The 63,278-nt window shown below is 41.1% G+C and overlaps 1 protein-coding gene across 1 annotated transcript; it reads left to right on the top strand.

Moving 5' to 3' along the window:
• Nucleotides 1-1,075: 1,075 nt before the first annotated feature.
• Nucleotides 1,076-51,742, top strand: LAPTM4B (lysosomal protein transmembrane 4 beta; the record flags this gene model as incomplete). Its single annotated transcript, XM_079722442.1, has 6 exons — nt 1,076-1,174; nt 27,655-27,766; nt 41,993-42,066; nt 42,430-42,552; nt 46,349-46,447; nt 51,587-51,742. 6 exons carry the CDS (start codon nt 1,076-1,078, stop codon nt 51,740-51,742), a joined length of 663 nt encoding a protein of 220 aa, XP_079578568.1.
• Nucleotides 51,743-63,278: the final 11,536 nt, after the last annotated feature.

A 63,278-nucleotide genomic window follows, 5' to 3' on the forward strand; every position in this document is an offset into this window, starting at 1 on the left:
AGTTGCTCCACGGCGTGTGGGATCTTCCCAAACCCGTGTCCCCTGCATTGGCAGGCAGATTCTTAACCACCGTGCCACCAGGGAAGTCTTACAACTGATTTATCTTTGCTATTGTTACTTCTCTTGCCTGATAACAGTTAGTTTGTTCTTGTGTTCCCTTAAGATCATTATTGCTGAGGCCTGTTCAAGGGCAGGCACTGTGGTCAGTCTTAGACCACAAAATGTCTTAGGCCAAAAATGGCTTCTCTTATGTCAAGAAAGCCACGCCTGGTGCTCTTTTTCCCAGGACTCCTTACCTTATTCACTTACACAGAGACCGTGTGGCAGTAATTGGCTTGATGATTGTTTAGAGCTGCAGTAATGATTAAAAATGCTACCTGAAGCACAGCAAGAATGTCCTTGACACGCAGCCTATTTTCTGGGAAAAGATTACTACCACAGTAATTGAGCTGGGAAGCAGAGCCAAATTGCTCTTGGCAGCTTCAGCAGTGTTTCAAAGCACTGCAGTTGGCTGGAATCACCCCTACCGTTTTCCTCCCTCCATGCAGTCTACAAGGTAACAGTGATGGCACCTGCAGATTATCCGCAAGATACAAGTGGAAAGAGAAAATAACCCCACAACCAACTAGACTGTAAAAGAATCTCGAATCCATGACAGCGTTACACAAATGACCAAATGAAAGAGGAACTCCACTGGGGGCCGACTCCGGGACCGGCCGAGAGTGCAAGATGATTTATCTATTTACAATGGGCCGTCGGCGCCAGCAGCTGGCCGGAGCCCGCAGTGACATCACGGGGCCCGGGCGTCCGTCACGTGGTCCGCGAGCCGCTCCGCCCCCTCCTGCTCCTCCTCCTTCTCCCGCAGCCTTCCGAGCACTGGGTCCGGCCGAGGCAGCCGCTCCGAGCTCTCGGGGGAGGCGCAGAGCAAGGGCCGGCGGGCAGCGAGCGGGGCTGGGAGTGCGAGCGGGAGTGGTCGAGGAGCCGGCAGTAACCGCGCAGCGGTCCCGGACCAACGCGGCCGAAGCTCCTGCAAAGTTGGGCGCGCGCTCGCGCCACTGCGCCGGCGGCTCGAGCGATGAAGATGGTGGCCCCCTGGACGCGGTTCTACTCGAACAGCTGTTGCCTGTGCTGCCATGTCCGCACCGGCACCATCCTGCTCGGCGTCTGGTACCTGGTGAGCGCGGCGGGCCTTGGCGAGCCCCGGGGCGCACCTGCCAGGGAGGAGGGCGGGTGCCCCGCACCTCGCCGGGACCCCGGCCCGCGCCCCCGCCTCGCTTTTCACGCCCTCTAGTTGGTTCCCGGTGCGGCTTCGGGGTTGGATGATACCAACGCTAATCCGCCTAAAGTTATATTATTAGAAACTTAATTCTCCGGGCGAGCGGGTCAGCGATGCCCCGGGCTCAGCCAATCTGTGGCGAGGGGTGCAATCAGGGCCGGGAGTTCGGGGCGTTTCGGAGGTGCGGGAAGGCAGGGGGCGGCCAGAGCAGGGGGCGCCGGAAAGCCCTCAGCTGGGAGCCGGCTCGGCCGCGGGGAGCTCCGCGGTTTCCGGTGAAAGTGCACTCGGTGGTCAGAGAACTCCGATCCGGTCTGCGGAGCACGTGCTTTCCTTTCCTTTCTTCTTAGCAACACCCGCTGGGCTTTGTGTTTCGACGGGTCCCGACAAACGTCGAGGCGGTGACCGGCACCTCGTGCTACCCCCAGTTGTCGGTCCGGGTTGCGGGCCCGCGTGCCTATTCTCCCTGCCCGCATCTGGCCTCGGGTTTGCTGTCCAGTCTCCTGCGCACCTTCACATCCCCAGTGGAAATGGTAGGGGCTCTTTACCCACACGTTTGTTGTAAAGCCCTTACTCTAGGAAGGGATTTGCTTGTGATTTATTGTGTTTCAATCTGCCCGGGGCAGCCATTTTACACCCACTTGCTTTCCTGCCCCTTTACGGATGATCCCTGTACCTTCTTAGCCGACACCGGAGGAGGCAAATCTGATGTCTTTAGGTTGGAGCTTTTAAGATCTTATTTGTATGGGGAGCAGTGATTATCAGAGGCAGTGAGGAAACCTGATGGAGTCTTGCCCTGTGCCAGCTCCAGGTTGGTTGTTGGCCCCCCGAAGACTGCACTGAGTCGGATTCCACTGCATTTCGGTTTTGGTCACATCATTCATGATGGAGAGTTAGACCCGAGCCTTTTTGCAGTGAATATCTCTGCATCATGAGGAAACACCTTAAAAGTGGTAGTAAGTTGGCATATAGAACTTTTTGGTGGGAATAAATTCTTTTCTTCTTAGTCATCATAGTTTTTTGGTCGGTTCATAATTCAGTTTTTTGATATATATGGACATTATGTCGAATTGTGAACTCGTTTGTTGTGTCATTTTAAGCAGAACATCCCCCCGCCCCACATGGTGTTCTCTGTGCTATTTATAGTTTCAAGTTTCCTTTAGTCTGTGCCTATCACAGGCCACACAATGGAAATATATGGCCTTAAAAGCTTTCAAACAGATCTTTGGTATGTGTGGGTTCTTACTGTGCACTGTGAATGCAGATAGAACGTCTGCGTATTGGCTCAACCCTGATTTTGCTAAAAGCAAAGAAATCTTTACAGAAATTTAAAATTACAGCGGAAGGATAGTGGGTGGCCTCAAAATAGTGCTTTTATTGATGGTCAAGACAGATAATTTTATACACGTCTTGTGTTCTCCTTGAAAATGTTTAAATCTGCAGACTTGCAAGTACATCAGTGAATGTAATTTGTAAAATCTAGGGCACTGCATTAGGCAAATGGACTACATGATCTACAGGAAAGATAAATCTACTTTGAGCCCTGCTGTTGGCTGTAATCCAACTAAACAGTATTGTTGTGATAAAAGGAGCGCACTCACATGCTCTGTCTATGGCCTGAGCATGCTCTTTGGGGAAAGTAGTTATTGGTATGCATGTTTCAGCATTTGGAAATATATGGCTTTTTGAAAGATAATTAGAAAGCTTTCCAGCAAATGTGAATAAGAATGCCACTTTAGGGAAACCTAATATATGGGAAACCTGCTGGTCATCTTTATAAGGCTTTTGCATTTCACAAAACAATTTAAACTTTTTAAAAAAAAATAGTGGGGCTTCTCTGGTGGCGCAGTGGTTGAGAGTCCGCCTGCCGATGCAGGGGACACGGGTTCGTGCCCCGGTCCGGGAAGATCCCACATGCCGCGGAGCGGCTGGGCCCGTGAGCCGCCCGCTGAGCCTGCGCATCCGGAGCCTGTGCTCCACAACGGGAGAGGCCACAACAGTGAGAGGCCCGCGTACCGCCAAAAAAAAAAAAAAAAAAAAAGTGAGTTTCCCTCATACCTTTAAATATAATTTGGTTATCCAAAACATTGATTAACATGAACGTTTTTAAGATGAAGGAGCCAAAGAATAAGGCATCTCTTCCTGCTTACCTTATCCCCTCACCCCACCAGCCATCTGGCTGGGATGGGGTTACTTATCAGAAAGGGGGAGAGTTTTCAGGAAAACAAAAGGGTAGGAGTATAGATAGGCGTTCAAAAAAGAATCCACTAGAAAGGATAGGTAAAGTGGATCTTTTTTTTACACATTTTCTAATTGTTTCCTACCACGACCATTTGCTAAGGTCCTGTGTTCCAGGGACTATACTAGATATCTTTTTTTTTTTTTTTTTTTTTTTTGGCCGCATCCCACGGCTTGTGGGATCTTAGTTCCCCGGCCAGGGGTCAAACCTGCACCCTCGGCAGTGAAAGCGCAGAGTCCTAATAACCCCTGGACCACCAGGGAATTCCCTAGATATCTTGACTTGAAAAAAACCAAAACGAACAACGTAAGAACTGTGAGTTGAGTTTATTCAGTGTCTTACTGTGTAAGATAACCCAGAAGACAGCCTCTCAGCTCTGAGAAACCATTCTGAAGAGGTAAGGGAAGAGCCAGGATATATGAATTTTTTGCTGTGAAAAAACCTGTAGTCGAAGTCAAAAGGTGACTATTCATCACAAAGAACAGGCATCTCAGGTTGATGATTTTAGTGCTTTTCTATGTATGGGAAGATGCAAGAACCTGGGGTCATTGAAATTTTTCCTTAGATATGTTTCTTCACTATCTTGGGGCAGGCATCCAAAGCACAGACTGCTTCCTGTTTGTCTCCATCCTGAATTCCCCTCAGGCCCACAGTCAGTGGGTGACTACAGTGGCTAATGGCTTGATCCTTGTAGAACTGGAATAGCAGGCAGCATTTTTCTCTACAATGCTTTTTTTTTAATTTTATTTTTTAAAACTCTTTAAAATTTTTGGCCGTGTGGCACCGCATGTGGGATCTTGGTTCCCCGACCAGGGATCAAACCCATGCCCCCTGCAGTGGAAGTGCAGACGGAGTCTTAACCATTGGACTGCCAGGAAGTCCCCTCTCTGCAGTGCTTTGCATGAGCTTAATTTTTATGTCTTGGTGAGGTAGATTTTTTTATTCCCGTTTCATAGATGAAAACTGAGGCTAAGAGACCTTAGGTGATTTATTTAAGATTGGCTTGTGGTTTGAGTGATGTTTTGGTCTGTGCTGTTTTCACAGTTTAACCTTTTAAAAGTTGAGTGTGTGTTTTGTTTTTGCCTTGGAATTATAAAGGTTTCCTTCAGTCCAGTAAAAAAAAAAAAAAAGCATTGATTTCAAGTATTTGTATTAGAGAACTGTTTTGCTTTGTTTTAAGTTTTCCTTTTTTAAATTGAGGCATAATTTACATACGGTGAAAATCACAGATATTAGGTGTATAGTTCATTGACATGACCAATGCATGCACCTTTGTAACCCACACCCTTAGAGAACATTTCCAAAACCCCATTAAGTTCCCTTGTGCCTCTTCCAGTATACCCTTTCACAGACACCACAACCCCATTCGTGAGTTTTGCCTATTCATGTAAATGGAATTATACTGTATGTATTCTTTTGTATTGGGTTTCTTTAACTTAGCATAATGTCTTAAATTCATTCATGGTTTTGGAGTGTATCAATAGACTGTACCTTTTTATTGCTGAGTATTATTTTGTTGTATGAATATACAACAGTCTATTTATTCATTTGCCAGATGATGGACATTTGGGTTATTTCCATTTTGGGGCTATTATGGATAAATCTGCTCTGAACATTCTTGCAAAAAAGACTTTGTGGGCATCTGTTTTTATTTCTCTTGAATAAATACCTAGCAGTGGAATTCCTGGTCGTTGTGTGTTTTAACTCTGTAAGAAACTGCCAGGGGGTTTTCCAAGTTGCCATTTTACACTCCAGTCATCAGTGTATGAAGTTCAGTGGGCGTGTAGTGGTAGCTCCTGGTGGCTTTAGTTTGAGTTTCCCTTATGACTAATGAGGTGGAACAGTTTATCTTTGCTTCTTGGCTAATTATATATCTTCCTTTGTGAAGTGCCATTGATTGCCCATTTTTTTTTTTGGGTTTTGTCTTTTTTTTTTCCTGCTGATTTGTAAGAACTCTATATTTTGGATACCAGTCCTTTGTTGAACATATACCTTGTGAATATTTTCTCTCAGTGTGTGGCTTGCCCACTCATTTTCTTAATGGTATATTTTGATGAACTGGAGTTTTTAATTTCAGTTAAGTTCAACTTGTCATTGTTTTCTTTTATGGTCAGTACTTTCTGTGTTCTAAGAATCTTTGCGTACCCTGAAGTTGTAAAGATATTCTCTTATATTTTCTTCAGAAGCCTTATGGCTTTAGCTTTTATATTTACATCTGTGGTCTAAGTTTTGTGTTACGATGTGAGGTAGAGGTTTGTGTTTAATTTTAAAAGGCAGTTTAATCATTAAACCTAAAAAAGGTTGATTTATCACATAACCTTTAATAGCTACAAATGTTTTTAGAAAGACAAGTAAGATGCTTATCCATCTTCACAGAGAATGAGAACTGACTTGTCCCGGTTTCCAGAGGGATCATGATATGAAAGAAATACTTAAAGCAGAATGATTGCTATGCAGGCTTCTGAGGTTTCCTCTCTTTCTTCAACAAAACTTAGTATTCTAAGCCTGAATCCATTAACTTTCTCCCCAAATTTGCACATACTCGAGTCTCTCTTGTCGTGGTCCAAACGCGGGTTGGAAAAGAATTTCCAGACACAAGGCAGAATGTAAAGAAGATAGAATTTGTTAGAGGGAAGGGTCGCTGCCAGAAGAGCAGGCCGACTTCCTAATAGTCTGGGAGAGTCAAGCCCGAACATGAGCTGTTGATCAGTTTTTATAGCCAGAAAGCAAAGAAATGGTCCGAGGTGAAAATTTTGTTTACTGATTGGTCAAGGCACATATACCTTCCTTCTACAGGGTGGGAGTGGGACAGGGCATATACCTTTCCTTACATGGGACAGGTCCCGTTGCCCACGTGGGTCCTTTATTTGAGACAGATCCCAAGTTGCCGAGGTGGGCTCAGGAATTTCATAACCATTGCAACATGGTGGTGAGGGAGATTAAGAGTCCGGTAGGGGGGGTCTTCCCTGGTGGCGCAGTGGTTGAGAGTCGGCCTGCCGATGCAGGGGACGCGGGTTCGTGCCCCGGTCCGAGAGGATCCCACATGCCGCGGAGCGGCTGGGCCCGTGAGCCACGGCCGCTGAGCCTGCGCGTCCGGAGCCCGTGCTCCGCAATGGGAGAGGCCACAACAGTGAGAGGCCCGCGTACCGCAAAAAAAAAAAAAAAGAGTCCGGTAGGGGGTGTAACGCTGAAACTTTTTCAGGCAGGGTCGTCCTTTGTCCTTAGAGCACCACATCTCTTTCACCCTCTGTCTAGATTTCCCAGTTTAGCTGCCTCTGTTCCCCTTGCCATCTGAATCTCTTCCTTTATTCCGTCTCCATGTCCTGTTGATTTTTGCTCAACCTCCTGGTTACCTTATTCTGTCCTGTTCTGATTCTTGCTACCATTTCCCTCGTTCAGGCTCTCATTAGCACTCACTTGGCTATTATAACAGAATCATAACTGGTCTCCCTGCTTCTAGCCTTGCCATCAATAATCCATTTTTTCCAGTCCATTACAAATGCAGTTTCCAGAGGTATTTTTCTCAAGCACAAATATGAGCTTGTTATCTTACTCCTAAAGACTGTTGGCTTACTATCAGGGAGATGTGTGTATTTCATGACCTGCGTGTTTCACGACTTACGCAATTAACAAGCGCAGTGGTTTCCACCGCTTTCCCCCGTTCTCCCATCCCTTCCCCTGTCAGGTTATCTTCCTTTAGGATACAAATGGCCAGCCAGTACTTAAGCCCTGGGTCCTGAGATTCATTCACATTTGATAACTGTAAGTTATCTGTCCACCCCTGAGCCACAATAGGCCAGGGTTATGTGACTAGAGTTATACTGATGAATTTAGGTCTGGGATATGCTTCCCTTGAACCGTTTATTGACTAGGAGAGATGTGAGCCTGAGGTGGGATTAATTTAAAACACCAGCTTGAGAGTGGAGGCATGAGGCATCAGAGACTGTTACTGGGAGGAGGAGGAAAGAATGTTTGGAGAATAAATAATACAATAAAAAATCCCTGCTCTACTGTTTACGCTAAAGCCCGCATTTCTTGTGGAATGTGTTTTGCCATCAGGACCTGAGTTTCTCCCTACACACTCAAGCATACTTTTTGCTTTGTAGTTTCTTTCATCGTCTTATCAGGTGATTTTCTTATTGTGTTTTTAAAAGTGGTCCTGGTAGTTGGAAGAATCTGTCATTGACACCTGGGATAGGTCCCCCTTTGTGCATATATATCATCCTTTTTATTATAATCCAGGTGTGTTTTAGGAGGTTAGTTATTCAGCAAATACATACTGAATGCTTCTTTGTGCCAGGCATTATTTGTAGGGGAGTTGGCCATATATCAGATTATAAAGGATGAAAGAGCTCAGGGTAGCTGGTCTCATTGGCTTTATGACCTGGCCTGTCAAATAATCAACTCGTTCACTTTGAAAGTCACAGCTTGCTTGTGTACCCAAGCCTGGTGGGTTCTTTTTGTATCCTTAGAAGTCCTGGTGCGATAACTATTGATTTTTGTCTGTATAGTAATGCTGGATAGTAAAAGAGACATCTTGCATTTGTAGAGTGATTGATAGTTTTCAGTGGACTTCACATTTGTCCTTATTGAGACCTCACAGCAACCCTGGGGTCAGGCACGATAGGTGGTGATATGCTCCTTTAAGATTAATAGTTTCTTTCCAGCTGTCAGATTCTTGAGCTTGGTCTGTAAGTCCAGGGCAAAATAGGGGCCAATTCATAATACTTCCGTAATCCTTACTACCTAATGTTTTCCCTACTATATTAGATTGTAAAAGACTGAAATTATAAGCTAAAGAGTATGGATTTTATTCTGTAGGCAGTGGGGAGGCACCGAAGGATTATGAACGGGTGTGATAGGGTGAAAGCAGTTTTTAAGGAAGATTGAAAGGGCAGGCTCTTTTATAGATGGCTGAGAAACCAGGCAGGGTGTGGTACAGCCTTCCAGATAGGAGATGTAGCAATGTCATTTCTTCCCAGCACAGGTCTCTCATTTGCTAATGATGCAAATAATATGGATGGGAACTTTGATCAGTTAGTCAATGATACCATTGCCATCCAGATTTTCTACGTCTGAGTTCAGGAATCGAACAGATTTGGACAGAGAGCGATACTGGATTTTTGAGAGATGTCTAATGAGCCCCTTTTTAAAAGTATAGGCCTCCCTAGCCCCAAATGTAAAGGATCAAGGGAAGTTCTATGAAATATTGTCTGGTGAAGATTTCAGTGGTATTTAATACCTCTTTAAACTTTTATCTCGTGTTATCAGATGTTCATCTGAACCGTTTACTTTTTTTTTTGGCCATGCCACGCGGCTTGGGAGATCTTAGTTACTCGACCAGAGATCAAACCCAGGCCCTCGGCAGTGAGAGTGCCGAGTCCTAACCACTGGACTGCCAGGGAATTCCCTCATCAGAACATTTTAAAGACCAAGAAATAAAGATTGCCATCATAGTGTTTATTAATATCAATCTCTCTGGGTCCCACTTTAGATACATCTGACGAACTAACAAAGCATCAAGTGTTAAAGTGGTTAACATGAGTTTTGCACCGTGATATGTATATTAACTAAATGTGTGATTTATTTGTTTTGTCTACTTACGTTGAATCTTTTGTCATGAAGGAAGAGGACTCATTTTTCCCTTCCCACTGTACCCGCTTTGTGGCAGATATATTGTTGTTCATAAAGGGATGCTAGTGGAAATAATGGGTGAGCCCTAGCAGCATAACTCACTGCTTTCTCCACTTCCTCCCGGCTCCCTGGCTCTTTTAATAGAGCTTCTGGAGCCTTGATGTGAGTTCTTAAACAGCTGTAAACTGGTTTTTTACTTGAAGCAAAGATCACACTTCTTCATTTGGTCCTAACAAACTCCCCCCCACCACCGGGGATTTGAACCTGTGCCCCCTGCAGTGGAAGTGCAGAGTCCTACCCGTTGGACCACTAGGGAATTCCCAGTTCTAACAAACTTTTAAAGGTTTAGAGTTGCCTCTTTGCAGCTGCAGCTTCCAAGGGAAAATTATTTCTCAGGGACATATGTAGGGACCAAAAATTGCTTGAGGAAATATAATTTCAAATTATTATTAAAAATATGCTTCAGTGTTTTTATTAACCCTTGAGCTGCTAAAATTACATAGCTAGCTGGTTCCATGGTGAGGGATGGTGAAGCAATAACGCTTGGTACAAGTGGGTGCTGACATCTTTGTTGACTAACAGTAGAGGGCTTGGGGCTGCCGAAGTGGAGGTGTTATTGGTTGGAAGAAAAGAATCACTTAGGGGGTTACCTGGGTAAGGCCAGATGGGACGCATCAGAGTTTGGCCTTTCCTCAACCTTGTTGGACTAGAGATTGGATCTTGTCAATGCCCTAAAGTTGAATGGCTGACTCACACTGACTAAACTTATAGTAGACTGACACATAAAACCAGAATGCCAATTTATTAATATTCGATGGGGAAATATAATCCTCATGGAAATGAATACTCCTGTCCTGAGGCCTATGTATTCTTTTCCTTTAGAGGACACTAAATTATGATTGTCAGTGATTTGAGTACTTAATAGTTTTTCTTAAAGACAGCCTGGTGAGGCCAGCTTCAGGAAAGAGATAGCATTCAGTCCGAAAAGGAACAAGTCTCCAGGCTGCAACAGGGTGTCTTCTTCCAGCTGCGCTGCAAGAGGGGTTTGCTTCTTGGATAGTACTTTTTGTTGTCTCAGTTTTGATCTAGCCATGAGTGTCCTCCTTGCCCCCCTTTTAAGGTGGCATTGGATTCTCTTTTGTGTTAATATTTAACCTCTGTATTTGCTATGGTATAGATGAAGTGTTGTGAACAGAGGTGCAAAAATGCAGTTTACTTCTCGCTTGTGTTAACAGTTAGGGAGGATTGGCTAGCTTTGTTCCATGAGGCCATCCAGAGATGACCCAGGCTGGTGGGGCAGTTGTGCCATCCTCAATGTGCTGACTCCTCTGGATCTAGGGGGCTGCTTCCGTTATCCTTGTCTGCATGGTTGGAGACATCTCATCAGCACCATGTTTGTGTTCTGGCCTGCTAGAAAGGAGAAGAGTCACCTGGAGGACAAGCAGCTTCATTTTTTTAAGGATGTGAAGTGGAAATTGTACGCATTGCTGTCACTCATATCCCAGTAGCCAGAAACAAGACATACGACCTAGCTGCAAGGGAAGCTAGGAGATATTATCTTTAGCTGGGCATTGATATATCCAGATAAGCCTATTACTGTGAAAGAAGGGGAGAACAGATTCCAGAGATTCCAGGGGCATCTACTAATCTGACGTGACACCTAACAGCAGCCTTACTGCTGAGATCCTGTTGCCCAGTGGGCACCCAGTACTAATTATAGGAGGCTTTAATTCCAGTCTACAAAACAGTACTTGTTGGTCTTAGTACTTCAGTTTTCCTCTCTAAATTGGAGTTAATAATTCTAACAATAAACAATTGCAAATAATTATTAAAAAGTATCACAAAACAATTTAAGCAAGTCATAAAATAGTTGCAAATATGGATAAAACTAAGTAGTATTCAAACACACAAATGCATTTCTCCCAAGGTGTGCTGCTTAATGGAGTTTTTAATTGATTGTTAAAAATTATTTTAAAGATAAAATGAGGGTACATGGATGGCATTTTCAGTATGAAAACACATAGTCATCTATGTAAGAAATCAAATGCAGCTAGCTTATGGATCAGAAAACTGTAACTGTGCTTATGGATAAGGACTTCCCGTCTTAAAGGAAAATCATTGTAGAAAATTTATGCCTAGAAGGAATGGCAATGTGTATCCAGTTTCTTTCTTCCCTCCTTCCTTCTTTCCTCCTCTTTTAACAGATTTGAGAACTTCCTGGGTGTTAGGAACTGTGTGAGGTGCTGGCAATGCAATGGTGATTCAAAATAGACTCAGTCCTTGCCAGCATGGAATCTATGGTCTAGTAAGAAGAAGTTACCAGTAATTAATATATATTAATTAGTAATCACACAAATAAATATTGGAACGTAATTGTGATAAGTGCTGTGAAGGAGAATGTAAGGCATGTGAGAGAGTTTGGGGATGAGTGGCTGTGTTGGGGAGCCTGGCTTGTCTTTAACTGGAGAAATTAGCCCATTTACGTTAATAGTGGTTAATATATTCGGACTTATATTACTCGTTTCTGTTTTTCTGTCTGTTGTTGCCATCTTTCATATTACCTGAATTTTTTCTTATCCATTTTTTTTGCCTGCTATTTTTTATTTCTATTATTTTAGTGGTTCACTCAAGAAATTTTAACATATGTATTTATCAGAGTCTAGACTTAATAATATCTTTGCCTTTCTTTTGAACAAGTCCTTTAACTCTGGTCATTTCTTGTATGTTAGTGTCTTTTTTTTTTTTAACTCCCCCAAGACACTAATCTATACAATCAATGTTTGCTTAGAGTTACCCACATATTTACACTTCTGTCCATCATCTTCTCTCTTTTTTTTTGCAATCACTAATTTTTATTTTAAAAATGGATATTTTAATACCCCAAATGTGGAAAGTACGTGATCCATCATTTTCTTCTGTATCTCAGACCTGCTGTCTAGGATCACTATCCTTCTGTCTGACGTACATGTTAAAAATTTTCCTTTAGTGAAATCTGTTGGTGGCAAACTCTTGACAGTTGTTCTTTGAAAATATCTTTATTTTTATTTATTTATTTATTTTTTGAAACGTAGATTTTATTTATTTATTTTTGGCTACGTTGGGTCTTCATTGCTGCACGCGGGCTTTTCTCTAGTTGCGGCGAGCGGGGGCTACTCTTCATTGCGGTGTGCGGGCTTCTCATTGCGGTGGCTTCTCTTGTCACAGAGCACAGGCTCTAGGCGTGTGGGCTTCCGTAGTTGTGGCTCGAGGGCTTCCGTAGTTGTGGCTCCCGGGCTCTAGAGCGCAGGCTCAGTAGTTGTGGCGCACAGGCTTAGTTGCTCCGCAGCATGTGGGATCTTCCTGGACCAGGGCTCAAACCCGCACCCCCTGAATTGGCAGCCAGATTCTTAACCACTGTGCCACCAGGGAAGTCCTGAAAATACCTTTATTTGACTCGAGTTTTTGAAAGATATTTCAATCCTTGGTTGAGAGTTATTGTCTCAACACATTGAAGCTCCTTCCACGTCTCTTGACTTCTGCTTTGCTGCTGAGAGGTCAGTTGTCAGTCTTGCTGACATTTACTTCTGATTTATTAGGTCTGGAGTTGGTCTTGTGGGTCTGCATTAGTAACACACTGGGGATGATGCTGAAGCTGCAGGTCTACCACACTTCTGGTAGCAATGGTTTGTGACTCACACATTTCGGATGCTAATTTCCTTTTCCTAGAATCTTGCCTATGTAGTTAAAACATTGGCTATTTTTATTCCTTCAAAAGGTATTGAACAAAACAAGTAACTGAAGGCTTGGTGATAAGAGTCAAAGTATAGTTACGAGGAACAAACTTAATTTAAAAAGTTTTTTTTTTTTTTTTTTTTTTTTTTTTTTTTTTTTTTTTTTTTTTTTTGTGGTACGCGGGCCTCTCACTGTTGTGGCCTCTCCCATTGCGGAGCACAGGCTCCGGACGCGCAGGCTCAGCGGCCATGGCTCACGGGCCCAGCCGCTCCGCGGCATGTGGGATCCTCCCAGACCGGGGCACGAACCCGCTTCCCCTGCATCGGCAGGCGGACTCTCAACCACTGCGCCACCAGGGAAGCCCTAAAAAGTTTTTTTAAATTTTACATTGGAGTACAGTTGATTAACAATGTTGTGATAGTCTCAGGTGTACAGCAATGTGATTCAGTTATACATATACATGTATCTATTCTTTTTCAAGTTCTTTTCCCATTTAGGTTGTTACATATAATACTGAGCAGAGTTCCCTGTGCTATAGAGTAGGTCCTTGTTGGTTATCCATTTTAAATACAGCAGTGTGTACATGACAATCCCAAACTCCCTAACTATCCCTTCTCCTCACCCTTCCCCCCGGTAACCATAAGTTCGTTCTCTGAGTCTGTGAGTCTGTTTCTGTTTTGTAAATAAGTTCATATGTATCATTTCTTTTTAGGTCCCACATACAAGTGATATACTTCTCTTTCTCTGTCTGACTTACTTCACTCAGTATGACAATCTCTAGGTTCATGAATGATGCTGCAAATGGCATTATTTCATTCTTTTTAATGGCTGAGTAATATTCCATTGTATATATGTACCACATCTTCTTTATCCATTCCTCTGTTGATGGACATTTAGGTTGCTTCCATGTCTTGGCTATTGTAAACAGTGCTGCAGTGAACATTGGGGTGCATGTATCCTTTTGGACCATGTTTTTATCTGTATATATGCCCAGGAGTGGGCTTGCAGGATCATATGGTAGCTCTATTTTTAGTTTTTTAAGGAACCTCCATACTGTTCTCCATAGTGGCTGTACCAATTTACATTCCCACCAACAGTGTAGGAGGGGTAGGAGCTGTGCCTTTTCTCCACAGCCTCTCCAGCATTTATTTTTTGTGGATTTTTTTTTAATTTTAAATTTTATTTTATTTATTTTTATTTATTTATTTTTGGCTGCTTTGGGTCTTTGTTGCTGCATGCGGGCTTTTTCTAGTTGCTGCAAGCAGGGGCTACTCTTCCTTCTGGTGCACGGGCTTCTCATTGTGGTGGCTTCTCTTGTTGCGGAGCACGGGCTCTAGGCTCACAGACTTCAGTAGTTGTGGCATGCAGGCTCAGTAGTTGTGGTGCACAGGCTTAGTTGCTCCATGGCATGTGGAATCTTCCTGGACCAGGGATCGAACCCATGTCACCTGCATTGGCAGGTGGATTCTTAACCACTGTGCCACCAGGGAAGTCCCTGTTTATGGATATTTTTATGGTAGCCATTTTGACTGGTGTGAGGTGATATCTTGTAGTTTTGATTTGCATTTCTCTAATAATTAGTGATGTTGAACATCTTTTCATGTGCCTCTTGGCCATCTGTATGTCTTCTTTGGAGAAATGTCTGTTTAGGTCTTCTGCCCATGTTTTGATTGGGTTGTTTGTTTTGATGATATTAAGCCACATGAGCTGTTTGTAAATTTTGGAGACTAATCCCTTGTTGGTCACATCATTTGCAAATATTTTCTCTCAATCTGTGGGTTGTCTTTTTGTTTTGTTTATGGTTTCCTTTGCTGTGCAAAAGCTTTTGAGTTTAATTAGGTCCCATTTGTTTGTTTTTATTTCCATTACTCTGGGAGACGGATTGAAAAAGATAATTGCTGTGATTTTTGTCAGAGAGTGTTCTGCCTATATTTTCCTCTAAGAATTTTATAGTGTCCAGTCTCACATTTAGGTCTTTAATACAGTTTTATCTTATTTTTGTGTATGGTGTTAAAGAATATTCTAATTTTATTTTTTTTACATGTAGTTGTCCAGTTTTCCCAGGACCATTTATTGAAGAGACTGTCTTTCTCCCATTGTACAGTCTTGCCTCCTTTGTTGTAGATTAATTGACCGTAGGTGTGTGTTTATATCTGGGCTTTCTATCCTGTTCCATTGATCTATTTCTGTCTGTGCCAGTACCATACTGTTTTGATGACTATAGCTTTGTAGTATAGTCTGAAGTCAGGCAGCCTGATTCCTCCAGCTCCATTTTTCTTTCTCTAGATTACTTTGGCTATTTGGGGTCTTTTGTGTTGCCATACAAATTTTAAGATTTTTTTATTCTAGTTCTGTGAAAAATGCCATTGGTAATTTGATAGGGATTGCATTGAATCTACAGATCTGTAGATTGCCTTGGGTAGTATAGTCATTTTGACAGTATAGATTCTTCCAGTTCAGGAACATGGTATATCTTCCCGTCTGATTGTGTCGTCTTCTGTTTCTTTCATCGGCATCTTATAGTTTTCAGAGTACAGGTCTTTTGTCTTCTTAGGTAGGTTTATTCCTAGGTATTTTCTTTTTGATGCAATGGTAAATGGGATTGTTTCTTGAATTTCTCTGTATGATCTTTCGTTGTTAGTGTGTAGAAATGCAACAGATTTCTGTGTATTAATTTTGTAACCTGCAACTTTACCAAATTCATTGATGAGCTCTAGTAGTTTTCCGGTAGCATCTTTAGGGTTTTCTATGTATAGTATTATGTCATCTGCCAACAGTGACAGTTAAACTTCTTTTCCAATTTGGAATCCTTTTATTTCGTTTTCTTCTCTGATTGCTGTAGCTAGGACTTACAAAACTATGTTGGATAAAAGTGGCAAGAGTGAACATCCTTGTCTTGAGGAACAAACTTTAAATTAATAACAAACACCAGAGAGCTTTTGTGAAAATGTTTTAAAAATTCAGTAAAATTTCAAAAGGTGCTTTCTTTGATTCTTTCGTTATTTACCTGAGAATATTTATTTGCCTAGTTTTTTCCCCCTACCAGCTGTTTAGAAACTAAATGAAAGTTTCTCAGATAATCCTTTTTTAAAAAAAATATTTATTTATTTACTTTTGGCTGTGTTGGGTCTTCGTTGCTGCATGTGGGCTTTCTCTAGTTGTGGCGAGTGGGGGCTACTCTTCGTTATGGTGCGCAGGCTTCTCATTGTGGTGGCTTCTCTTGTTGCGGAGCACTGGCTCTAGGTATGTGGGCTTCAGCAGTTGTAGCACACAGGCTCCGTAGTTGCAGCTCGCAGGCTCTAGAGCACAGGCTCAGTAGTTGTGGCACACGGGCTTAGTTGCTCCACAGCATGTGGGATCTTCCTGGACCAGGGCTCAAACCCGTGTCCCCTGCATTGGCAGGCAGATTCTTAACCACTGTGCCATCAGGGAAGTCCCTCTCAGGTAATTTTAATATTTTTTTTTTTTTTTTTTTTTTTTTTTTTTGCGGTATGTGGGCCTCTCACTGTTGTGGCCTCTCCCGTTGCGGAGCACAGGCTCCGGATGCACAGGCCCAGCGGCCATGGCTCACGGGCCCAGCCGCTCCGTGGCATGTGGGATCTTCCCAGACCGGGGCACGAACCCGTGTCCCCTGCATCGGCAGGCGGACTCTCAACCACTGCGCCACCAGGGAAGCCCCAATTTTAATATTTGTTCTAAAGAAAGTATGCAAACAGGAATAGAAAGATATTTTTATATTTACGTTAGCGACAGTTAATAATTCACTAGATAATCTTTTCATTAGTTTACTTTGAGAATAGCTTAAGAACAATGATCTTCAGAGGCTGTTTACTTTTGAAGTAATCTAATACTGTTTTCTTTTAGCTAAAAGTACCAATATCAGACATTAATGTCACCTTCAAGAATGTTCCATTACCTAGATTCATAGTAATGAATATTTATGGCATACACTTTATGTGTGGAAAGGAGAAATCATTAACAATTCAGCATTATGATTACAAAACATTCGTCTAAGAGTACTAAGATTATATCATTGCATTTTATTTTACTTTGACAAGAGTTTTTAAAAACTTAGCTATCAAGTTATACTTTAGCTGCTTTTTGTGCTAAACTGCAAGCCATGTGTGCAAACTAAAAGTGTATGTTTTTTGTCTTAATTTCAAAAGTTGTTGTTTTGGGGTGTATTAAATGTATTGCTATTTCGTAAGAAAACATTTAACTCTAAAGTACAATATAGCACCACTGTTCCTGAATAGAATGCAAACTTTATATTCTAATGGTTAAGTCTGTTACTGCCTCTACACTTTCATTAGTGAAGACATTCTGTTTTATGAGCTTCAGTTTTGTCTTTGGTGAATAGCTGTAGGAATAAAGTATTCTTTTATGTATTGAAGCTAAACAGGGAATGTTTTAAACAGTCTTCCAAAGCATATTTTTAATGATTATCCAAGTTGTTGGAATAGGATGCTTACAAATAGGGACTAATAGACCTAATGAATAGAGCATGTCAGAACACAAAGAGCACCATGTTTGTTGCACTAAAAAATTAATTTAGCCATTTTGCAGTCTATATTTTCTCCTCTTTTTTGGATGCTGGCCTTCTAACCCTCTATTGCTTGATCCTTCCTTATGCACAGAGTTTAGGTCCCCATAGCCCATTCTAAATTAGGCTCTGGGCTAGGCCTGTCTCTTTATATTCAGAGATCCAGAATGTTCTTTAGGGCATAAAAGGGAACACAGTTGTTCTCCCTGTCCACACCCCGCCCCCCCAAGTCTCCTAGTGGCTCTTTGAGCAGCCTTCTTTCTCACCTCTGCTAGAGGACCATCCTTTGCCTTCTGTTCACTGTCCAGACATCTTTCTCATCATTCTGAGAGAATACATACAGTGGTGTCTCAGTCTAAGAGTGAAGATCAGAACCTGACCAAGTCCATTCAGGGAAATTGAGGATGCTTCTGCTGGGGTCGCAAGTTGGTTTCACTCTGCTTGCCAGCTTCCTGTCGCCTTGAGAGTGGCTGTCTGGAACACTCCCTTGAAAAGAATTCTGAGCCTGCTGCCAGGGGACTGGTGAGCAGAGTCGCCAGGGCTTGTGAGCCAGGGCTTGTGAACCGGGTGTGGTGGCTTTTGAACCGGGTGTGGTGGCTTTGGGGACGGAAGCTGGGTTACTGGAAGGAGCATGTGTGGCATTTGTAATCAAAGGACCGATGATTGTCAACTGAAAATGTCATGACCTTGTGCAGGTTTCCCCAAAGTCTGAGAGGCCTCATCTGTAGAGTGGCGTAACAATAATCACACCACATAGGGCAGGCAAAACAGCTTCAGTGATATAAGACAGAAGGTGTAGTGGTGGTGGTTTCTTGATGTAATCTATCACCCATGAGGAAGACATGCCAAAAGGATGGCACTGTGGCCTGCAAGGTGAATCAGAAGGACCTCATTGAATTTGGGGGGAGTATCTTTATAATACATTTAAATAATCTGCCTACTGAAATGGGGCTCTAAGGAAGGATACAACTTCATTTTACTGCTTAAACTTTCTCCTGCACACTGTATAACTTAGAGGATTTATAGCTTCTATTATTGAAAACAGTGGCTGTAATTATAACCCAAGCCAAAGGACTGTCAAAGGGTCGCTCATTCTTATATTTTTGTTTCCTTGAACTTTCTCTTAATAGTTAATTCTTAGTCACTTAGTCTGATTCCCTAAAATTATTTGTGCTGTAATCTTTGTCTCTCAGGATTTCCAGAAGTCTCTTACTTTCTGGTGTTAAGAAAGTCCTCTTCCTGTGGAGGCTTTCAACTGCCACGCCCTTCTCCCCAGCCACTAGTACAGCAGAATTCCTTTTCATCTAAATGGAACAGCTAATTTGACTGTCTTCCCCATTAGACAGTAGCCTACCTTGAGGGGGGGAATAATGTATATTGATGTTAGCATAGTGCCTGGCATATACTTGTTGCCTAATAGATAATTTTTGAACAATTCAGTGGATGAATTAATGAATGTTATAATGTTTATTCTGCATTTTACTTGGTTGCTGATGTTTGTTTACCCCCGGACTACTAATCCTTGAGGGCAGGGACCATGCCTTATTCATCTTTGTATAATCCAGTTTTAAGCAGAGTGTTGGGCACATAGTAGATGAACTAATTTAGTCAATTTCTCAGTCAGGTAGAATTTTATGGTAAATCTAATTTTCCCCAGAATATATTTACCACAATTGTTTGAAATGAAATAGCAAGTGTCGGAAATTTATTTTAATATCAGGACCAGGACCAGGTAGACGGGGCTTATTTGAATAAAAAGCACATTTGGATCAGAATTCTAAAATTTGCTTTAAATAAATTTTAATTAAAAAGTCCAAACTTAATTTCATTTTGATTTGCCTGTTGAAATTGTACCCAAGTGAAAGGCTCATCTGCCATTAATAGTTTTATAAAATATTTCCAAATATTGGAGTATAAAAATTAACCAGCTGTCTGAAAAGATTATATTAGATTATAATTTATATTTATTTTAAAATCTTTAGCCATTTTACTGTGAATATTGCACACATACAGAAAGTACGCAAGGTATAAACACCTCAGTTATCACTAAGCAAACACTTGGTGTATCTGCCACCCAACTGTGACTTCTCTAAAAGGTTACCCTAGAGATTACAACGTATATTGTTCACTTTAAAAAATCTCATATTAAGTGGTACTTTAATTCTCTTCCTGGACAATGCAAGGACCTACGATCAGTTCAGTTCCAATTATCCTCTCGAGCTATATGCCATTATTGTGTATTTATATTCTATTTGTATTTTGTGCTCAAATCATTATTTTTGCTATTATTTGTTATCAATATTCACAGTTAACATAATTATCATTTTTGTTGTTCTTAACTTCTTTGTCCATCTTCAGCCTTCCATCTGGTATCATTTTTCTTTTGTCCAAAGAACACCCTTTAATGCTTTCTTTACTGCTCAGCTGCTGGTGACCAATTCCCTTGTTTTTTTCTGAAAGTATCTTTGTTTCATTTTCATCCTTGAAGGATTTTTTTTTTTTTTTTTTTTTTTTTGCGGTATGTGGGCCTCTCACTGCTGTGGCCTCTCCCGTTGCGGAGCACAGGCTCCGGATGCGCAGGCCCAACGGCCATGGCTCACGGGCCCAGCCGCTCCGTGGCATGTGGGATCTTCCCGGACCGGGGCACGAACCCGTGTCCCCTGCATTGGCAGGCGGACTCTCAACCACTGCGCTACCAGGGAAGCCCTGTTTTTGTTTTTTTTGTTTTTTTTCTTGTAAACTTGTAGGTGGTCCTTTCATCCCTAGCATTTTGGAGATGTAACTCCATTGTCTTCTGGCTGCTTTTGTTTTTATTAAAGCCAGCTGTCTGAATATTTTCTTCTGTCTTATCCAACTCATTAGTTTTCTTATAACTCTGTCTTAATGGGTTGAACCCATCCACTAAGTTCTTGATTTGGCTACTGTATATTCTATTCTGTAAAAAATCTCTCATATCCTTTTTTTTGTGATTTAAGTTCCCTGGCAAAATTCTCATTTTTAAAAAATCTCTTTGAATTTTGCAAGTGTAGTCACTTTGAAGTGACTACATTAACTTCAGTATCTAGAGCAGTGCCTGTGGTCTATTTCTGTTGTTTGTTGTTTCTGCTAGTCCTTGTTCTTAGCATTCTGTCTTCTCCTGTTTCTTGTATTCTGGACATTGTATTTGAAAAACTGAAGAAATAATTCGAAGCATGGGATGGTATCTTTTCTCCACTAAGGATTTTGATAGCTTCTTACAGGGACCTAGCAACTGGCAATTCCCTCAATTCAGTTTCAGGATTCAGATGATGCAAAGCTGGGCCCTGTCACTCTAAAGACTTGTCTTTGCTGGTTCACCTTACTCCAGTGGTGAAGCCCCTTCAGGGTCTTATGGCAAAGCCCTGGGGATTTCTACCCTCCATCCCCATCCAGCACGCCCTGTACTCCCGCTCTTAACTCTGGCTCAGCAAGGCTGTCAAGGTGCTCTCAAGATTTTAGCTCTCATCATGTTTTCTGGAATCAGCAAATGCCCTCACCGGTATTTCTGCCTTCTCCTGGATCTTGGCCCCATAATTCCTCACTGCCTTGCTAGCTAATACCTTCTCACAATGTTGTTTTTATTTTGTCCAAATATTCTAGTTGTCCTCAGTGAGAAGATTGGCTTGTATAACCTAGTTCACCATTACTGGAAGTGGCAGATCTCTTAATTGTTATCATTTTACAGTAAGTCCCCTACATACGAACGAGTTCCCTTCCGAGAGCGCATTTGCAAGTCCAATTTGTTCGGAAGTCCACCAGAGTTAGCCTAGGTACCCAACTAACACAATCGGCTATATAGTATTGTACTGTAATAGGTTTATAATACTTTTCACACAAATAATACATAAGAACAAAAACAACCCACAAAAAGTAAAACATTTTAAATCTTCAGTACAGTACCTTGAAAAGTACAGTAGTATAAATACAACAGCTGGCATACGGGGCTGGCATCAAGTGACCAGGCAAGAAGAGTTACTGACTGGAGGAGGGAGAGGAGGTGGGAGATGGTAGAGCTGAAGGATCCTCAGCAATGGGAGACGGAGGGCAAGCTGTAATGCCACTCACACCTGATGTAGATGGAACACATATTTGTATCGTTGAAAGTTCACAGTTTGAAGGTTTGTATGTAGGGGACTTACTGTATTTTACTCTGACTTTCTTCTCCTCTGATATACCTGTTTCCAGGGGTTTTGTTTTGGTTTGGTTTGGTTTGGTTTGGTTTTTTTATGTGCTGCGTGGCTTGCGAGATCTTGTTTCGCTGACCAAGGATTGAACCCAGGCCCCCAGCAGTGAAAGCCCAGAATCCTAACCACAGGACCGCCAGGGAATTCCGTATTTCCAAGTTTTAACTTGAATGCCTGGCCATCTTCTTATTAGTAATTTTTTCTCTTTAGAGAATGAGGTGTGGTAATAATATTCTATAACATATTTCATATTAAGAATATTTTTGAAGCTTGAAATAATTTTTCCTGACTATAAAAGCAACTATGCTCATGTTAGACACTCTGGAAAATACAAAAAATGGTACAATGATAATGAAAGGTACAAGGCGCCTCCAGACCCACCACATGGTTTATAACATTGTATGTTTTGGTGTTTTTAGTCTGTGATTTATGCATGTGAACATAATAATAAATTGGAATCAAAAATTTTTATACTACAGTTATCAATTAACATTATAATGTGAACATTTTCTTGTCATTAATATTTTTTAATATGATTTTTAATGCTTATGTAGCATTCTCTTATTTGGTTGTAATCTTATTTAGTCATTCTACTTCTGTTTCAGATTTTCATTACTACAAATAAGTCTGCAGTGATCATTTTTGGACACAACTTTCTGTGTAAAATTCTGATTGTTGTGTAATTATTATCTCACTGGGTTTGAGTGTTCTTAAGGTTCTTTTATTGAGGCTTTTAAAAAGTGAGCTGATAATTACATATTACATTTTCAGTTGTTTAGATTCAAGCTGCAAATCTCACTGTTCATTTAGGGTCTGAAATATGATTTAAGGGTGAAGAGCACGTTAGATCCCCGGAGAATTTACAGGGACCTGGCACCCCTTAAGTAACGGGACAGACATTGAATTTATTTACATGTGGAAGTAATCATTGTCAGGAACAAGGAAAAAATATGCAACACCACAGGAGCACTTCATAAATAGAACAGGAACAGTTGTACATGACCTACCAAAACAGACGAAGAAAGCCCAAATGTTAGTGAGCATTAACTGAACAAGAACATAAATATGCCCTGACTTTCTTTTACATTTAGATTAGCTGTGGTCATTACATAATCTCCTCCTGGCAAGCCTTAACCATCTTCTTGGTTCTCATTTGTGGTGACATTTCATTCTTGGTCAGAATTGATGACTGGGTGATTTCCATTTTCTCTTTTTCGGAAGTACTTCTTACCCACTGTTCTTGGGGGCTTTGACTTGTAGTTGACCTTTTCCATCCACCCATGTTTAGTATCTACCATGGCTAGTTCACTGCCCACCCTCCACCCCTTTGCACAGACCTAGGTCTTCAGGGTCACCCTGTCACCCTACCGTATCCACATCCTCCATGGAGGGCCACATTCCCATCCAACAACTGAGGTTTCATAGGATAACACAGTAAATATGTGTCAACACACAGACCTTCTATTATGAAGATTTCACTCTGTGATTAAAAGAGCACAGTGGTGAGTCATTTGCGATGTGTCATGGCCTTGCCATCACACCTCTGTGTTATCTGTCTCCTTCCTCTGGACTCTAGGAAGAACAAGGGCAAGTGGAAGGGAACTTGGCCCCAGGACTGTGGTCTCTGCTGGTGGGCACAGAGGGAAGGGCCACAGGCCCAGAGGGACAGGGGAGAGGGTGACAGTGACCGGAGCAACTAGAGCACAGCCCAGTGTAGGACCCAGGACACGCTGTGGAGCGAGAACACACGGAACCAGGCGCCAGAACCCTGACTTTGGCAACGATGTGACACGTTCAGAGACTGAGCAGGAGAGAGCGCGGAAGCACACAGGACTAGGCATGAGGCCGTCAGACGTGGGATAGGCAAACACACATGGAGGGCAGGCCTGAGCACCAAAGGCTGAATAAAAAAAGGAGGCTGAGAGGCCAGACAGACAAGCCAACACATGATTATTCGGACAGCCTGCAAGTACTTTTCCTACCTAAAATCAACCTTGGCATAGTCCTTATTATTTCTGATAATGACAAGCTTTTGTCACCCAGGCTTGACATTTCAGAGTCTCCTTTGCTTCTTTTTTTATCCTTGAAGCTTGTCACTTCCTGTGTGTCTCATAATTCCACCTCCACGTGGAAAGGCCTTGAGGTTCAAACCTTGACTCTTCCACACGTAGGACCTAAGTAACCTCTCAAACTAATGCCTAAGATGACAATCTGACAGGGTTGCCATGAGAATTAGAGAGGAAGTGGATCAGACCCTCATTACTGCTCAGCCAGACTATTGCAGTACTTTCCAGAAGGCTTTCCTGCCTCCGTTTCAGCCTCCCAGCCTTTTCTAGCTTGATCTTCCTAACGACAGCTCTGATCACGTCATATCCTGCCTCAAAAACCTTCATTAACTTTTTGGATAAAACCCCAAATTCCTCGCCTGGTTTTGAGGACTCGCTGCCATCTGGCCCCAGCCTGCATTTCTGGTCTCATCCCCTAGCACTTTCCTTTGTCTACTGTGTTTTAACCAAACCGAACTGCTTGCTGTTTTCAGCGCAGGCCCCTGTCCCAGTGGCTTTACTCATACTTGAAATTGTTCTTCTTTCTTATTTGTTTGTTTGTTTGTTTCTGGGGCGGGGGGCACGCCGCATGGCTTGCAGGATCTTAGTTTCCCAACCAGGGATTGAACCCAGGCCCCAGCAGTGAAAGCGCCAAGTCCTAACCACTGGGCCGCCAGGGAATCCCGAAATTGTTCTTTCCTACACCTCTTGGGTTCCAAAACCTTCTCATCTTTCCAGTCCCTGTCCAAATGCTCCCATGTCCACCGCACCTCCCTGCGAACCCTGGTCTCAGCCTCAGGCTTCAGTAGTATCTTTCTCTGACTCTCCATTATTCTTTCTGTGAAGTCTTGTTGTGCTTACAGCTTCATGCTTTGTGTTACTTGGGTGCATGATTTATTTAACCTATTGTGAATCCTGGGAGGCTCTTTCCTAAGCACTTAACAAAGCACCTACTCTAGGAGGCAGCTAGTGGAAGTGTTATGATAAGTAAAGCAGGCAAGGGGGTAATAACAAGTTGCCCAAGACTTGACAGGCCCACTGGAACTGAAAGGACAGGAAAGCAGCTGCATAGCACAGTCTCGGGAGATCTGGGACCAGTAACTTTCTGATGCCAGCCAAGAGCTTTTCTATGGTTCTTGTTAAGGTTTGAAGAGGTAAGGCAACTAATGTGAGTCATTGTTATATGCCAGCTACCCTTCTAGGTGTTTTACATAATTTACTCATTTGAACCCCAAACAGATCACATTCTTTCCTTCCTTAATATTCTCCATTGGCTTCTTGTTGCACTTAGAATAAAACCCAAACTCTGTAGCTAGCCCTAAAGGATCCCTAAATCTGGCTTGTATTTCCTAACTGGGTTCACCGCCCTGCCTCAGCTAGCCATTTTTCTCTTACCATCTGTACCCCACCCCTTCCTTCATTAAAGCTTCACCCATGAATCCCAAATTTATGTGTTGGTATTTTTTTCTTTTCTCCAAACCTTAAAAAACCAACCCCGTTATGATAACAGCAGTAAACACATTGCCTTTGTCTGGTGCTTAACTTTTCAAAACACATTCTTAGGTTATTTTATCTCATCTTATTTCAGTCCATAATCTTTGGTCTGCCTTTTCCAAAGATAAGAATATAGAGGGAATAGAATGCCAAGAAAACTTGATGATTTGTCAGAGGACATCTTTGCTAAATCGTCTGCCCGTTGTGGAACTAACTCATACTCTCCTTTAAGCTTCAAATATGTTCTGAAAGATTTTCTCCAACTACAGTTTTGCTAATCATACTCTCTTTAAAATGTGCTGTGAAGTTTCTTGGCTCTTTGGAGAGAAACAAGAAACTGGCAGTTCTAGTAGCCACTGTGGGGAAGGTGACAGTCAGATAGGAATAGGAGGGAGACTCAGTTTTCACTACATACCTTTCTGAACGTAAAAAAAGTTTTAACCACAAGCTTGTGGTATCTATTTAAATTAGTAATATATGTGTATGCTCTGGAAAATTGCCATTCTCATTATTATAACTTCAAAAAGCAATCAGACCATATTAGACAGTTTGGAAAATAGAGGAAGAAAAAAAGGTCATTCCAAATTCTACCACAATCAAAATAACAACCACTTGGGATTGCCATTTCAAAATGGATTCTAGAGTGGGTATTTTTTTTTTCTTTTTTTTTTTTTTTGCGGTACGCGGGCCTCTCACTGTTGTGGCCTCTCCCGTTGCGGAGCGCAGGCTCAGCGGCCATGGCTCACGGGCCCAGCCGCTCCACGGCATGTGGGATCTTCCCGGACCGGGGCACGAACCCATGTCCCTTGCATCGGCAGGCGGACTCTCAACCACTGCGCCACCAGGGAAGCCCCTAGAGTGGGTATTTTGTAAAAGGACTAACCTGACTCCCCATTTGAACCTCTTCTGTAAGTAGGTATTTCCGAATATGATTTTTATACTAGGAAATGCCTTTAGTTACTGTTGTTAGTAAAAGAATTTTCTCTATATAAAAGATGAAGGTTATTCATCTTTCTCTCAGTTTTGACAAGAGTGAAACATAGAGCTCTATCACAAGTTTCTCACCTTAGAACAAAGGAGAAATAACACCCCAGTCTCAGCTGAGCCTCACCAAACTCTAGAAAACCTGCCGCCCACACCTCTAGCCCCGTCACAGTTGGTCTATGTGTGTATAAGCAGCCCGGGCAGTTAGGAAGAGTAAAGGAAATAGAAATGCAGCAGTGGAGTTGTCAGAATCTCACACTTGGTTGGATGTAAGGGGAAAGGAAGATGGGAAGCCCAAAGATAATCAGGTTTTGAGGAAGAACAGGAGATTTAAGAGATTAGGTTTTGGAATGGGTATTCCTGGATCCCAGTGCCGTTTCTACAGTTTGTTATTTGCCTGATCTTGGGCAGCGTTCTTAACCCCTGAGCCTCAGTTTTCTCATTTACGAAACAGGGATAATTTTGCACCTACTTCATTAGGTTATTGGAGGGCTTAAGAGAGAAATTCCACATAAAGCACTTAGTGCAGTGCCTGGGTGTTTTCCACTTTTAATTATTAATGGTGATGCTGGTTTGTAAGATAGAGAACAGGAAAGTAGGAGCAGAGGTGGGAGGTGTTAAGGAAGATGGTTTCCGCTTTCACGAGATGAGGTTGAAGTTCCCGAGAGAAATATATTCAGCAGTTTCTAGGAGACAGAAATGGGGGCCTGGGATAGAAAGCGGCTTGCCTGTGCTCCTGCAGAAGTAAGGGTCTGCCATGAAGTAGCTTTGCACTCATTCTCTGACACTGCTTCCTGGATGGGCTCAAAGTTCTAATTGTTTGAAGCTGTGAAAAATGTTTGGTGAGTGGCTAGCTGGAGAGGTTTTCCAACCACTGGCGTCAGTGCTGCTGCATGTTTGTTCACTGCTCTAGGGTGCCCGGCCCAGGGGACAGTGAGGTGAAAGCCAACTGCACACCAAGCCATGTGCCCTTGGCTGCATGAATGGGCTAGCAGTGTCTCTGCCTCAGAAACGTTTGCCTGGGACTTCCCTGGTGGCGCAGTGGTTAAGAATCCACCTGCTAATGCAGGGGACACGGGTTCGAGCCCTGGTCCAGGAAGATCCCACATGCTGCGGAGCAACTAAGCCCAGGCGCCACAACTACTGAGCCTGCGTGCCATAACCACTGAGCCTGTGAGGCACAACTACTGAGCCCGTGAGGCACAACTACTGAAGCCCACGCTCCTAGAGCTCATGCTCCACAAGAGAAGCCACCGCAATGAGAAGCCTGTGCACCACATCGAAGAGTAGCCCCCGCTCGCCGCAGCTAGAGAAAGCCTGCATGCAGCAACGAAGACCCAAAGCAGCCCAAAATAAATAAATAAATAATTTTTTTTTTTTTTAAAGGAAATGTTTGCCTGCTCCCTCAATGGGTGGGGCTTCGTGTTGAAAGGCCACCAGCTGTTGAAGTTAAACTCCATGTGGTCAATGTAATGTTCTATTATAAGGACCATATACTGGGGTTACTTACATTTTTTTCTTTCTTGCAGATCATCAATGCCGTGGTACTGCTGATTCTGCTGAGTGCCCTGGCTGATCCAGATCAGTATCACTTTTCAAGTTCTGAACTCGGGGGTGACTTTGAGTTCATGGATGATGCCAGTAAGTACATCAGACACAACTATTGTAGATATTTTGGTATTTTCAAGGGCAGGGAATCCAGCTGCCAGTTCTTCCTATTAAATTACAAATATTGATTCATGGGCCCACTTGAACTGATACTGAACTCTCTTCCCATCATTACAAGTCAGAACAACAAATATTTGTGTGCTACATGTATTCTGCCTCTGTTCTAAGTGTAAGAGTCTCATTAAAATCTCTTTTGTCTTTCTTTTTTTCATCTTAATGTTAACTTAACCATTTTTAAAAATTGTTTCTTTGTCATAACCTTTTTACGCTGGGCCTTTTGGCCTTTCGGGGAGGAGAGGGAGTCAATGGCAGGAAGGAAAGGTCAAACGATATTACATATCTTATTGTGTCTTCTATTATGTTTCAGTATTTACCATTCTTCCAGGAGGTGATCATTCTCCATTCTAGAAATCCTTTTGATGATTATTTTGTTGCTTTTTCCAGATAAATAGAAATATACACAGGGATGTGGATGTGGGGTATGCAGCCCCTAGCTGGGGCTAGGCCCCCAGCTCTAAGATCATGGAAACCTAAACATCATACAACTGAAGTCAAGCTGTGTCCATGCTAACTGAAAGGGGCAGTGCTGTGCACAATCCCAAACAAAAGGTCATGCAAATTTATTTTTCATTGGCTTTGCAGAACTTGCAATGCATTAAAAAAAAAAAAAGTGTCTGGAGCAAAGTGAGTAACGTGGAGAGGGGCTGAAGATGTAGTTTTAGGGAATGATTAGGAGCATTCAACAGACAGGGTGAGACTTGTGAAATTTATTCTCGGAGTGAGAAAACCATTCAGTGGTTTTTAGTAATTCCACGGTTATGAACTGATATGTGTTTTCAGAAGATCCCTGTTGTGCTGAGCAGAGGATACATTTAGGGGACTGGGTGTGTGAGTACAGAGGCCTGGAGACTGGATTGGGGGGTGTTTCTCTGCGATCCAGGCTACACTGGGGATGGGGAAGAGGGTGGGTTTGGAGGTGGGGTTGACAGAACTTCCTGGTATGGGCAGTGAGGGAAAGGGAGGAATCAAAGATGACTCCTACTTTTCAACTTGAGTATATATGGTCTGCATCCTTACTGGGGTGAGAGAGTCTAGAGTCAGGAGATGGGAACACACCTTGGAGAAAACTCCACTGATTTTTTTTTTTTAATTAATTTACTTATTTTTATATTTATTTTTGGCTGTGTTGGGTCTTCGTTTCTGTGCGAGGGCTTTCTCTAGTTGAAGCAAGCGGGGGCCACTCTTCAGGGCGGTGCACGGGCCTCTCACTGTCGCGGCCTCTCTTGTTGCGGAGCACAGGCTCCAGACGCACAGGCTCATTAGTTGTGGCTCACGGGCCTAGTTGCTCCGCGGCATGTGGGATCTTCCCGGACCAGGGCTCGAACCCGTGTCCCCTGCATTGGCAGGCAGATTCTCAACCACTGCACCACCAGGGAAGCCCCTCGATTGATTTAAGTGGCTTAGCATAGTTGTTAGGAGTCTGGCTCTGAGGCCGGAGACCATAGTTTGAAACCTGACCCTGCCATGTGTGAAATGTGATAACATTGGGCTAGTTACTGATGTTTGTGTGGCTTAGTTTCCCCCTCTGAATATAGGGGTGATCGTAGTATCTACCTCGTGGGATTGTTGTGATTAAATATGTTAGTGTATGAAAAATGCTTCGAATGGGGTGTGGCCCATAATAAGGGCTCAATGTATTTCACTGTTTCACTCACTGTTCTTACTTAGATATATTAAAGTGGAGAGATTAAAAAGGTAGTTTGATATGTGAACCAGACATCTGGGCGGAGGTAAATTTGAGGATATAAGCTTCAGGATGGTATTTACGTTAGGGAGATAGTAAAGAGAATTTTCCTGAAGGAGCCCTGACATGAGAGGTCAGGAGGAGGAGCCTGAGAAGAGCTGGAAGTGAAGTAAATGCAAAGCCAGGAGATGCTTTATGTCCATCATCTCCTACCACCATTGCTTCTAGTAGATACCAAGGCATTATATCATCCTGGGGTTCGGGACCTTGTCAGACTGAGACGTGACTTCTGCTGTAATATTGCTCATTCTCTCTGTTCTCAATAACCCTGTTACCCTGATGAATTCCTCCAGAAAGATAATGAATTCCATTAATATTAAATTAATATCTCTCTGCCTTCCTTCCCCTGAGTTAAAAGACTATATAACCTATAAATACAATGTTTGACATTTAAAAATAAGTTATCTTTCACTGTTTCCAGTAGCAGGATTCCCTTTCTAAGTAATTGAGGTTAACAAAGAAGTTTTAAATGATTCAGATACAGTTGTATCTGAATCAGATAGTCACACTGCCTGCCTTTTTCTGATTGCTGGAGATTAAGCTGGGTGGTGAACTGTCTGACAGTATAGGCTTAATTTACCTGACCTCAGAGGCTTGCTGGTACTCAAGACCTTACAATAGTAATTGTTTTGTAATGACCTGGATATTAATTCCAGTGCATTTGCAGTTTCTCTTATATTTCATATATTTGAAAGAAGTGAATGAATAGTTTGTAATTACTTTTAGGACTACCTATTGATCATTTAAATTGCATGGTTAAAAAGATACAAAAGGATGAATATTCATTCATGTGAGTGAATCTTTTTTTAACTTTCCTCTTACATTTTCCTTTCGTATGTTTTGATCTCTTTTTAAAAAGAACTTTGTAGGTCAAAGATCACCATGGCTGACAAACCTTTCTATATTTAACATACATGAGGATACAACTAAATAGTCCTTGAAATGGGTACAATCAATTGCTTTGAATTGTGCTTGAAAGTTATGGTATATAACAATTTTTTTGTTTTGTTTTGTTTTCTCGCGGCTTGCGGGATTTTAGTTCCCTGACCAGGGATAGAAACTGCGCCCTCGGCAGTGAAAGCGTGGAGCCCTAACCACTGAACCTCCAGGGAATTCCCGGTATATAGAAATTTTAAGTTGATATCTTTTTGGAATGGTGGTAGTCATCTCAAGATTTTATCCAGAAGGACAGAGCAGGAGTGTATCTCACTTCTCCATGTGATCTTTTCCTAAAATGATCTGGTACATATGGTAGTTCTATTTTTAGTTTTTTAAGGAACCTCCATACTGTTCTCCATAGTGGCTGTACCAATTCACATTCCCACCAGCAGTGCAAGAGTGTTCCCTTTTCTCCACACCCTCTCCAGCATTTATTGTTTCTAGATTTCATGATGATGGCCATTCTGACTGGTGTGAGATGATATCTCATTGTAGTTTTGATTTGCATTTCTCTAATGATTAATGATGTTGAGCATTCTTTCATGTGTTTGTTGGCAGTCTGTATATCTTCTTTGGAGAAATGCCTATTTAAGTCTTCTGCCCATTTTTGGATTGGGTTGTTTGTTTTTTTGCTATTGAGCTGCATGAGCTGTTTATAAATTTTGGAGATTAATCCTTTGTCAGTTGCTTCATTTTCAAATATTTTCTCCCATTCTGAGGGTTGTCTTTTGGTCTTCTTTATGGTTTCCTTTGCTGTGCAAAAGCTTTGAAGTTTCATTAGGTCCCATTTGTTTATCTTTGTTTTTATTTCCATATCTCTAGGAGGTGGGTCCAAAAGGATCTTGCTGTGATTTATGTCATAGAGTGTTCTGCCTATGTTTTCCTCTAAGAGTTTGATAGTTTCTGGCCTTACATTTAGGTCTTTAATCCATTTTGAGCTTATTTTTGTGTATGGTGTTAGGGAATGATCTAATCTCATACTTTTACATGTCCCTGTCCAGTTTTCCCAGCACCACTTATTGAAGAGGCTGTCCCTTCTCCACTGTACATTCCTGCCTCCTTTATCAAAGATAAGTTGACCATATGTGCGTGGGTTTATCTCTGGGCTTTCTATCCTGTTCCATTGATCTATCTTTCTGTTTTTGTGCCAGTACCACACTGTCTTGATTACTGTAGCTTTGTAGTATAGTCTGAAGTCAGGGAGCCTGATTCCTCCAGCTCCGTTTTTCGTTCTCAAGATTGCTTTGGCTATTAGGCATTTCTCCAAAGAAGATATACAGACTGCCAACAAACACATGAAAGAATGCTCAACATCATTAATCATTAGAGAAATGCAAATCAAAACTACAATGAGATATCATCTCACACCAGTCAGAATGGCCATCATCAAGAAATCTAGAAACAATAAATGCTGGAGAGGGTGTGGAGAAAAGGGAACACTCTTGCACTGCTGGTGGGAATGTGAATTGGTACAGCCACTATGGAGAACAGTATGGAGGTTCCTTAAAAAACTAAAAATAGAACTACCATATGACCCAGCAATCCCACTACTAGGCATATACCCTGAGAAAACTATAATTCAAAAAGAGACATGTACCAAAATGTTCATTGCAGCTCTATTCACAATAGCCCGGAGATAGAAACAACCTAAGTGTCCATCATTGGATGAATGGATAAAGAAGATGTGGCACATATATACAATGGAATATTACTCGGCCATAAAAAGAAACGAAACTGAGCTATTTGTAATGAGGTGGATAGACCTAGAGTCTGTCACACAGAGTGAAGTAAGTCAGAAAGAGAAAGACAAATACCATATGCTAACACATATATATGGAATTTAAAAAAAAATGTCATGAAGAACCTAGGGGTAAAACAGGAATAAAGACACAGACCTACTTGAAAATGGACTTGAGGATATGGGGAGGGGGAAGGGTAAGCTGTGACAAAGCGAAAGAGAGGCATGGACATATATACACTACCAAACGTAAGGTAGATAGATAGTGGGAAGCAGCCGCAGAGCACAGGGAGATCAGCTCGGTGCTTTGTGACCTCCTGTAGGGGTGGGATGGGGAGGGTGGGAGGGAGGGAGACGCAGGAGGGAAGGGCTGTGGGAACAGATGTATATGTATGACTGATTCACTTTGTTATAAAGCAGAAACTAATAAAAAAAATAATAAAAAAAATAAAACGATCTGGTAGAAGAAAGTCAGATCCCTATGATTTATATTAAAATGGAGCATATAGGAGAATCCACTGGGATAAAGAAAAAAATATAAAGAGTTCTCTTTTTTAAAACACCTATCTCTTCAACATTTGTATTTTTACATATTTTATATACAAAAATTTGTAATAGATATTTATAATTTACAAATAAACATATTTATGTAATCAAAAATTGACTATGCTAGGAAAGTCTGGGAACTGTCCTAGATTGGAGGAAACAAAGGAGATACAACTACATGCAGTACAAGACCCTGGATTAGATTCTGGAACGGAAAAAGGACGTGAGGGGGCAAAGAGAAACAGGTAAAATTCAAATAAGTAGACTTCATGAAATTTTATTTGTGAAATTTTAATGGACTGGTAAGGAACTGTAACCGGAAGTGTTAGAGCCAAACATAATGCCAAAGAGATCATCCAAATTAATTTCTGATTCATTTTGTAGCAAAATTGTCTTTCAAGCCAAACTTACTTTATTCACCTGCCCTGGGGAGGAAATGGCCATAAAAATAATGAAGAATTTGTTTACTGTATATAGGAACCTGGTTTAGGATAAAAACACTACTGCATTTATTGGAGAAAGGACGGTCTTTATAGTCAGTGCTTCTGGGTGAAATCAAGAAGAGAAAAACAGATAACTTCATCAAAGAAGGTATCCATATGACCAATAAGCACATGAAAATATTCTCCACATTATTAGTTGTAAAAGAAATGCAAATTACAAGCACAGTAGTGAATCACTCCAGCCCTTCAAAATGGCACCATGAACAGAACTGACAATGCCACCTGTTGATACGGCTTTGGAACCACTGGATTTCTCAAGCTACAGCTGGGAGTGTAAATCGTTCAACCACTTTGGGAAAACCAAAGCTATATATATATACACACATACATACATATACATCCACCCTATGACTCAGCAGTTTCACTCCTAGGTATATACCCTACAGTAATGAATGCTTGTGTCCATCATTAGCCATGTATAAAAATGGCCACGGTCGCTTTATTCATAATAGCCCAAAACTGGAAACAATCCAGATTTCCACCAGTGGTAGAATGGACAGAAGTGAAGAGATGAAACAATCCAAACAAAATGGGTGCTGGAGATTCATTATACTTCTGTGTATCTTTGAAAGTTTTGGTAATACAAACTAAGAAATAGAAGGGAAAAGAAGATCGGCTGAGGCTTTCCATATGGCTCTTGGCACCACATTGGGAAAGGCCCAGGCTGCCTACCTGCTGTCTATTCACATACCCTCAAACCAGCAGGGCACTTGGTCTGCAGAGCTTGTCCACTTGTGCGTGACGTTTCAGTGTCTTGAGGAAATAGACATACATATGCAACAGCCGGGAGAGCGGAGCCACAGGACCATCCTGGCCCTTTATTTTCATCCCTCTACCCTCCCGTCCTTCCATCCTGTCATCTCTTTAGCTTTTTCTTTCTTTTTAAAAATATTTATTTATTTATTTATTTATTTGGCTGCGCCAGGTCTTTGTCGTGGCATGTGGGCTCTTTTAGTTGCGGCAGGCGGGATCTAGTTCCCTGACCAGGGATCGAACCAGGGCCCCCTGCATTGGGAGCACAGAGTCTTAATCACTGGACCACCAGGGAAGTCCCATCTCTTTATCTTTTAAGTCACATGGCTCAAAAGGTTACATATTCTACACCTTGACTACATCTCATTTTTTTTACAAGGATAATTCAATGAATATTTATTTTCAAGATCTTTTCACAAAGATGGAGGTGTAAGAAGACCACTAGGGATGGTGAAGTAATTTGCTTAATCAAGACCAGCTGTTACCATCCCTAGATCTGAAGGAGAGATGGGAGGCAGTGGCTACTAGAGCTGGGAATGAGAGTCTTAACGGAGTTGAACTCCTTATAAGGAGCAATGCTACCTTTTTGGTCCAGGGCCAACCCAAGGCAGCCTCACAGCAGGGGGCAGCCTCTTCTTCTTCTCCCTGATCCCTTGTCTGGACTCCTCATTGAGTGAACTCAACTAACGCCGCAGGGTAAGGGAGCCCTGTTGATGGCCCATACCGGTGTGCCTGCTAGGGCGGATAACTGGATGGTGAGAGTGGGTTTGGAAAGACAAATGGAAGACATCTGGTAGAATCATTCACCTCCTTATCCGATGTTCCACTTAACCAAACTTGGTGGACATTTCCCCACTTTGCCTACAAGAAAACCATTAAAAAAAAAAAAAAACTTTACTAAATCAGTTTTTTAAAATTAGATACATTAAGCCTGTAGAATTCCTTATTTGTTTGAGTTTGCCAGCAACTGAGCAGGAACTAAACTAGCACAGGTGTCCAGTGCTACTTCTCTGATGATGCATTTTGTTGTTGTTTGCATTTCAGTGGTTTTGAAATTAGGATGTGATTTACAATTTAACATAGATTTAGTATTAGGATCATTTTTTTTTTTTACTTCAAATCTTTATTTTGAAAAAATTCAAACCTTTCAGGAAAGTTTCCTATACAGTGAACACCTATCTTGCTGTTTTCATTAACAGTAATTTGGAGTTCCTCATTCTTTATAGGATTACCTCTTATTAAATATTGAATAAGTATAAAACAATGTTTATAAAATAAGCTGAGTAATTGTAAGTACTTGTGCACCCACAACTTGATTTGAGGAATTGAATTTTACCTTAACTTTCGAAAGAGCCCCTCTGATCTTGGAGATAGCTGCCACTCTTCTGAACTGTTTATCATTCTTTTGCTTTTCTGTATAAACTTACGATGTATATTTGTATCACTGAGTGATCTATTGTTTAAGTTTCATGTGCTTGAACTTTATATTGTGGATTCACACAGTACATCTTCTTCTGAGACTTGCTTTTTCAACTTTACTGTGTTAATGAAAAAATTATTCAGATGCTTGATAAAGATGATAAGGAAGGCTTTATTCAAGATTGGCTACTGTAGTGGGGGCCTTGCAGTAGGGGAGAAAAATCGAGCTCAATTCCCCCTCCAAAAACGACAAGTAGGGATTATAGCCAAGAAGCAGGGTGGAGGTCAGCGAATGGAAATCACTAAGAGGAAACATCAAGGCTGGGGGATTCTTGCTAGATAACTCAACAGGATTCTTGCTAAAGGCAGACCAGGGTGATATGCTATTGAGGGTGAAAAATAAGGAATTTGACCAGATATCAGAGTGATTGGATATCAAGAGTGAGGTATACTAACTCTGTAGGATTCTTGCTAAAACCTGACTAAATGGGCCAAGGATAGAGCCTAAAGTGTTTGGTCAGAAGAGAGAGTCTTTGTTATGTGTCTGCGTCTAATTGGGAAAACCTATATGCTTCCAGCACCCAGTTGCAAGGGAATCTGGGAAATTTAGATTTTAGCTTTCTAGCCTCTGCAGAATAGGAAGGCACTTTAGAAGGTGGGAATGAAAGCTTGATGCTAATTCACCACCTCTCCTGCAAATATGTGTAGTATGTGGTAGGGCTAACCCTACCTTCTTTTTCAGAAATCTTCTAATTATTCTTGATTATTTTTTTCTTCTGTGCTTGAGCACCACATGTCCAGTTGTCAGGAATATTGCTGTATATCTCTGACTGTTAAATTTGTTGACTAGCTTAGGGAGAAGCAACATCTTTACATGTTGTAGTTTGTACATCTTTTTTTAAAAAACGACTTTATTGAGCTATACTTTGTATGCTGTAAAACTTACCCATTTTAAATGTACAACTTCATGATTTCTAGTAAGTTTTTAGAGATGTGAAATCTTTAAAAAGTCTAATTAAAACTTATGCCTTTCCAATTGTGCAAGTCTTCTTTAGTGTCCAGCAGTAATGTTTCCAGAATTGTTTCAAATAGATTGTGCATATTTTTTATTAAATTTATTTCCTTCTCTTAAGGTCTAGTCACACATCTTGGTTCTCCAGTGACCATAATTACAAAAAATATAAATGCTCCTTATTGCTTTTTCTGTTTTTGTTTTTAAATAAATTTATTTATGTATGTATGTATGTATGTATGTATATTTGGCTGTGTTGGGTCTTCATTGCTGCACGCGGGCTTTCTCTAGTTGCAGCGAGCAGGGGCTACTCTTCGTTGAGGTGCGTGGGCTTCTCATTGCAGTGTCTTCTCTTGTTGCAGAGCACGAGCTCTAGGTGCGTAGGCTTCAGTAGTTGTGGCGCGTGGGCTTCAGTAGTTGTGGCACGCGGGCTCAGTAGTTGTGGCTCGCGGGTTCTAGAGCACAGGCTCAGTAGTTGTGGCGCATGGGCTTAGTTGCTCTGCGGTATGTGGGATCTTCCTGGACCAGGGCTTGAACTCGTGTCCCCTGCGTTGGCAGGCATATTCTTAACCACTGCGCCACCAGGGAAGTCCAGGTTTTTCTGTTTTTATATAAGCAACCTTTATGAGACTTAATTATGTCAGTATAGATTTCTCAATATGAGAATAGCTGGCAGGAGCTAATTTCCTTATCTTAGAAAGTGAGGAGTTAACAGCTTCTCTGAACTTGACATTTTCTGTATACTACTTAACTAACTAATCCTTTGTAACTTATAGTTTAAATTTTAACACCTGACAACATGTATGAACCTTGAAAATATTATTCTAAATGAGATAAGCCAGACACAGAAGGCTGCATATTGTATGATTCCATTTATATGAAATGTACAGGATAAGCAAATCTAAAGAGATAGAAAGTACCTTAATGGCTGCCAGGGGCTGGAGGGCGGGGTGGAGGGGAATGGGGGGTGACTTCTAAGGATATAGAGGGTGTTTTTTTTGGGAGAATGAAAATATTCTGGAATTAGTGGTGATGGCTGTGCAACTTTATGACTAAAAAACCCACTGAATTATATATATGCTTTTTTATTTTTATTTTTATTTTTTATTTATTTTATTTTTTTTGCGGTACGCAGGCCTCACTGTTGTGGCCTCTCCCGTTGCGGAGCACAGGCTCCGGACGCACAGGCTCAGCGGCCATGGCTCAGGGGCCCAGCTGCTCCGTGGCATGTGGGATCTTCCCAGACCGGGGCACGAACCCCTGTCCCCTGCATCGGCAGGTGGACTCTCAACCACTGCGCCACCAGGGAAGCCCTATATGCTTTTTAAAAGGGTGCATTTTATAGAATGTGAATTATATCTTAATACAAAAAATTTATGAGGGGAAAAAAAAAGACCCAGCCCAAATCACCACATCCTCCCGTAAATTCTTTTTTGTTCCTCTTGGCTGAAAATATTGTCTCCTCTGAACTCCCCTAGCTTGTCATCTGTTATCTGCTATTGAATTCTTCCATCCCTTCCTAGTAGATGCTAAGCACCTGAGAGCAAAGATTATGTCCTCTTAATCTCTGCAGCCTCACATTTGTGTCCCATGTTACACACCTACTTAGTATTCATGAAATAAATTTTGGGTTTAAGAATAAAGTTGTAAATTAGCAAGTTACAAGAAACCCCTCTTCTCTCTGAATTTACTTTAATAAAAAGTTATAAACAATTGCCACACAAATAACAAAAAGTGTATTAGAGCTTTGCTTCTGTTTTAGGGGAATAAAATTTAGTGCCTTATGCTTATTCTTCCCTAAGCTTTCAACCTCAGAACGTGAGGCCCCATAGGAGGGACTTACCTGGGTTTTGTGTTTACCCCCCACAGGGGTTGAGGGCTTTTGTATTATGCTCTCAGTAGCTCATATTGTTGCTGTGAATTCATCTGAAAATAGTTCTCTTCTGGACTTAATGGTGAACTATACCCCAAATACTGTTTGTTTTCATGAGCCAAAAATATGGCCGAAAATTGAGCCATAAGAAAGACTTGTGACTAGGGAAGTATGATGTGGGAGCATAAATCAGGTGCTCGTTCTCTATCCAGCTACCAGTTTTATGGGAAGGACACAAACCCAAGAAATGTTAAGGAAGAGTAGAACTAGAAATAGATTATTTTAACAAAGGCATTTCAGGGAACTCCTTTATATGCCTATTCTATTTCAATGATTAATTGACTAAGTATCAGGAAATGCTTTCTAATTATGCCTTTGTGGCCTGTGGTATAGCTTTTCTTTGGAACCTTTTCAAATTAGAACTGAGTCATTAAGCCAGGAATTTAATTTAGGAAACACCTTGCCGGCAGTGTGCTCTGACTTTGGTTGGTGGAGCTGCTGTGCATAGAATAAGTAAAGGATATTCCTGTCACCGACCAGTACTTTACTGATTGTAAACATTCCTATATTGTTAGTAGGACCAGTTACTCATTTGCCTGTTGACATAATTATAAAAGAAATGAATTTTCATTCCTCAGAGTAACTCTCATGTTCACCATGGTACGCTGCACACTACTTCAGAGGAGGTGACGTGTGCTCTGGGTTGCTAGGAGATGCAAGGTTCATTAACCTGTTTTATCTTCTCTGCTCTGTGTTTTTATTTGATTTACGCTTTGATCCTACCTAAGCTGTTTGACATGCTTGTGATATATTCAGTCTGTTCAGTGTGGTTGGTGTAGTCATTTATAGGAATAGCATTTTGAAAATTTCCTCATCTCAAATTAACATTTTTTCTGTGGTATCTCATTGTGAGTGGTGATAGGATACTTTATGACTTTCATTTTATTTGTGCCTTTTAAATTTCTCCTGAGTTTTATATTCTTTGAAAAAGATGGGAATTTAAAAAATTTTAATGATTATGGGAGATTTTGTTCTGGAGTGGTTTTCTTTTTTTTTTTCCAGAATAGGACATAAAATTATTCAAGATTTTAGTGTTTTTTTCTGTATTAATATTTTATATTAATAAAGGTTTTATTGATATGCCTAATATTAATATAAAAGATAATTTATATAAATTTTATTATAACATAAATATTAATATAACTATTATATTTTTATTTTTAAATAAAGCCTTGGATTTGTTTGTTTGCTTGTTTATCTATCTGTCTGTCTCTCTATTTCTCTTAAGATCTATGAGGGAGTCAAAGAGTATCCTCTAGTGGGCTAGCTTTTATAAAACTAATTTTTTCTCATTATAAAATAGGCTTGTACAGAATTTGGAAACCGTCAAAGTAGACAAAAAAAATAATAAATTTCTGCCTGAGTTCAAGTTTTAGAGATTACTACAAGTTCTGATAGGCTTTGCACATAATAAAGGATGTCCACTCCTTTTAGGGAGGCTCTCTGGTTTCCCAGGACTTTGACCTCCACTACTGCATTTGCTTTACCTCCTTCACAGCTGGGTAGCATGGTGGCTAAGAGCATTGCCTCTGGAGTTAGACTTCTGGGTAGAATAGCTCACCCATCACTTGCTAGCTGGGCAACCTTGGGCAGGTTACTTGCCCGGCAAAAATACTATGAGTCATACGTGAAATGTCCTTGTTGGTACCTCTTCCCTCATAATAAGGGAAGGTGAGTTCATTTAGCATTAAAATTATAAAGTAAACTATAAAATATATATGTATCCTGAGAGAAATCATACTCTTTTAAATACTGACTAGTATTAATTATCTCTTGATTCTCTTATAACCTTCATTTTTTTTGAGAATCAAATTTTTACTCCTTTAGTAAAAGTCATCAGCTTTATTATAAATGTACTGCATTAAATCTAGAGACCATTTTAAGGAAGCTTCATTTTTTTTAAGGTGGCAAATGGTCTTTGTTGATATATATACATCGGACACAGAAAGTACTTTGACCTTATGATTCTGTTTGTAAACCTGCTTAAAATATCCTCTCATCTCTGAAGCTGAGGATATAGTGTGGGTGGCTCTAGAACTGGAATGCTTTGCTTTGGAGAAATACCTGTAGCAAGTGGCAGCCTAGGTTGGTTCATTTGGTCAGTATTTAAAGCTTAAGTAGAAGCAGCATAGTATAGTAGAGAGAGCCAAAGATTTGAATCATAAGAGCTGGATTAGTCATAGTTTAGCCTTTTGATGCAAATGCTGTCTCAGCAAGTTACATAACCTCTGAGCCCTGGTTTCATAATCCATTCACTGGGCACAGTAACATCTACCTCAGAGTAATGAAGACTCAATGAGGTATCTGTGAAAATGCCTTGGAAACTGTCGGCACTGTACAGATACTTTACTGCAAGGGTTTTTGTACTCTCTTAGCCTGATTATAACCCTACACGTTACCTTCAGAAACCCAGATATACTGTACTTCTAATCAGAATCTCCTAAAGATACGGTAACATGACCTCTTGAATAAGTCTTCAGTTTGTACCTACTGTGAAACAGGCTTTGTACTAGAGCTCCTCTGTTCAACAAAGATATGATGCAAGCACACAAGTAATTTTAAATTTCTTAGTAGCCTCATTTAAAAAGGTAACAACAAACAGGTGATTAACTTTAATAATGTATTTAACTCAGTTTATCCCAAATATTATTTCAGCTTGTAATCAGTATAAAAATCATTAATGGGATTTTTTTTTTGATACTAAGTCCTTGAAATGTGGAGTACATTTCAGTCTTACGGCACATCTCAATGCAGACTGACCACAGTACAAGTGCTCAGCACCCACATGTGGCATCTGTCACTTTCTCAGTGTTGAGGTTGCAGTAGTGAACGAGGCACAGCAGCTCCTTTCCCTCAGGAAGGTTCCTCTAGCAGAGACAGACAGTACACGAATAAGCAAGATAGTAGTGAAACGTGCTGTAAAGAAAATACAGCAGTCACGTGGGCATGACTGGGAGGGTCACATTAGCTAGGATGGCCAGGGAAGATCTTGGAGGTGTTGAGCTGAATGATTAAAAAGGCGGAGCCAATCATGTGAAAATATGAGCGACATTTCTTCTATTCAGTGGGAACTGCAAATGTGAGGCCCTGGCATGGGATGATTTGGCTGTGTTTAGTGAACTAAATGGTATCGCTGGATTACAGTGAGTAAGTAAGTGTGGGATGAGATGAGAGGAGATTGGAGAGGTTGGCAGGCTCTAGACTAAACAGAGACATAAAGGTCCTGATAAGAAAAAGAATACCTCATTTGTTATATATATATTTCAGTGGACCAGAAAGCCAAACTTTGAAATATATATACATAGATATATTTACAGATATATTTAATATAGACCTATGTGTGATTTAGGGAGAAAATCTTTTAGGCACTTTGCTTCCATTAACAATCATCGTCTCAGATTCCAAAGGAACTCTGGTGTTTAACTTAGTATAAAGTTCTTGTCTATAATTGGTTTATAAACAAACTGCCTTTGAGGAGTGACTGTAAAAAATGTTAAAACAGTGGAGCTACTACTGATTTTCATTCTTTTTTTAAAAAAACTTTTTTTGCAGACATGTGCATTGCTATCGCAATTTCTCTTCTCATGATCCTGATCTGTGCAATGGCTACGTATGGAGCATACAAGGTAAGCAGCTTAGAAATAAGGTCCTGGGCCTTTTCCTTGGTCCCTTACACATGTAATCTGTGCAGCTATCTGTAAGAAGTAAGGAATGATTGTTCTTAGTTTCCTGTAAGAATCTTTAAAAGTTTAAATCTCTTGCTAATGTTACGTGGAAAACCAGTGTTATAGTCTCAGAAGTGTTCACTGAGGCTTGTTGGTTGACTGCTTTTGTTTGGTTTAGCAAGTTGCCATCATGACACGCTTTAGTGAACTTCCACTCCTCCGTTTCCCTTCAGATTAAGAAAAGATTTCTCTGAATTCAAAAAAATAATGTTTTGTAATATTGAACATATTAAATATTAACATCCTGTCCTGTCTTATGTTTAGCAACATGCGGCCTGGATCATCCCATTCTTCTGTTACCAGATCTTTGATTTTGCCCTGAACACCTTGGTTGCAGTCACTGTGCTTGTTTATCCAAACTCCATCCAGGAATACATACGACAGCTGGTATATGACCTTTATAATTACTATGTCTCTTCGTGAGGGAGACCTGGTTAAGATAGAAATATAAAAGATGTAGAGATAAACATACACACACATGTTAATTTGTGGCATTTTAACTTGTATCTGAGTTACTGATTAGAGATTTTTGAATAAAGATAAGATTTTTTATCTCTTAGAATGCTTTTTGGGAAAACATAACCCCCTGAGGTAGATAAGTTGGTGATGATGGTATTAGAGGTGCCTGCCTAATTTACAAGCTACTTACTAATTGTCTTATTTTTGTAAAATACAATTTGCTCAATTATCAGCAGAGGATAGCCTTTTGCCTCTGATGTGTATGGGAAAAGTGGAACTCTACTATGTACTGTTTCCTGAACTTATTTGACCATAGAACCCCTTTCTTCTTCAAACTTCTTTTTTAAAAAATATTTATTTATTTATTTATTTATTTTTGGCTGAGTTGGGTCTTCGTTGCTGCACGCAGGCTTTCTCTAGTTGCGGCGAGCGGGGACTACTCTTCGTTGCGGTGAGCGGGCTTCTCATTGCAGTGGCTTCTCTTGTTGCGGAGCATGGGCTCTAAGCATGCGGGCTTCAGTAGTTGTGGCTCATGGGCTCTAGAGTGCAGCCTCAGTAGTTGTGGCGTACAGGCTTAGTTGCTCCATGGCATGTGGGATCTTCTTGGATCAGGGCTCGAACCTGTGTCCCCTGCATTAACAGGCAGATTCTTAACCACTGCGCCACCAGGGAAGCCCCAAACTTCTTTCTGGGGCTGGTTTTCTACAATATTAAATGTCCTTTGTGACCATGTGAGTGAATATTGGTGGCTGGCTATTAAGAAGCTCATGGAGGGTGTGAGATTAGAGTACTTCTGTGCCTTCACATTTTTTAATCTTTGTGTTTTAAATTATGTACCTTAAAATTTAATTTCTTCAAAATCTTAGAATGCTTTAAATGGAGAGAACAGAATGTTCAGTCTTCAGTTTTCATAGTAGTTTCTGAGGACTTCCCTGGTGGTGTAGTGGTTAAGAATCTGCCTGCCAATGCAGGAGACACGGGTTCGAGCCCTGGTCCAGGAAGATTCCACATGCCGCGGAGCAACTAAGCCCATGCGTCACGACTACTGAAGCCGGTGCACCTACAGCCCGTGCTCCACAACAAATGAATCCACTGCAATGAGAAGCCCGCGTACTGCAACAAAGAGTAGCCCCCCTGCTCACCACAACTAGAGAAAAAGCCCCCGCGCAGCAACGAAGACCCAATGCAGCCAAAAATAAATAAATAAATAAATAAATAAATATTTCCTTTTAAAAAAAATAGTAGTTTCTGAGCGTGGGGGAAGGAACAGGATTTTTTTGGGATGGAGATACAGACTGGGGGTTTGATGTGATAATGGAGGTCAAGAAGTTCAGTGGAAAAGAGGGATGGAGGGGATGGAGCCGAAGAGAGGGATGGAGCCAGGTAGGAAGTGTGGCCACAGGAGTTTGTGATCTTTTGGCAGTCTGCCCAGATCATGTGACTAGTACTCAACAGACCTAGTATGAAAAGCCTCCAGTGTGTTGCTCCTTAAAAGTATTAGGTTGTCATTGTAAGAAATAGCTTCTTTTTGTTTCTTAGAAACAGATCTATGTTTTCGTAGAGTGTAGTGTCAAGAAAATTCTGTTGTTATTTCCCATGTGCTAATTTTATGTATCATCTCTTGTGATAACAGCTAAGTGTTTCTGCATGAGGGGGCTTATATGTGATGAACAGGCTGTAGAATTACCTCTGTCTTTAAGGACTTGAATTTTACTCTGTAATAACGATCTGGCACTGAGCTCCTAAAATCATCCTGGAACTGTGGAGGAAACATGATCTCGACAGAGCCCATCACGTGAGGGGGCCGGGAGAGGGTGGTATGGAGTAAGGGGACACCAAGGCAAGTCACATGACAGTTCTGACTACTTGAAGAGTATATTGTGTGCTCCATCCCATGTATTTGGAGATTTATAAGGAGGAGAAAGGCTAATGTGCGGGCCAGCGTTTAGAACACTCAGGATACGACCAAGACTTCCTGTTCCACCTGCATTGTTCAGTCACTCTGTACCCAGTTGTAAAGTCATAATATTGGTGGTGCTCACAATAATCCTCCTATCAGTTTAAAAACTCACTATCTACTTTTATTTATAATTTTAAACCAAATAATACAAGTAGGCATCTTCTGCACGTTCGACTTGAAGATCAGTCTGGGCTGGATGAGCGAGGCCTGCAGGTTATCACAGTGCCTAAGAGATGGCACTGAAAGGGGACATGAAACTTCCGCTGATATTGCCCCTTCTGTTGACAAGTTGAGATATACACTGAATCTGGGGAGGCTTATCTGAGAAGGCTGCTAGAGAGCACCACTTAATCCTAGCGCCAGTTCTTTTTATGTGGAGTCTTGTAAAACACAGTTAAAGTAAGTTATGTGTGTGTTTTTATAGGTCTTAACTGGATGTAGAAACCACGTTCACTTTTCTGGGGGAAAGAGTGTAAAGATCTTTGTGGAAAGGCTCATATATTTCCACTGTAATAGCGGTTGTTGTTTTTTTTCCATATTCCTGGAAACAATATGATTTTGTGTTGGTCTTGTAAATAACATCAGTTTGTTTTATTTTTGCCCTTTGAGATCAGTACTACAGACAGCCTTTTTAGGCTCCAAGGGCAGGGGCCAGTTTGATGAGCTGATCACAAAAAGTGACTTAGATTTTATTCCTTAGGTATTTTGCCAGAGTGAGAGGAGACTCTGAAAACCACTAGGCGAGGCTCATCCTGGGGAGGAGGAGCCAGGCACATGAGTCATGAGTTTTCTCCTTTGTTATGTCTGGGAATACTGCTCACGTGGGATCCAGACACATAGTAGTGGGTGGTGAGGAGAGATGAAGGGTGACCGCACACGGGGCTGCCTTCTGTGCACACTGTGTAAGCCGTTTGCAATGAGAGCTTCGATCAATGCTGAGCACGAGATTCACGGTGACATCCTGTCATTCCCGTGAACCATAGTGGCAGATTTCAGTCCTCCTAAAAGGGTTTCTTTTGACCTGGTAGTTAGTTAATCATTATGGTCAGATGGTAGGACTTGTGTTTTTTGTTTTTTGGGTTTTTTTTTTTTTTAATTCAGGTATAGTTGATTTACAATGTTGTGCTCATTGCTGCTGTACAGCAAAGTGATAGTTATATATGTATATACATATTCTTTTTCATACTCTTTTTCGATTATTATCACAGGATATTGAATATAGTTCCCTGTGCTATACAGTAGGACCTTGTTTATCCATTCTATATAATAGTTTTGATTTTTTTTAAATGCTGTAAATACCTACTAATATAAAGGTTCTGCTCTTTGAGGAGAAGTAGCATCAGCAAATATGCTCTATATTAAGAAGGCACTATTTTAATAGGGTTCTCCCCCGTGCCCTACACAAGCCCATTAGAATGGTCCAGAATTGGCAGAAAATCCAAATTCTGAGGTGTTGTAAAGACCATTGACTTCTAACTTTCTATATGGTTGGAGGGCAGAATTAGGTCTTTACGCCTCATGAATCTTCCACTGAATCTTCTTTTTGAGAGTTACTGCCTGAATTAAGAACAGACTAGCCTCTCCCCATCACACTGTTTATAGCTTTTTCTTTAGTAGAAGTAGACTAGAAATGTTGTAGTGTCCTTAAATAATAACTATCTGCTTTAATTAGTTGCTTTCTGATAAGCACATCTGGTTAATGCTTATGGAATAGAATCCTGGATCATTAATGAGATTTGCTAATGAGGTACTTTTCTTTTGTAGCCTCCTGATTTTCCTTACAAAGATGATATCATGTCAGTGAATCCTACCTGTTTGGTCCTTATTATTCTTCTGTTTATCAGCATTATCTTGACTTTTAAGGTAAGCATGAAGATTTTACTTATGGTCTAAATATTACTAAATGTATTCATGAATGCTAAAGAAGTAAGCAAACTTCCGTTAGTTTGTCATCTTGTTTTAGATTTCTGAACTGCTTTTTGAATTCCTCACAATTCTCTTCCTTCGCTTATCTATATGAGAGAGATAAACACTAACCAAACTTCCACAGGCCAACCCAGGGTTCTTCTAAAATCTCTTTGGATGGAAATAAATTAATATAATGTTGTACATTTATGTGGTATGTATTAAGTACCAAAGCATCCATTACAAGTCTCTGTATACATTCTTTTGTAATTTGTGGGGGGGTTTCCTAAATATTTATTTATTTATTTATTATATTTGGTTGCAGCAGGAGGGCTCCTTAGTTGCAGCACGCAGGCTCCTTAGTTGTGGCATGCGAAATCTTAGTTGCGGCATGCGAACTCTTAGTTGCGGCATGCATGTGGGATCTAGTGTCCTGACCAGGGGTCAGACCCGGGGCCCCTGCATTGGGAGCGTGGAGTCTTAACCACTGCTCCACCAGGGAAGTCCCTGTAATTTATTTTAAAAATGTAATCGATTTTGAACATTATTCTGTTAACAGTCTATTATGAATTTATCATTTTTATAAATTAGTTATTGTTGGACATTGAGATAGTTCCTACTTTTTCACTTATAAATAGTACGGCAATGAATATATTAAATTAAATACATCTTTTGTATACTTATACACTTATTTTCTCAAGATCTATTTCCTGAAATTAGAGGGTATGCATAATTTGAAGGTTTCTGACAGTTCGTCAAATTGGTCTCCCCTAAAGTTGAATGCCTTAGCACTCCCATCTGCCATGTTTCCCTCACCCTCATCTGTCGAGCGCTATTTTTCATCTTTGTAAACCTAATAATAAAAACATCATTATAATTTGTGCTTGTGTGCTAGTAATAAGTAGAAAATTCTCAAGTTAGACCTTGAACTTTTAATTCTTAACATCTTTCATTGTCTTTATTTTGGCATAAAATTACCGAATTCTTTAAAAACCAAGCCTTGGTGAGTTTTGAAGAAGCTGCATTTAGGGAGAAAAGTCATTTTAGATGGTAATGTGTTGAAGAGGAGTAGAAAGAAAATGATTCATTGAAAGTCACTGAGGTCTGCATTGCCCTCCATACAACATACTCTGCATGGCTTGTTACTGCATTTGTGGCTTAGTGGTCAAGGATTTGGGTGAATTTTTTTTTTTTTTTTTTGCGGTACGTGGGCCTCTCACTGTTGTGGCCTCTCCCGTTGCGGAGCACAGGCTCCGGACGCGCAGGCTCAGCGGCCATGGCCCACGGGCCCAGCCGCTCCGTGGCATGTGGGATCTTCCCGGACCGGGGCATGAACCCGTGTCCCCTGCATCGGCAGGCGGACTCTCAACCGCTGCGCCACCAGGGAAGCCCCCCGGGTGAATTTTATACACGGATGTTGAGACTTCCTGCCCCTGCAGCTCCTACCCCAACACCCCAACTTCCTGGCTTCTCAGTCAGACCACCAGCTGTGTGGAGAGTGGGCAGAGCCGCTGGCAAAAGGCTTCAGACCCTCAGATCCCACTCACTGCGGTTTGCCACTCGAGGGTAGACTCCCCTTTAGCTTCTGCCTGTTTGGGGCCCTTCAGCCCTGCCTTCAAGTAGAGTCTGTGTGTCTGTGTGTGTTTACTCCAGATTTTACCATTTTTACCTGGAAGAAGGTTAGTCTGACCAAGCTACCCTGTGCCATTACCCAGAAGCCGGAACCTCTCACTGCTCTCAAAAAAGGCATTTTAACTGTGTAGGCATTTACATCTTCATTGGAAATGCTTACTTGAGATTTTGAGTCAGAGGACCTAGATTTACCTTGTGTCACTGCCATATAGCTATGTGACCAGAGCCTTGGTTTCTTCATTTACTAAATAGCAGTAATAGCTAAGAAAACATTGTGAAGGGTGACTGTGAGGTTAATTGAGCTAGTGGACGGGAAGATGCATCATTCATTTATTTATTCAGTAAATATTTACTGAGGGTCTCCTGTGTGCCGGGCCGTGTTGTAGCTGCTAGGCTTTGGTGGTGAATAAGAAAAATCCCTGCCCTGTCTGTGGTGCTTTTATCTACTGCAAACAATATTATTTATCATAATGACCTAATAGAAGGCATCTTATAGATTGTTCACAGCACTGTCTCCAACCTGTGCGTAATGTGTTAATGTTTCATTATATATGTATCTATCTCTACTAATCACATTGCATTTCCTTGAGAACATAGACCCTGCCTTCATTTTTCTGTCCCTTGTGGAGACTCAGTAATTATTAGTTTAAACATATATGAACACATACATGTGTTGCAGTTTCACATAACAGTTTACCTGATTAGTAGCTCTCACAACCTAAATGCACTGTTACTCTTTAATAAGTTTCATCACTAGTGGTTCCCCGGGAACCCAAATCACAACATGTGTCAGTTTTGCTCTGTCCCTAGCTGGTAAAGGGAGCAACGCTTACCACCTAGCTCTGCAAGTAGATGACGGATGTACTCTTGTCAGTGCAAGTCTGTTTGGCAAATATACCAAATATTTAATTTTTTCAAGATTACAGAAATGTCAAATAGGAAATAAGGTCATTGAAATAAGTTATTGGTCATTGAAATAAGTTTAGAGACAACAGGCCAGGTTTTTCTCCCATCAGAGTGTTTAGTGGGTGAACGCTTCTGGTGTTGCAGAGGGCGTTCGAGAATGATGACTGAGGGCTTCCCTGGTGGCGCAGTGGTTGAGCGTCCGCCTGCCGATGCAGGGGACACAGGTTCGTGCCCCAGTCCGGGAAGATCCCACATGCCGCGGAGCGGCTGGGCCCATGAGCCATGGCTGCCGAGCCTGCGTGTCTGGAGCCTGTGCTCTGCTACGGGAGAGGCCACAACAGTGAGAGGCCCATGTACCGCAAAAAAAAAAAAAAAAAAGAATGCTGACTGGGCGTATGGGGCCCCAGACACTGGGTATTTCCCCTCCGCAGTTTAACCTTCAGTTATAGATTTGTCATTTTGGAGGCCTCACATCAGAAAGAGTTCTTGTCTTAAAAGAACCTTCTGTTCACTGCTAAAATAATGGATGACTGGTTAGCCTTCTTACATAGTACCCAACAGAATATGTCCAAGCATTCCATTTTTATTTGTGTTAAAATTCTCAATGAGTCCAGGGTTTTTTTGTTTGTTTGTTTTAATAGAGAAGCAAGAGCGTTGTTGAGTAAACTGAAGATTTGAGTAAATTCAACATATTGTTCAAGAAAAATGCCCTTTCCATCTCTTTCTCATTGTTGATCTCTGGTTTCAGTTTATTGCCATTCAGAAAACACTTTACTAAAATAGCATTATGCATTTTCATATTAACATTATCACAGGAAGTCTCACTGTAGGAAATAATCACCACCAAGTATGAATGCAGCTTAAGACAGCATTCTGAGTGCACAACAGAACATTTACCTCACTCTTCTGAAAAGTGTTGACAAGCACTCCTTTTGTTGTTACATGTCTTCTTTTTTTAATAAAACAACTTTCTTGAGATAAAATTCGCATATCATAAAGTTCTCCCATTTAAATGTACAATTTACTGGTTTTTAATATATTCACGGAGTTGTATAAACACAGCTCTGTGGTTAAACAATGTAATTTTAGAACACTTTTACCGTATGACATTTGCCCTTACCCCCATCCCCTGGTAACCACTAATCTATTTTCAGTCTCTATGGATTTGCCTCTTCTGGACATTTCATATAAATGGAATCATGTAATATGTGGTACTTTGTGACTGGCTTCCTTGACATTTCCAAGGTTCATCCATGCTGTAGCATGTTATCAGAACTTCCTTTTTATTGCTGAATTATATTCCATTGTTTGAATATACCATACAATGGAATATTTTGTTTGTCTATCCAGTCCTAAGTTGACAGACATTTGGATTGTTTTTACTCTTTTGCTGTTACAAATAATGTTGCTGTGAACATTTGTGCACAAGTTTTTGTGTGGACATATGTTTTCATTTCTCTTGGGTATATACCTCGGAGTGGAGCCACCGGGTCACATTTAACTGTTTATTTATTTATTTATTTATGGCTGCATTGGGTCTTCTTTTGTGGTGTGTGGGCTTCTCATTGTGTGGCTTCTCTTGTTGTGGAGCACGAGCTCTAGGCGCGTGGGCTTCAGTATTTGTGGCACGCGGACTCTAGAGCGCAGGCTCAGTAGTTGTGGTGCACGGACTTAGTTGCTCCGCGGCATGTGGGATCTTCCCGGACCAGGGCTCAGACCCGTGTCCCCTGCATTGGCAGGCGGATTCTTAGCCATGGCACCACCAGGGAAGTCCCCACATTTAACAGTTTAACCTTTTGAGGGACTTCCAGACTACTTTCTAAAGCAACACTGTTTTACATTCCCACCAGCAGTGTAGGAGGGCTCCGTTTTTTCCACATCTTTAACCTTTTAATCAAAGAATTTCAAAGCTAGAAAGGGGCTTTGAAATCCTTTTGTTTTAATCTGATTACACATGATTGGAATGAAAGTACAAAGACTTCGTATTATAAACATCTCCCATGAGCTCATGCTTTATTTCCAACATGTCTTTATTCTGGACCTTAATTTTAATTATCTTCTGTGGATATTTCATTGTGAAAATGGAAATGTTTTAGTGAATTGTACTGACCACAGAGCAAATTAATGTGCTACGAACACTTTTTTTTAAAAAAAGTTGACTTGTATTATAAAATCATATATAATAATACAGAATAACGATCCGAAAGACCCAGAGTTAAAGTGTGATGAGAATCGGCTAATGAATTGATTGTTCTTTGTGGGCAGTAAGTGTTTGCGGCGATTGCTCCTTTCAACTTCCTTTTCTTGGAAATTCTCTTTCTCCTGTCAGCCCCACCCTTCCCCATCACCTTCTGCGTAGTAAGGCTACAGTATCACCCTTGGCCAGAAAGCTACTATATCCATCATTTGTAATTTTAAAGCCTTTTCGGTTTAGTAGAGTTCATGTGTGTTTAAAATTTACATAAATGAACACTTTGCAATATGGCTTTATCCATGATGATATCGTAAATTGTCTGAACTTTGAAAATTAAATCTCTAACAATCACTACTTACTTACAGGGTTACTTGATCAGCTGTGTTTGGAACTGCTACCGATACATCAATGGCAGGAACTCCTCTGACGTCCTGGTTTATGTTACCAGCAATGACACTACGGTAGGTGTGATGTCACTTCACGTGGAGATCTCCACACATCCACTGTACGATGGCTTCTAAATATTTCTAGCGTTTGCTGCTTTTTTACTGTTGTTGAAACATATTCATGAGCTGCTTAGTCATCAGAGGATTCATAGTTGAATGAAATGTGTTTTGTTTTCCTTACAAGACATTAAAATCTAGTTGGCTCAACTCTGGTTCATTTAAAAAAATATTACAAATAGATAATATATGTGCCTCTCCACATTTATGTATCTTTTTTTTTTTTTTTTTTGGGCTGAGTGGCATGTGGGATCTTAGTTCCCTGACCAAGGATTGAACCCATGCCCCCTTCATTGGAAGCGCGGATTCTTAACCACTGGACCACCATGGAAGTCCCAACATTTACGTATCTTAAACCTGCATTATTAAAAAACCATGGTAGGGCCTCCCTGGTGGCACAGCGGTTAATAATCCGCCTGCCAATGCAGGTGACATGGGTTCGAGCCCTGGTCCGGGAAGATCCCACATGCCGCAGAGCAACTAAGCCTGTGCGCCACAACTACTGAGCCTGTGCTCTAGAGCCCGTGAGCCACAACTACTGAAGCCCGCATGCCTAGAGCTTGTGCTCCGCAACAAGAGAAGCCACCGCAATGAGAAGACCACGCGCGTACTACACAGAAGAGTAGCCCCCGCTTACCACAGCTAGAGAAAGCCCGCGCTTAGCAACGAAGACCCAATGCAGCCATAAGTAAATAAATAAATTTATTTTAAAAAAAACATGGTAGGTAATTCTAGGTATCAATTCTGCATAGTTTGACTATACTATCTCACTTGACATGTGAAATTAAACTTAAAAATGTGATTTTATAGGTAGAGAGATAAGAATGACAGAGATTACTGTATCTTTAAAACTTGCCCCACATATGAAAACCTTAGTAAAAGAATTTAGATGATCTGTGTTCTGCCACTAGTTGTTCATACTTAAATTTTTTAAACCTATCAAATATGATTTTGAGAAACATGCCTTCACTGGAAGAGTCCTCAAAATCATTTGTCCTTTATGTAATTATCTTGCCTGGCTCGTGGTAAAAGTACAAGTCCTCTAGGTACTAATCTCCCGGTGTCTCCATCACCACGTGTGATGCTCAGTACACGTAAGTGCTCGAGGAGTGGTTAATGGAAAGGATGGGTGACATGAGCCTGTGGGATGGGTCCAGGTGGATAGGATTGGAGGGGACAGAACGGACAGGACAGATGACAGGATAAATATAAATGGTGTGTCTGTTCTAAACTGGAATGGAGTTTTGTATTTGGTTTTGTATTTTTTAAAATTTTATTTATTTTATTTATTTATTTTTGGCTGTGTTCGGTGTTCGTTGCTGTGCACGGGCCTTCTCTAGTTGTGGAGAGCGGGGGCTACTCTTCATTGTGGTGTGCACACGGGCTTCTCATTGCAGTGGCTTCTCTCGTTGTGGATCACGGGCTCACGGGCTGTAGGCACGTGGGCTTCCGTAGTTGCGGCACATGGGCTCAGTAGTTGTGGCTCACGGGCTCTAGAGCACAGGCTCAGTAGTTGTGGCACATGGGCTTAGTTGCTCCATGGCATGTGGGATCTTCCCAGACCAGGGCTCGAACCCGTGTTCCCTGCATCGGCAGGCGAATTCTCAACCACTATGCCACCAGGGAAGCCCTGGTTTTGTTTTTTAAATTGTGGTGACTTGCTTACTCTTTGGCCTTACTGAAGTAATTTAGTCTGTCCCTGACTTGACTTCCCTGTGTATAAAATGGGGATAAAACAACTTCAGACTTTATACTAAATACACAGGTGCAAGCTGATATCACTGAGATCTCTGTGGAATTTCTGAGAGAAAGCGTGTTATACGTGAATAGTTTTCCTAAGTCCTCAGCAAGGAATCATTGGTTTGAATCAGAAGTGCGTGAGCAGTGGTTTAAGAGGAGGCTCTGCCGGGATCAGATGCACAAACCCAGCGTGCCCAGGTGCTGGGGGGCCCTTCAGGGGCCCTGCAGAATCCTTTGCACTGATCATAGTAGACACATCCTGCCTACTAACCCTTTAGAGAATCCCTCTTGGGTCAGTACATCTCTTTAAAGAAGTAACTGTTCACAATTACTATAATTTTGATAAAATTACTGGTGGAAAGAATTTTTTCCTTCTCTCTGAGTTTCTGAGTATTAGTTATCTATCAGTATCTTTCTGTTTTTCCTTTAAAAAGACATCTCAGAGTACTTTTATTGTCCTGCTGAACTAATGAAAAGTCTAAAAGGTTTGACATTTTTAGTTTTGAGGAACAGTAAAACTGCTAAACAAGCAAGATATGTTAGAGCCCCATCCTAAATATTATGAATGTGTGGGACTTAACAAAACTACCACCTTTGAAAAGTATCTCAGAGAAGATAATGCCCATATCGCATGTGTTTGTTTGGATATACTTCTGGTGGTTGTTTTTTCATTGCTTTCTGAAGGGTTGTGTGTGTTTTTAGTAGAAGCAAGGTGGAAGGGCTGGGTACACGTTGTATAAATACACCTGAAATCAAAGGATATTCTGAAATTGTAGAAATTGGGGTGCTTAAAGAATTTAAGAATCATGAGTGAGTCCCTAAAATGCATCCAACTAGCTTTCTAGAGGAAGTTTTATTTTCCGCCCTTTGAAAGATTCAAAATTAGGTATGGATAGCAGGTAAGCTGTATTTAGGCTAACATACACTCAAAAATAGCTATACTTCCCAGCTGGACATCCTAGCTCTTCTAATAATAGACCTTTCTTCAGAAAGGCTTCCAGCTTGGCAGTAGTTTGTAGTAACTAGGGTTTGGGACCATGGACTAGTGCCAGCTGTGATTGTTTCCTTGTGTGCTGACAAAAGGTCCTGGGGAATTGCTTGATGATCATTATTATTGGTCATTATCTTCTCAGTCATTCTGTATCAACTCGCCATTTTTAAGATAAGGAAACTGATGATATGTTTCTACTTTCTAAAAGTTCACAGCGAACCTTTTTTTCCTTTTTAAAACAAAGAATGGTATTCCTGCGGAAGGGAGTTTTATCATTTCTCATAGCTTGCACGGATAGTCCGCTTCAAAATAGGGATAGATCACCAGCTGAAGCCTCAGCTTTCTGGCAGTGTTTTTAAAGACTGTTTTTTAAAAAATAAGGCTTCCCTGGTGGCGCAGTGGTTAAGAATCTGCCTGCCAATGCAGGGGACACGGGTTCGATCCCTGGTCCAGGAAAATCCCACATGCCACGGAGCAACTAAGCCCGTGTGCCACAGCTCCTCAGCCTGTGCCCTAGAGCCTGTGAGCCACAGCTGCTGAGCCCACGCGCCACCACTACTGAAGCCTGAGCGTGAGCCTGTGCTCCACAAGAGAAGCCACCGCAGTGAGAAGTCTGCGCACAACATGAAGAGTAGTCCCCGCCCGACACAACTAGAGAAAGCCCGTGCACAGCACTGAAGACCCAATGTGGCCAAAAATAAATAAATAAATATTTAAAAAATAATGGTATTGTGGATATTTTTCTAAAGAGTACTTATTATATCTAAAATAATAATTCCTTAATATAAAATATCCAGTGAGTATTTAGATTTTCAATCGACTCATGTTAATTTTCCTAGCAGTTTATTTGAAACAGGATCTGTGGGTCAGTATGCATTTTAAGACTTTGTAATTTTTTTAAAGAAACAACTGGTCCACAAACTAGAGTTTACTGATCGCATACCTATAATATAGATCTCTGTATTTCCAGTAAATTAGTAGTTGGATCTAAATGCTTTCTATATTTCTATTCCCATTTTCCTTTTTTTGTAAGATTGCTTTATAGTTGATAATTTTTCTTCCATCAGGATGCAGGTGATGTCTGGTTGATTCTGTCTTTCTGGGATGTCAACAACCATTGATATCATCAATCCATTAGGAATTGCAATATGATGACATGCTATCATTTTTCATTTATTAGCTGGAATATTTCTATAAAGAGAAACTTTCCCTCGTGTACTATTATTTAGTTACCCAGTGGTACTTGGGACAATGATAAATAGATATGCTTTTGTTCTCTTTATCAGTTTTCAAAATGACACGTTGGTCCATCATTCTCTAGTGATGACCAGTGAGGGTTTTTGTTTTTGTTTTTGTTTTTATGTAATAAATGAACTAATGAAAAGAGGCCTGTTATTAGAAGAGCTGGGGATGCTCCGTTGAAAAGTACAGCTATTTTGATTAATTTTATCAGTAAGCCTAAATAAAATTTACCTACTATTCCATACCTATTTTAAGACTTTCTAAGGGGAAAACCAAAATCTTCCTCTAAACAGCTACAACGTAGCTAACATCCTTATGAGTGTCCTAATTATGCCGTCTTTGCCCAGTTGGAGCCTCTTCAAGTTGGCGTCTGAGTCTTTTTACACGTCTCTGATAGTGTGATCGCTTCCTTGCTGTTCTGGGCTCATCTTGTTCATAATATGTTCCACACCTGGAATCAGCTGTTTCTCCAAGGACCCCTGCTTCCTTTCAGTAGAGACCATAATCTGTATTTCTAGGGTTGGAGAATAGATTTTTCTTTTAAAGAGGGCTCTGCATATTTAAAGGTTGTTTTGACTAGTACTAAAGGAGTTCAAGAACTAAAGGAGTTCTAATTAAAAAAAAAAAAAAATACTGGAGCCTCACTCTGAGATCCTAAGTGGGGCCTGGAATGATCTAGTTCTGTTATTTTCCCTGGTCTCTGGAGCTATATTAAGATCCTCATAGTGTGTCATCATGTATGTTTCTCTTTTGTCCATGTCTTTATTGGGAATCCACACGGACACGTTGTGCCTTTCACTTCCTATCAAGTATTAAGCCAGGTGGCTTTTCTCCCAGGCTGAAGAGTCTCAGGGTGACCTCTATGGAAAGATACTGGGGCTCTTGTTGGTAGAAAATAAATGTGCTGCTTTTTTCTTCTCTAAAACAGTACACATATTATTGGCCAGGTATCTACTTTTCCAAATACTACTCAGGGAGAATAGATAGCGTTATTATATATTGGAGATCACTCTATGGATTAATTGCTCCAGTTTCCTAACTAAAGCAAAGCAAAAACCTTTGAAAGAAATGCCTTAAGACAGAGAGGTCACAAACTCTGTTAGTTCATAATGCCTCTTAGGGTCTTGGTATTTTTTTCATGATGCCCTTAGGCCAGAAGACATACCTAGCTGTTCATTTCATTAAGTAGTCAGGTCCAGACAACTTAAGAGTAGTAGTTAGTGTAGTACCTAGCAGGCTTTGTAGTGTTTTCCTTGGAAATTTAAAATATCCCAAGGTGTCCCTTTGAGTCACTGCCATACACGGTTAGGTACCCTAGAGAGATGCAGCCTTCCCTTTAGAACATTGTATTCAATAGAAATCACATTCTGGATATATAATACATAATACCACATTCTCTCCCCTACCTTCATCAAAATCTGGCCTTAAGAGGAAAAATGTATTAAAATACTAAATAGTAGAAACAGATTTCTTTCACCTTAAAATTTATGCAAATCGAGATTTAAAAAACCCTTTTGGGCTTCCCTGGTGGCGCTGTGGTTGAGAGTCCGCCTGCTGATGCAGGGGACACGGGTTCGTGCCCTGGTCCAGGAAGATCCCACATGTCGCAGAGCAGCTAGGCCCGTGAGCCATGGCCACTGAGCCTGCGTGTCCGGAGCCTGTGCTCCGCAACGGGAGAGGCCACAACAGTGAGAGGCCCGCGTACTGCAAACAAAACAAAACAAAACAAAACAAAAAAACCTCTTAATCTGCTGATACCAGTGCAGACTTGAGTCATGGCAGTACCCAGTGTTGTGTTAAATCCATGAGGAGGGAATCAGTTGGGGCACTTTAAAAGCAGTGAGATGAATGTTTATCCAAAATAGTATCCGAAATTCTGATTTCAGATAAAAGGATCATGGTCTTGGGCAATGTAGGAAAATGGCTATTTAGGGATAAATAGGAAAATTTTAAACTTCATGGAGTCCGTTATGCCATATCATATCATATTGCAGGTGCTAATCTTGGTGAACACTATATACAGGTTTATTGTTCTGACTTCAAAAAGTGTTTTGCCGGGAAGTCCCTGGAGGTCCAGTGGGTAGGACTTTAACTGCCTGAGACCGGGTTCAGCCCCTGGTTGGGGAACTAAGATCCCACAAGACATGTGGCATGGCAAAAAAAAAAAGTGTTTTGTTGTGTGGGGCTGCCTTTTGAGCCTGACTGCTTGAAAAACACAGTTAAGAAAAAAGTCAGTGACCTGGTGAAGGCCAGATTATCTCCCCAGCAGTCATTTCCCTGTAGATATCCCTGAGAGGCTGATGTTAATTAAGGCTGACCTTGGCCTGTCAGAAAGCCACAAAACACTGTCAGTTGACTTAGAAGGGTTGGAGGTGGGGTGGATTTATTTAGTAGTCCTCTCAATGACTTTCAAAAATTGTGCATAAAAAATTCCATTGTTTTTTTTCCCTCCTGTTGCTTTTAAAAACGAGTTTGTTCATTACTCCTAGGCATAGGTTACATGTGATTAGAAACAAGTTCTTGACTAGGTGACATGAATTATGTTTATTCTTTTCCCACATCCCACCCCTAGAGACAGAAGGGGAGGGAATGAACTAAATTGATAGCTGGAGAGATTTTTTAGACTTTAGAAGTTCCTTCATACCTGAGAAACTAGACTGTTACCAAGATGAATGTATAGTCATCATCTTGCAGATTCTTCAGAAAAGTCATAACTGATTTTCGGAAACTGTGTGAGAAAGGCTTCATTTAAAGGCAGGAAGGAGGCTGGCTCTGAAGATCTCCTTCAGTCCTGGGCATTTCAGATTCATGTACGTTAAACATACCTCACAAAACAGACCTTTCACCACTGTCACCTGCCTGTATGAACCAGGGGGTCCAGGAGGCAGTGGGGAGGGGGCGGGGGGAAGAAGCCTCTGCAGTTACAGGACTTGTACATTGACCAGGACAAGCAGGGGTGAAGCAGGAAAGTAATTCGTTTTGATGATTCTTCTCAAGTCAAGTCACAAACTTTCAAAACAGTGAGACTTTTCGTTTTGTTTGCTTATTTTTGCTCTCTAGCACAGGGGAAGGAATGGGAGGGTGGATTAAAGAAAGAGGTGGAAGAAAAGTTAGAAGTAAACTTGGTGACACCAAGGCAGCTGCCTTATTTATTCATTCATTCATTCATTCATACATACATACATATACATATATCTATTTTTTTTCAAGCTCTTTTCCTATTTAGGTTGTTACATAATATTGAGCAATACAGTAGGTCCTTGTAGTTCCCTTGTTGTGTTAGATAGCCCTCCCTTCTGTAACTGAGCCCCACGCATTTTCCTAATAGCTTCATATGTGCACGTGGCTTCAGACAGACTTGTCCGTTGGTTCTGATAGAAAAGCATCGTGGATAAGATTGGACTGGATGCCCGCTGAGATTTCCTCTGGAAAGTGTTTCCCCTGCTTTAACGTATTCCATGCTGCAAGCTGACAGTGTGCGATGTTAACTCAGCTCGTGTTTCTTTCCCTCCTTCGGTAAAATACAGCTTTTGAAAAAAATAGACTAATCTGATGGAAATTATCTCTGACCCATCTAAGTTTCCAGTTATTTCATCCAGAGAACAACTGGAGCAGTCAAATCAACACATAGATAATTGACACCTACAAGTTCTGGAAGAACAGTTCAAGTAAACCCAGTTTTCACTGTGAACATGAATAAAGGATATTAATCAATCGCTCAATTGTAATCTTCCTATAATAACAAGTAAGAAAAACTTAGAGTAGCTTTGCAGGGAATCAATTATAAAATCACCCTCTATTTTCATTGTGTTTTACTTTAAAACACACTCAGAACTTGACTTATTTTATCCCACATGTCCAAAATAGAATCCATGTTGATCTTACTCTAGGGACAAAGGACACATTGAATTTTATTTTTCAACATTCTAAGGAAGTTTCTGGGAATATATCTTAAGGAAGTAGTAAAAAAAAAAAGTGTGTAAGATATTCATGCGGCATTGTTTTTTAACAGCAGAAGTATCCAATTTCATTGTCTAGTAGTTGGGAACCAGTTTGATTAAATAGGGGTATGCCCACTTGATAAAATATCCTTACTGCCGTAAAAATTATGAGCAGTGTAACAGCAGAAGAAAGGCTTATGATGTTTTAAAAGAATATAGAAGTTTGTGCTACAGTTACAGCTATGAAAAAGCAAAGCTTGTGGACAACAGATTAGATTGTAATAGGAAATTACGCGATTGATTTCTTGAATACTAGAAAACAAAGCAGAAGATATTTCTCCCTTTCCATTAATTCGAGGGAGGGAAGTGTGTGGGGAAGGAGAACAGGTAAAATGGGAGTCTGAGATCTGAGGTTCTGAGCAGTCCTTCCAGCCAAAGTACCCTGGCAGCCACTGAGCACAGTCAGCTGAGCACAGCCTGGTTGGCAGCCCGTGCAACACACAGGGTAGAACCCCGTCCCAAAAGAGATGTGCACAGTAGGTGGCGCAGCACAGTCAGGCTCGGGGGAGAGGAAGCAGCTGAGATGCCTGTGATAGGGCATTCCCTCTCCTTCCTCAATAGTTATATATTTTTATTTTAGATAAAAATGTAGTTCTTAAGACACTGATTTTGATAAAGCTATATATTTTTAAATATAGTTACTTTAGATATATTTATTTGAACATTAGATATTTTAGTGCATCTTAGCTTTCAATTTGGGCTACAGTATTATTTTGGTGTTTCCTGCCCAAATATCTCACCAGTGAGGATTTTTGACCCAATCTGAAAGATTTGAAGTATGAATTCTATATTGTAAGTATAATCTGTGAGAGAATTTGAGTAGCTTCTCTGCTGAGAATTAAGGGAAGTAATGACTTCCTCCTATAAAATCAGGTGAGGACAGTTTATACTGGTTCTTCAGTGAATTGAGGATACAATTACTTTCCGCCTTATTTGTCTTTGGAAATTATTCCTTCTGTAGGTGGGGGAAGGTTTCACTAGGATCTTCCAAATTTGTTTATGTTCTTCCCGACTCCTGGTATGTTGAGTTGAGTACAAGATGCCATTGGTTGTTAATTGCACCATTATCTTAGGTGCTTCTTATTGTTAGGTGCTGTCAGTTACAAGGCAAAGAGCCTAAATTCAGGCGTTAAAACGTGCAAAAATGTGTACATTAGAATCAGAAATAAATGGTTATGTGTATGTGTGTGTTTACTGGTATATATTATAGGTGGAGTTATTTTAAAAGTTTGGAAACAGTTATTCTAAATGCCTTAAAGATAAGCCCAAACTTCCTGTTTGCGATGATCCTATCGCAAATGCCCAGATGGCTATTTCAGTTAATCTTGGAGATTCATGGTTTACCTATTTCCCCTTTCCTGTTTGGCCTGAGTAAAGGAAGCTCACATCTAAGTAGGCAAATACGGTGTCAATGTAAATGCTGCCTCTTTTAAACAAGGTACATTGTAGACTATTAGGGGTGTAACAAATGGTAAAGGAAAAAAATATTTTGGCTACTTGGGATTAATTTAAATGGACCATTGGAAGATTCAAGTGCCTCTAAATGACACGATTGTTTTGGGGCTTTGTACTTTCACATCTGATATTATCACATCTTCCAAGGTCAGAATTCAGGGTAATGCTTTTCCTTCGTGCAGGTGGAGGCAAACTTCTTTCTGTAAAAGCCAGATAGTAAATATTTTAGGCTTTGCGGGCCATATGGTCTCTGTCATAGCTATTCACCCCTGCTGTTGTAGTGTGAAAGCAGTTGTAGAAAATACATACACAAGCAAGTGTGTGGCTGTGTTGCCCTGAAGTTTGAGGTTTGTTTGTTTGTTTTTGCGGTACGCGGGCCTCTCACTGTTGTGGCCTCTCCCGTTGCGGGGCACAGGCTCCGGACGCGCAGGCTCAGTGGCCATGGCTCACGGGCCCAGCCGCTCCGCGGCACGTGGGATCCTCCCAGACTGGGGCACAAACCCGCGTCCCCTACATCGGCAGGCAGACTCTCAACCACTGCGCCACCAGGGAAGCCCGCAACGTTTTTCTTTTAAAAAATGTAAAAAACATTCTGAGCCCTCAGGCCATACAAAAATACAGGCAGCGGGCCAGATTTGGCCCATATCGTTCACAGACCCCTGCCTTCGTGGCAATTTAGGCTGAGTTTTCTAGGTGTTTGTAGGACAACTATTTGAACCATCCCAAGGGATTTAGGGCCTGCATAGAGCTTTCCCCTCCTGCAAGTGGGATGGCAAAGGGCAGCACCTAATCTTTTGGTCCTTTTTATAAGGATATTTTTTACCTGAGAAAGTTTCCATTCTCCCATATTTATTATTTCGCCAGTAGTTCTAAATCCAGCTTATATTTAACAAACTATAGTGGAAATCAATAAGAGAATAATTCACTTGCAAAACAGTTGCTAACGTGTTGAAAAACCGCAGCTAAAGCTCTTATGCAAAGATAAGAAACTATCTTTTATACAAAGATCCATTCTATAAAGTCCTGTTTTAGTTTACTGCCAGAAAAAAAGTAACACACACACACCCGTCCTCCTTACTTACCTCTTTCCCTCTCTCTCTCTATACTTATTTGTCAAAATACGTATATATGTATCCATCCGTCCATATATAGAAATAAAAACTTGATAACCCCAAAAATTTCTATTTTGCCTTATTTCTGGGTCATTTTAACATTCATTTGTCTTATTTTGTATCGTGATCAATACAGCAAGCCATCTCACCCTTTCACAAATGTATGGAATAAAATTCAGATTTGTTGAGCCTTAGTGCATGCCATGTACTGTGCTAATAATAAGCGAATTACTTGGGTTTATTCATTTCATTAACCTTGTGAGACAGACTGGTATCGTCCCCATTTACAGATGAGGAAGCTGAGGCTTAAAGAAGTGACTGGCCCAAGGCCTCCGAGTTGGGAAGTTTGTCGGCCCACGCGGTTGACTCCACAGTCCATGCTCTTGGCTACTACCTCAGGGTACCCCAGTCTTCTCAACACGGTGGCAAACAGAAAATGCAGCATTTGTATGGCACACTGTTGTGAATGGACACCGGTTGAGAAGCTCTGCACTTCGCCATGGAAGATAAACTCTGTTTATCAGACTCCTCCACTAGCACATAAGCTGTTTGCTGGCTCAGACCTTACAGGTGTCAGTGGTGTGCTATCCTCAGTGCCTGGTACATAGTACGACCAGCATTTGTTGATGAAATGAATGAACACTATTGAACAAATCATTTGTCTTGCTCTCTCTTTTTTTTTTACTGAGTTGAAGGAAGTAGCTTAGATTTTGTGACCCAGATCAGCTCCGTGCCCATGTCCCCAGTCATCCTGTGGTCATCTCCAGAGAGAGATCACACTGCAGAGCTCACTCCGTTTCTTCCATATCTGCTTCTTTTCTTAGATTCTAGTGAATGGTAGCAATGTCCACGTAATCACCCAAGCCTGTAACTGAGGCGTCATCTTTAAACTTGTTAGAGTTAGGCTTTTAGCCTCTAGCCTTGAACTCTACTTTCTCTTCAGTTTTTTCTCTCCGTTGCTGTCAGATGGATCTAAAACATAAATCTGGTTTTGTCATCCCTGGATTTAAAAG

Source organism: Hyperoodon ampullatus (genome assembly GCF_949752795.1).
Source record: "Hyperoodon ampullatus genome assembly, chromosome: 17".
Lineage (NCBI taxonomy): Eukaryota > Metazoa > Chordata > Mammalia > Artiodactyla > Ziphiidae > Hyperoodon > Hyperoodon ampullatus.